This window comes from Chiloscyllium plagiosum, unplaced genomic scaffold (assembly GCF_037043375.1).
Source record: "Chiloscyllium plagiosum isolate Xiang-an unplaced genomic scaffold, Cpla_swu_hap1 HiC_scaffold_6, whole genome shotgun sequence".
In the NCBI taxonomy this organism is placed as follows: Eukaryota; Metazoa; Chordata; class Chondrichthyes; order Orectolobiformes; family Hemiscylliidae; genus Chiloscyllium; species Chiloscyllium plagiosum.
The window spans coordinates 122,473,185-122,541,316 of NW_028270144.1; the positions used below are offsets into that span (position 1 = coordinate 122,473,185).

Here is a 68,132-nt window from a genome sequence, read left to right on the forward strand (position 1 = left end):
ATAGAGTGCTGTTTATGCCTCAGCGTGGACTTGTGGTCTCAAGATGATTCCTTGAAGTGTTGCCCCATTTCTTCCCGTGAATGAATGCAAAAAGGTGGTGGAAGCAGCCTCTTAAAGCAGAGGTTGGCAGATTCTTATTAAGAGAGGGGGTGAAAAGTTATCATGGGGTAGCTGCGAATGTGGAGTAATCAGATCAGCCATGAGTTTGAGTTTAGGGTGGCACAGCGGCTCAGTGGTTAGCACTGCTGCCTCACAGCGCCAGGGACCTGGGTTCAATTCCTGTCTCGGGCAACTGTCTGTGTAGAGTTTGGACATTCTGCGTGGGTTTCCTCCGGGTGCTCCAGTTTTCTCCCACAGTCCAAAAATGTACAGGTTAGGTGAATTGGCCGGGCTAAATTGCCCGTAGTGTTACGTGCATTAGTCAGGGGTAAATGTAGGGGAATGGGTCTGGGTGGGTTGCTCTTCGGAGGTTGGGTGTGCACTTGCTGTGTTGAAGGGCCTGTTTCCACAATGTAGGGAATCGAATCTAACTGAGGGGCAGGCCTGAGGGGCAGAGTGAAGATTAGAGTGATGTTGGAAATGCACAGCAGGTCAGGCAGCATTCCTGATGATGGGCTCCTGCCTGAAACGTTGATTTTTCCTGCTCCTCGGAAGCTGCCTGACCTGCTGTGCATTTCCAGCACCACTCTAATCTTGACTCTAATCTCCAGCATTTGCAGTCCTCATTTTCACCTGAGGGGCAGAGTGGCTGACTCTTGCTACTGGTTTGTATGTTCCTCCTTCCTTCCTTTCCATCTGTTGGTTCAGATCCTATGCTACAGGATTAGTCCATTACAGTGCTCCCCTGCCTGTCTCCAAACTTCAATTCTCCAAAGCTGTCAGTACCTTCAAATTTCTAGTGGCCCTCTCCTTACTCAGCCGTTAACTTTGCAGACCCAGATTGGTTCCTTGCATTGAGAATTCTCACCCTTGTGTAAAAATAGTTTCGCTCTCTCCATCCTTGTATCTTTGTGTCACTGTCAATGGCCTCTTGTGTAACCCTGCTACCTTTCTCTTTGATGCTCAGATCCACATATAACCGGCAACTAGTGAGATAAAATATCTGCTTCATTTCATCGCGCCATGAAGTATTTCCATCCTAATGCATTGGTACCCATTTTTTTTTTTAGCTTCAATGAAACGTTTGGGGCATTTTTCTGCTTAGAGTCATGCAGCAAGGAAACAGACCCTTCGGTCCAACTTGTTCATATTGACCAGGCATCCCAGTCTGACCTGGTCCCATTTACCAGTATTTGGCTCATATCACTCTAAACCCTTCCCATTATAAATACCCATTCAGCTGCCTTTGAAATGTTGTAATTGTACCAGCCTCCACCACTTCCTCTGGCAGCTCATTCCATACATGCACCACCCTCTGTGTGAGAAAGTTTGCCCCTCAGGTCCTTTTTAAATCTATCCCCTCTCACCTTAAACCACTGCCCTCCAGTTCTGGGCTCCCTCACCCTGGGAAAAATACCTTGCCTATTTAACCTATGCATGCCCCTCATGAGTTTATAAACCTCTAAAAGGTTACTCTTCAGCCTCTGACGCTCAAAGGAGGGCCAGTAGCAATGGGTAATAAATGCGGACCCAGCCAGCGACATCCACGTCCCATCAATGAAAATAAAAGAGATTGTTATTATAGTCCTTAACCTTCACTGTCAAGTGAAAAGCTGTATGTGGAGGATTACTAGGCTTTAGCTGAGGTTGTGGATGAGGTCCTGGAGTTTGAATGGTGCCAACTGTTTGACTGGGAACCCTGATGACATATCCCCTTTTACAGGTTAGGACCAACTGATTCACTCAAACCCTGTCATATAGTGAGAGTTTCCATCTCAAATTCAGATCTCAATGGCACTGTCCCACTTTGTAGATGCCAGTGATGTTCAGGAAGTAGAGTTCTCACCTCTACTGAATTCCTGAAGAAGGGTTCATGCCAGAAACGTCGATTCTCCTGCTCCTTGGATGCTGCCTGACCTGCTGCGCTGTTCCAGCAACACATTTTCAGCTCTGATCTCCAGCATCTGCTGTCCTCACTTTCTCCCCGGTTAAAATTCAACACCAGCATGAAACACCTGATGCATTACACAGGGAATGCTGCCCTGTTGGGGGTGCTGTGTCTCTGAAGGACAGACTCTATGAGATCCTGCAACCAATCATTTGAACAAGGTGGAAATAAATGGCCTGGTCTTTGAGGACATTTCTGTTTTTGGGAGCTTTCCAGTTTCAGTTGTCTTCTTTTAGACAAAGACATGTACAAAAGCAAAAAAAAAAGCTGTGCTTATAAAATTACCTTTCACAACATCTCAAAATACTATAGGAAACAAGACAGCCAATTTAGTACATTTGAACTTAAGTATATAAGAATAAAGGTGGCAGATTTAAAACAGAGATATGGAGAAATTACGTCTCTCAAAGGGTTGTGAATCTGTGGAATTCGCTTCTCCAGGTTGTGGTGGGTACTGGGACATTGAGTAAGTTTAAGGAGGAGATGGATATTTAATTAGTTTGGAGGATTATGGAGAATGGGCAGGAAAGTGGGGTTGAGGCCAACATGAAATCAGCCATGATCGTATTAAATAGTGGAGCAGACTTGAAAGGCTGAATGGTCTATTCCCGCTCCTAGTTCTTACATTCTATATGCAAATTGTCTCCTTGTCTCCTATAGTACAACAGTGACTGCAAACTGCTTTGAGATGTTGTTAAAGGCACTTCATCAAACACAACTGTTTTTGTGTCTTTGCAAGTATCATTGCCAAAAAAAAGACCCTTGAAACAGGAAAACAGACTGCGATCAACTGACATGTCTTCAAAAGTGTGAAAAACCGCACAGACTTACAAAGAGGCACAGGCATATTAAAGCAGGCTTCATAAGTCACTTCACTCTCGAACAAAGCATGATTTAAACCTTCATGTGACTTGCACTGGGGTGAGACAGACCTGGTTATGTTTCAGTCTTTGACCTTACAAACCTGTAGGTTTTGATGGAATGGTAATCAGGATGGTGGAGCTGGGTTAGGTAGAGATACGGGGTCGTTCTGCATAGAGTAGAAAAGCACAAGGGGGCATTTCATAGAAATGTTATGAATTTTGAGGGGTCAGTGTTTAATAAGCATTGATGGAGGCGTGCAGGGAATCTATTTTTAATGGCAGGAGGGTTGTTAACCTGAGGAAACACATTTAAAATAACTACAAGCCAGGGGTATATTCTTTTCCGCACTGGGTTGTCATGGTTGGAAAGGGTGGTGAGATTAGCAATGGTAACTTTCAAAAGAGATATTTACTTCGAAAAGAAAAGTTGGAATGCTAAAGTAAAAGAGCAATGATTTGTTCGGATCTGGACTGCAAATGGAGACATCTGGACCAGATGGGCCGATGGGCTGAGAAGTGGCAGATGGAGTTTAATTCAGATAAATGTGAGGTGCTGCATTTTGGAAAAGCAAATCTTAGCAGGACTTATACACTTAATGGTAAGGTACTAGGGACTGTTGCTGAACAAAGAGACCTTGGAGTGCAGGTTCATAGCTCCTTGAAAGTGGAGTCGCAGGTTGATAGGATAGTGAAGAAGGCATTTGGTATGCTTTCCTTTATTGGTCAGAGTATTGAGTACAGGAGTTGGGAGGTCATGTTGCAGCTGTACAGGATATTGGTTAGGCCACTGTTGGAATATTGCATGCAATTCTGGTCTCCTTCCTATCGGAAAGATGTTGTGAAACTTGAAAGGGTTCAGAAAAGATTTACAAGGATGTTGACAAGTTTGGAGGATCTGAGCTACAGGGAGAGGCTGAACAGGCTGGGGCTGTTTTCCCTGAAGCGTCGGAGGCTGAGGGGTGACCTTATAGAGGTTTACAAAATTATGAGGGGCATGGATAGGATAAATAGACAAAGTCTTTTCCCTGAGGTCAGGGAGTCCAGAACTAGAGGGCATAGGTTTAGGGTGAGAGGGGAAAGATATAAAAGAGACCTAAGGGGCAACGTTTTCACACAGAAGGTGGTGCGTGTATGGAATGAGCTACCAGAGGATATGGTGGAGGCTGGTACAATTGCAACATTTAAGAGGCATTTGGATGGGTATATGAATAGGAAGTGTTTGGAGGGATATGGGCTTGGTGCTGGCAGGTAGGGCTAGATTAGATTGGGATATCTGGACGGCATGGATGGGTTGGACCGAAGGGTCTGTTTCCGTGCTGTACATCTCTATGACTCTATGACTCTATGTTCAACTGAGGCAATCAAGAGGGCACTGGATGGTTATTTGCATAGTAATGGTGTGCAGGGAACAGACAGGAGATTTCCACTAGGTAATACAACCAGACAATTGAGCTGGTAGTGGGTCAAATGGCCTCCTTCTACACTACAATAATTCTGTGATTCTGGGCGTGTCAGTCAGATGGAACTAATTGGTGACTGTTTCAGAGAGCTGGGACAGGCTTAATAAACCAAATAGCCTCCTTCAGTCTGAGAGTCATAGAGTCATACAGAACGGAATCAGATCCTTCGGTCCAACCAGTCCCTATCGAACATAATCCCAGACTAAGCTAATCCTGCACTCACATCCACCACTTCTTTAGGAAGTTTATTCCACACGCGAACCACTTTTTGTGTAAAAGGTTTGCTCCCGTGTCTTTTTAAAACCTCTTTCCTCTCAGTCATTCTTTGATTTTTACAATCACCAATGGCTTTTGTAATCAGTGCTTTTCAAGCTATTTTTAATTCAAGCTGATACCGTGTCAATCATATCGATGTTATACAATTAACAAGGGAAACAGCTGGGCAAATGATTTCAGGGCAGCTAAAGATCAGACCACTACTGGCAGGCTTTTGGACACAGGGATGTATACGGTGCCAAAGTGCTGACTTTAGATCTCATACACAGGTCTCGAGAGCAGAGCTTAAAACCACATGTTCTGACTCAGAACTAAAGTGCTAACAACTGAACCAAACCTGACAGGTTTCTCTAGGTGAAATGACAATTCATTTCCTGCTAGCTTTTGCTGCTTTTCCACAAATGACAACCTCAAGAGAAAGGGACATACGTCAACTCAACTATTTACCAGAATTTTTCCCCAGCTGGTCTCATCTCTTTACTTCCTTACTTTTCTAAGTTTCTTTTCCCTAAGAATTTGCACTTAAGAATCTGTACCTAGGCACCTTTGTTAGTGGTGACTTGTAATCTTTTCACGGCACTCAGTCGAATATATATGACAATGAAATCTAACTCTAATTCATCTTTTAATAACTGGGGTGACAGGGTGGCTCAGTGGTTAGTACTGCTGCCTCACAGCACTAGCATCCCAGGTTCAATTCCAGCCTCAGAGGATTATCTGTGTGGAGTTTGCACATTCTCCCCGTGTCTGTGTGGGTTTCCTCTGGGTGCTCTGGTTTCCTCCCACAGTCCAAAGATGTGCAGATCAGGTGAATTGGCCATGCTAAATTGTCCCTAGTGTTAGGAGCATTAGTCAGAGGGGAAATGGGTCTGGGTGGGTTACCCTTTGAAGGATCGGTGTGACTGGTTGGGCCAAAGGGCCTGCTTCCACACTGAAGGGAATCTAATCTAATATCCACAGCTTAAGTTCTTTGAAATTCTCACATTTTCTTGGGGTTAGCTACAGGTCACAAATGGTCCTGTTCTCACTAAGATTGTGACCGGCGAAACTTGACCACAAAATTAATTGCATACATCAGTCAACGCAAACTATTTCCAGGAGTATTTTCACTCATTTCCACAATCTTTTCTGAACCAGGGGAATGACTGTTTCTAGCTTGCAGTTTCCATTAGAGTCACCGTGGCTGCAAATGACTTTTGCTGAAAATGCCATTCTTATTATGATGGCTTTTTCTACCAACCTATCACAGGACAAAGGCAAAATACTGCAGATGCTAGAAATCTGAAGCAAATGCAGAGACATGCTGGAGAAACTCAGCAGCATCTGTGAAGAGAGAAACAGAGTTGATGTTTCGAGTCCAGGGCGACTCCTGTTCAGACCCTGTGATACAGAGAGCTTTTGCAGAAGTCATATCTGGTTCACAACATTATCACTGCTTCTCTCTCCACAGATAATACTGGGTTACTCCAGCATTCTTTGGGTTTGGTTTATAGAGTCATAGTGCTGTTATAGCGCAGAAAGAGGTTCTTTGGCCCATCATTTCCGTGCAAGTCATCAAACATTCATCTATTCTCATCCCATTTTCTGGCACTTGGCCCTTAGTCTTACATGCTATAGCAATTGATGTGTCTGATTAATTAGCTCTTGAATATTTTAAGGATTCCCACCTCTACCACATTTTCAGGCAGTGAGCAAGAGATGCCCACAACACTTGTGTGAAATCTTTCTTCCTTAAATCCCCTTTAAATCACTGGTGCCTGACCTTAAATCTATGACCGGATAACATAGTTTAGCCGAGCATCTGGACATTGCAAGCTTGCTGGATAATCCGATATTCGGATAATCAAATGCCAGACAATCAAGGTTCCTCTGTATACTCAATGACCTAGCCTCCACAGCCTTTTGTGACAATGAATTCCATAGATTCACCACTCTCTGGTTGAAGAAGTTTCTCTTTATCTCCATTCTAAAAGGTCTTCCCTTTACTCTCAGGCTGTGCCCTCAGGTCCTAGTCTCTCCTACCAATGGAAACATCTTCCCAACATCTACTCTGTCCAGGCCATTCAATATTCTATATATTTCAATTTGATTCCTCCTCATCCTTCTAAACTTGATTGAGTATAAACCCTGAGTCATCAAACATTCCTTATATGTTAAGCTTTTCATTCCAGGGACCATTCTCGTGAACCTTATCTGAACATGCTCCAGAGCCTGTACATCTGTCCTAAGGTATGAGGCCCAAGACTGCGTACAATACTCCAAATGTGGCCTGACTAGAGCCTTATAGAGCCTCAGAAATACATCCCTGCTTTATATTCAAGTCTTCACAAAATAAATGTCATCATTGCATTTGCCTTCCTATCTACTGACTCAACCTGCAAGTTGGTGGGCAGCACGTTGGCACAGTGGTTATCACTGCTGCCTCACATCGCCGGAGACCCGGGTTCAATTCCCACCTCAGGCGACTGACTGTGTGGAGTTTGCACGTTCTCCCCGTGTCTGCGTGGGTTTCCTCCAGGTGCTCCGGTTTCCTCCCACAGTCCAAAGATGTGCAGGTCAGGTGAATTGGCCATGCTAAATTGCCTGTAGTGTTAGGTAAGGGGTAAATGTAGGGGTATGGGTGGGTTGCGCTTCGGCGGGTCGGTGTGGACTTGTTGGGCCGAAGGGCCTGTTTCCACACTGTAATGTAATGTAATCTAATCTAATTTACCTTGAGAGAATCCTGGACTAGAATCTCAAGTTTCTTTGCACTTCAGATTTCTGAATTTTCTCCCCATTTAGAAAATCCTCCATGCCTCTACTCTTCTTCCCATATTGTACTACATCTGCCACTTCTTTGCCCACTCTCCTAACCTGTCCTTTTGCAGCTTCCCCGCCTCCTCAATGCCACCTGTCCGTCTACCCACCTTTGTATCATCTGCAAACTTAGCCAGAATGCCCTTAATTCCTTTATCTAGATCGTTAATGTATAACATGAGAAGCTGTGGTCTCAGCACTGAGCCTTGAGGAACACCACGTAGCATCAACTGCCATCCTGAGAAGGACCCTCTTTGTGCTTTGCTTTCTACCAGGCAGCCAAGCTTCTATCCTTTTTATTATATTCAAAAAAGATTGTTAAACTAACATCAAACATTGGTTACACCACTATCAGAGGATTGTGAATAACTCAGGTCTCCATAGTTTAAAAGTGACTTACAGACACTGGAAAAGATCCAATAAAGGTTCATTGGGATATACCAGAATGGTGAGGCGATAACTATTAAGAAATTTAGGGTGAGAGGGGAAAGGCATAAAAGAGACCTAAGGGGCAACTTTTTCACGCAGAGGGTGGTACGTGTACGGAATGAGCTGCCAGAGGATGTGATGGAGGCTGGTACAATTGCAACATTTAAGAGGCATTTAGATGGGTATATGAATAGGAAGGGTTGGAGGGATATGGGCCAGGTGGGACTAGATTGGGTTGGGATATCTGGTCGGCATGGAAGGGTTGGACCGAAGGGTCTGTTTCCGTGCTGTACATCTATATGACTCTATGACTCTAAATACTGAACATGTTTGGACTCTTTTATTCTAGAAAATGAAGGCTGAGTGGTGACCTGATTGAAGTTATTGAAATTACAGGTCAGTTTGATTGATCACAGTTAGAGAAGAAACTTCCAATTTTTGAGGAGACCCAAAATAGATGCCATCAATATGAGATGAACGCCCCAATAATATCTAACAAGGGACACAGGAGAAATGCCTTTACCCAGAGAGTTGCCACAGGGTTCAGTTGAGATGAATGCTTCACTGCCTGGCCCTGTGCTGTATGAGTCCAGCAAAGCACACCTTTACATACGCTTCCATAGCTAGCTTTCTCCAGGAGAAGTTCACTCATCTCTCACTGGAAACCATTGATTGAGGGGCACACTCCACATCAAACGTGAACAACCAGGAGACACTCCCACTTTTGCCACATGCTGTAGCTGTATTGCAAGGATTAGCAGGTCAATGGTCACAGATTGGCTACATTGTGATCGCACCTCCTTAACCATCAAGACCAGGACTGGGATTCGAATCCAATGTTCCCTTTCAGAGGCAGGAATGGTACCAACTGTTTCACAGTGCTTCCCACTGAGGTGAACAACAGAGACAGATTCAAGTGAAAGGTTCAAGGGAGAAGCAGAAGAACATGTTCAATAGCGTTATGTGGAATTGGGTGCAAGGAGGCATTGTTTTGTACTAACACCAGTATAGATCTGTTGTAATGGATCTTTTGGTCCAACTGGTCTGTGTTGGTGCTTATGCCAAGGTGATGGCCAAGTGGTATTGTCAATGGACTGTTAATCCAGAGACCCAGGCTGGGGACCCGGGTTTGAATCCCACCACAGCAGATGGTGGAATTTCAATTCAAAAAAAATCTGGAACTAAGAATCTAATGGTGTCTCTGAATTGTTGTGAAAAGCCCATCTGATTCACTACTGTCCTTTAGGGAAGGAAACTGCCTTCCTTACCTGGTCTGGCCTACATGTGACTCCAGACCCACAGCAATGTAATTTACTCTTAACTGCCCTCTGGGCAATTAGGGGTGAGCAATAAATGCTGGCCTAGCATCTGTGAATGAAGGAATGAATTAGAAAAAAAATACCATACAACCCCTCACCCACTATGCTTTATCCAATACTGCCAGTATGGACCTTTGTACAATCTAGTCCCACCTGCCAGCACCCAGCCCATGTCCCTCCAAACCCTTCCTATTCATATACCCATCCAGATACCTCTTAAATGTTGCAATTGGACCAGCCTCCACCACATCCTCTGGCAGCTCACACATACCACCCTCTGCCCCTTAGGTCTCTTTTATATCTTTCCCCTCTTACCCAGAACCCTTTAGTTCTGGACTCCCCGGCCCCCGGGAAAAGACTTTGCCTATTTATCCTATCCATGCCCCTCATGATTTTATAAAGCTCTGTAAGGTCACATCTCAGCCTCCGAGGCTCCAGGGAAAACACCCCCAGCCTGTTCAGCCTCTCCCTGTAGCTGTGGGGGCAAAGACTCACAACCCTCTGAGAGAAGAAATTCCTCCTCAGCTCAGTCTTAAATTGATGCCCCCTGTATTCTGAGACTGTGCCCTCTGGTCCTACACTCTTCCCATGATGGGAAACATTCTCTCTCAGCATTTAACCTGCCAAACCCCTTAGGGATTCTATATGCTCCAATTGAGGTCACCTCTCAGTCTTCTAACTCTAGTGAGTCCCAATCTGTTTAGCCTTCACTCATGAGACAGTCCCTCACTGGAAATTATCCTGCTCAACCTTCTTTGAAGTGCCTCCAATGAAATAATATATTTCTTTAAATAAGGGGACCTGAACTGCTCACAGATGTGTTTCTGTATTGGATTTATTAATGGTTATCTCATGTTCATGATGTCTAGCACAGATCTCCTCCACAAATGGAAATATCTTCTCTCCTTCTACCCTATCGAGCCTGTTCATTATTTGAAAGACCTCTATGAGGTCACCCCTCAACCTTCATCAGTGGAGACTTTTGACCCAGTAATTCTTAAATTATTGTTGCGAGCTTATAAATGCAAGCGGGAAATGCAAATCTTTTGATTGTTTGAGGCACTCCGCATGGTTTATGGGGAGTTGTGGTTCTTGCAAAATTAACCACTGGGAGACTGTGAGAAATCTTGAATCCAAAAGCAGATCTCATACTCTGCAGTGACAGAATGAATTATCTTTACATAAACCACATTTAGTTATGTGTTTATTTGATTTTACCACATTGCCACTGTGGTACTGATCAAGCTGTGTTTAAAAGTTTCTCAGCTCAGTTAGAAGCTGTTAAGTGAATGGACACACAGTGAGGGAAATTCTAAAAATTAACAGAAAGTTGGCAGGTATTGAGGAGACTGTGAGTCCTGAATAAATTTAGGAGAAGTCACGTTTCCTGACCCCGAAACATAATGCCAGTCCCTTCACTCTCACTGGGTCACATTCCTGGATTTACCTCTCTGACCCACTTGAGAGTATCTCTACATACCCTGGCTGTGTCAGCTCAAGTTGAAGAGAACTCATTGCCTTCTCTGGGGCAATAAGAGATGGGCAATAAATCGGAGCTTTGGCAATAGTGCTAACACCTCAGGAATAAATTTATTTTTGAAGAAATCACCTTGGAAATCGTTGGTTCAGCCTGGCACTCAGCAACACCACGCAGCAGCCTACATCGGTGAGTCCCTCATCTCAAAATATTGAGGGCACAGGTTCAGCTCACTGCATTGATCCCATGCCTTCAGTCATTCTTGCCATTCTGTGCTTTCACAATTAATCAGGTTGTTCCATTATCATGTCAAATTGTGACCTTTCAGTGACCTCCCCAGATTAGTTGAAATGTCAATGGGAGCACAGCCCCTCCAGTGTGAGATGAGTAGAATCATGATCACACTGCTGCACTCATTAATCTCAAAGCCTGTAATCACCTCTCCAAACAATTCTTCATTCACAGAATGTTGATGTCACCGGCTGGACCAGCTGGGTGCTCCGGTTTCCTCCCACAGTCCAAAGATATGCAGGTTAGGGTGAATTGGCCATGCTAAATTGCCCATAGTGTAAGGTACATTAGTCAGAAGGAAATGGATCTGGGTGGATTACTCCTCAGAGGGTCAGTGTGGACTTGGGTCGAGGGGCTTGTTTCCACACTGTACGGAATCTAATCTAAATTGCCCATAGTGTTCAGGGATGTGGGGGTTAGGGGTACATATAGAGTAATGGGGAATGGGTTTGGGTGGGATACTCTTCAGAGGGTTGGTGTGGACTTGTTGGGCCAAAGAGCTTGTTTCCCATACCGTAGGGATTCTATGATTTATTGCCCATCCCTAATTGCCCAGAGGGCATTTATGAGTCAACTACATTGCTGTGGGTCTGGAGTCACATGTAGGCCAAACCAGGTTAAGATAGATTGATTGATTGTTTTGTGTATTTGTTACAAGTACAGTGAAAAATGTTGTATCAAGTCACTGCTCTACAGTGCCATCATATACACACAGATTAACCAGACGTGGAGTGCAAAGTTAGAAATAAAGTTAAAAGGTTCAATGTTACAATCCTTCTGAAGTGCCGAGGCATGGGTCTGGATCCAAGCTCCTCCACCAAAATGAAGCAGTCAAACATCCTCGAGTCCCTTCGCTGCACAACCACCGCAGAACTGCGTCACCATCCATTGGCACCATCTTACCTCTATCGACAACGTCAACATCATGTGTCTGCACTGGGCCAATCCTGGCAATGCAGCCACTGCATTGGCATCAGGCACTGGATCCGAATTCGCCTCCCTCTGCAGGCAACTGGAACAAACCTTCCCTCTGAGGTACTGGACACTTCAATGTCATCCCAGCTCTCCACAGGAAGGTAAGTAAGTCAAGTTAAAGTTTATTAAAAAAGCAAAGAAGGAAAAGGAAAGGAAAATCAGATGGAGAGGATGGGCTTTGCTGCTACCCGGCCAGCATCTTGACCAAAAGATAGGACTTCCTTTCCTAAATGATGTCAGGAAAGCAGTAAGGCTTGTTTTCATCACAATCAGCTACAGTTCCATGGTCTTATTAGATTCTTAATGTCAAATATTTCACTGAATTCAAGTTCCCCAGCAGGGTCCCCAAAACATTACCTGGGTTTCTGGTTTATAAGTTGAGAGGTTGGAGTGGGGGAGGGGGGTCTCACCCTCACAACGCGCAGCCCTCCAATCCCTCTGCTCCAATCCTGACCTCACCATCAAGCCAGCGGACAAAGGGGGCGCAGTGGTAGTCTGGCGCACTGACCTCTACATCGCTGAAGCCAAACGCCAACTCGAGGACACCTCTTCCTACCACCCCCTTGACCATGACCCCACCCCCCATCACCAAACCATCATCTCCCAGACCATACAGAACCTCATCACCTCAGGAGATCTCCCACCCACAGCTTCCAACCTCATAGTCCGGGAACCCCGCACTGCCCGGTTCTACCTCCTTCCCAAGATTCACAAGCCTGACCACCCTGGCCGACCCATTGTCTCAGCATGGTCCTGCCCCACTGAACTCATCTCTACCTACCTCGACACTGTCCTATCCCCCCTAGTCCAGGAACTCCCCACATACGTTCGAGACACCACCCACGCCCTCCACCTCCTCCAAGACTTCCGTTTCCCCGGCCCCCAACACCTCATCTTCACCATGGATATCCAATCCCTCTACACCTCCATCCGCCATGACCAGGGCCTCCAAGCCCTCCGTTTTTTCCTCTCCAGACGTTCCCAACAGTACCCCTCCACCGACACTCTCATTCGTTTGGCCGAACTGGTCCTCACCCTTAACAATTTCTCCTTTGAATCCTCCCACTTCTTCCAGACCAAAGGGGTAGCCATGGGCACACGTATGGGCCCCAGCTATGCCTGTCTCTTCGTCGGCTACGTGGAGCAGTTGATCTTCCGTAATTACACCGGCACCACCCCCCACCTCTTCCTCCGCTACATTGATGACTGCATTGGCGCCACCTCGTGCTCCCGCGAGGAGGTTGAGCAATTCATCAACTTCACCAACACATTCCACCCTGACCTTAAATTTACCTGGACCATCTCTGACACCTCCCTCCCCTTCCTGGACCTCTCCATCTCCATCAGTGACGACCGACTTGACACTGACATCTTCTACAAACCCACCGACTCCCACAGCTACCTGGATTACACCTCTTCCCACCCTACCTCTTGCAAAAATGCAATCCCGTATTCCCAATTCCTCCGCCTCCGCCTCCGCCGTATCTGCTCCCAGGAGGAGCGGTTCCACCATAGAACACACCAGATGGCCTCCTTCTTTAGAGACCGCAATTTCCCTTCCCATGTGGTTAAAGATGCCCTCCAACGCATCTCATCCACATCCCGCACCTCCGCCCTCAGACCCAACCCCTCCAACCGCAACAAGGACAGAACGCCCCTGGTGCTCACCTTCCACCCTACCAACCTTCGCATAAACCAAATCATCCGCCGACATTTCCGCCACCTCCAAACAGACCCCACCACCAGGGATATATTTCCCTCCCCACCCCTCTCCGCCTTCCGCAAAGACCGTTCCCTCCGTGACTACCTGGTCAGGTCCACGCCCCCCTACGACCCACCCTCCCATCCTGGCACTTTCCCCTGCCACCGCAGGAACTGTAAAACCTGCGCCCACACCTCCTCCCTCACCTCTATCCAAGGCCCCAAAGGAGCTTTCCACATCCATCAAAGTTTTACCTGCACATCCACTAATATCATCTATTGTATCCGTTGCTCCCGATGCGGTCTCCTCTACATTGGGGAGACTGGGCGCCTCCTAGCAGAGCGCTTTAGGGAACATCTCCAAGACACTCGCACCAATCAACCAAATCGCCCAGTGGCTCAACATTTCAACTCCCCCTCCCACTCTGCCGAGGATATGGAGGTGCTGGGCCTCCTCCACCGCCGCTCCCTCACCACCAGACGCCTGGAGGAAGAACGCCTCATCTTCCGCCTCGGAACACTTCAACCCCAGGGCATCAATGTGGATTTCAACAGTTTCCTCATTTCCCCTTCCCCCACCTCATCCTAGCTTCTAACCTCCAGAAACTCGATCCCCTGACCTGTCCGGACTTGTCCGACCTGCCCAGCTCCTTTTCCACCTATCCACTCCACCCTCTCCTCCCTGACCTATCACCTTCATCTCCTCCCCCACTGACCTATTGTACTCTATGCTACTGTCTCCCCACCCCCACCCTCCTCTAGCTTATCTCTCCACGCTTCAGGCTCTCTGCCTTTATTCCTGATGAAGGGCTTTTGCCCGAAACGTCGATTTTGCCTGTCCTCGGATGCTGCCTGAATTGCTGTGCTCTTCCAGCACCACTGATCCAGAACATTTTTGTCTGGTTCTATTGAGAAGGTGGTGATGAGCCACATTATTGAATCACTGGTATCCATGTGTTTGGAGGGAATTCCTGAATTTTGCCACATCATTGAATGAATGACGATATATTGCCTAGTCAGGATGGTGAGTGGCTTGGAGGGGAACTTGCAAATGGTGGCTTTCCCATAAATCTGCTGTCTTTATCCTTCTAGATGTGGTTTGACAGGTGCTAATGGAGGGGCCTTGGTGATTTACCACCATGTACCTTATAGATGGCATGTACTGCTGCTATTGTGCACTGGTGGAAGAAACAGGGAGGTTTGAAGATGGATGCGGTCCAATTCAAATGGCTGCTTTGTCCCGGATGATGTTGTGTAGCCTGAAAGTTTTTGAAGTGTCATTCATTCAGTTTTCTCTTACACTTGTACTCAATATGCCTTGCAGATGGTAGGTAGACACTGAGAAGTCATAGAACCCTTAAAGTGCAGGAAACAGGCCATTTGGCCCACCCTGACCCTTCGCAGAGGAGCATCCCATTCAGACCCGACCCCCTACCATATCCATGTAACCCTACATTTCTCATGGCTAATCATTGGACTATGGGAGGAAACCAAGCACCCAGAGGAAACCCACGCAGACACGGGGAGAACATACAAACGCCACACAAACAGTCACCTGAGGTGGGAATTGAACTTGGCTCCTTGGTGCTATGAGGCAACAGTGCTAACCACTGAGCCACTGAGCCACCGTGCTACCAGAAGGTGAGCTACTCACCATGGAGTTCCCAGCCTGCAAAGTATCTTGTAGCTCCAGTATTTATGTGGCTAGTCCTGCTCAATTTCTAGTCAATAAGTCTGCATTCTCAGGGCAATTTGAAACTCAGCAATAAATGCCATCTCTGTCTGCAAGCTCCACATTCCAGAATGTACAGAGGTGCAGTCAGGCAGTATATTTCAGCCCTGATTTTCCCTATTCCCATCTGTTCCTGAATTGTGGGCTTACATTCCTTCAAACACAGTGCCTCACAGCACCAGGAACCCAGGTTTGATTCCAGTCTCTGGTGGCTGTCAGTGTGGGGTTTGCACATTCTCTCCATGGGTGGGTTTCCTCCGGATGCTCTGGTTTCCTCCCACCGTCCAAAGATGTGCAGGTTAGAATGTATTGGTCATGATAAATTGCACATAGTGTCCAGGATGTGCCGGCTAAGTGGGTAAGCCATGGGAAATGCAGAGTTATAAGGTGTCTTCCTGCTCCCAATAAACTTTGAGTCTTGTGCCAATGAGAAACCTGTCTAACCCAGCCTTGAATACTTTCAACAACCTTCTCACTTGAGAAGAGAATTTATTGAAGACAGGTGCAAAATATTTGTTCCAAGCCTCTACCATTTCAATGTTTCCCATTACAATTGTATTAAAGGTCATCATGACTTGGAGGTGCCGGTGTTGGACTGGAGTGGACAAAGTTAAAAATCACACAACACCAGGTTATAGTCCAACAGGTTTATTTGGAAACACTAGCTTTTGGAGCGTAATTTGGTATTAAATGGTGGAACAGAGTTAAGGAGCTGAATGGCCTTTTCCTGCTCCCAGTTCTTGCATTGAATGATTTTTCATCCAATCCCAATTCTCCAGTTTCACCCACTAAGCAACCAATGCTCAGTTCAGTTACTCTTTCCTTTTTCAGACACCTGTTCAAGGTCTTACAGTCAGCTTTGATGTCTCTTGCTAGTTTTTCAATTTCTCCCCTTTATCTTCAGTCATCTGTTGCTGGCCTCTGAACACAAATAATTCATGCCAGTGGAGGACAGATTTCTCTCTCGCCTTTTCTTGTCGTCTCACTGCTCTCCCAGTCACAGCTCTTTGACTAGCCTCTGAAACATCACTCATTGCTTCATACCACCAGTCGAGTTTCATTGTCTACCCACCATAGTTCAAGGGGAGGACAAGCCTGATAAAATCAGTTTCAGAACTCAGCAAATGCCTTTATGCCTTAATAAATAACCTTATCAGATTTTCCCTAACGCACTATTCATTCTAAGATTCCAACTACATTTAAGAACTGAGTAGCAGTGTTAACTTGCAGAGACAATTGACAGCCCGGGAGTGAGGGTTCATTTAATTTTTTTAAAGGTTGACACCAGCAAAGCCACATTGATCGATAATCCTGAGTGACCCCTTAGGTGGTAGGCTGCTGAGTCGTCTGTCCTTGAACAACTGTCTTTATGGTGATGGTGCACCTCATGATGATGGGGATTTTTATCAGCTTTGAGATGCAGTGATCCAAGGTAGGTATTTCTTTTTCTCTCTCTTTTACAGTTGAAAGAAAGGAGGACACTGCAAATATATTAAGCTGGTCAGCATTTGTAAAGGCAGCAAAGGTGGGTTTGTGTTTTAGATTGAGCTGTGAAGGATAAAAGGTTACTTTGGCTGAACTGGAAACTGAGAGTGGGAGGACAGCCCACTAGTTGGTGGACTGGGTGCGTAGACATTGGAAGGAGGTGGGTGGGGTAATGAAAATATGGAATTCACTATCCCTTGAAGATGGACTTGCTGAGGCTGCAGGATTGTCCTAGACCCTTCGAGATTTTTAAAGTGGTGAATTATTTGCTGTCAAAGCCAGCAACAGATGACTTAAAAAGATATAAAGAGAGGAGAAATTGGAAAACCAGCAAGAAATATTAAAACTGACTGTAAGAGCTTGAATAGGTACATAAAAAGGAAAGGAATAGCTGAACTCAGTATTGGTTGCTTAGCAGGTGGGACTGGAGAATTGGGACTGGATGAAAAATCATTGAACGCAATAACTAGGAAAAGCAACAGGCCATTCAGCCCCTCGGGTTTGCTCCGCCATTTAATATGATCATGGGTGATCTCATCTTGGCTTCAACTCCACTTTCCTGCCTGCTTTCCATAACCTTTCAACCAATTGCTAATTAACAATCTGTCTATCTCATTAAATTCACAAAATGTCCCAGCATCCCCTGCACTCTGGGTTATTAATCAATTGTAGTAATTAATTCATAACTATTAATTAATAATTGCTTTCCACCATTTTCATTGACTATCTTTAATTACTCGGTATAAAACCAGGGGAGGCAGCTTTAGTGGGTGGGTGGATGGTGAGGGGTTGGGCTGTTGTGAGGGGGTTAGCGAAGGAAGGACAGTGGTTCATAGGCATGCAATGGGTGCACTGGGGAGGGGCAGGATGGTGGAAAGGGGGAAAAACAGCAAAGCAAAGAGAAACTGCCTCAGGAGATTTGCCCCAAAGCTCTCCCACCACTGGGGATGTTGGCTAGTCCAGGGCGTGAGCAGATTGGCTGCCTGAGGGCAGGAGTAGGCCATTCGGCCCCTCCAGCCTGATCCACCATCCAATTAGGTCGTGTCTGATCTGACTGTCCCCCCCCCCCCCCAGGCAATCAGCAGCCATTTGGTAGAATGAAAGGCACCTATAAAGGAGCTGCTAATGGACCTGCTGCAGGGGTGAGCATACAACTTTATAACGAAGGGCTCCTTCCTGAAACATCAATTCTCCTGCTCCTCGGATGCTGACTAACCTGCTGTACGTTTCCAGCACCATACACTCTCGACTCTGATCTCCAGCATCTGCAGTCCTCACTTTCTCCTATACAACTTTATGGTGCCAGCCTCCCTGCAGATGGGGGCACCGCCAGAGCCAGAGAGAGACCCAGAGGGGGCAGGGAGGCATGGCCACGCTCCCCCCTACACACAACACTCCCCCATTCCGTTCCCTGACCCCCTCCCCAAATCTCTTATTTTGATCATTCATTTATCCAGAGACAATCAGTGTCTCTTGCCCGTCTCTCCTGATGTCACTGCTGAGGTCTCAGAGCTGCTAGTCACCCTGTTGGTTGGGCATCATTAATGGCCTTGCCCTTGGAGATATGGGGTCTTTTACATCACACTCAAAACAGGAAGTTAGGGCCTTGGTGTCAGAAGGTTATTGCCACCTCATTTCCTGTTCTTCACTTAACTTCCTTCCTCTTTCCTAAAACAATGGCAGGTGAGCCATTTCTCATCCGTCTGAGATAGCAGAAAGAAACCCTCTGTTTTTTACCCCTCTCACACTGAGCTTGGAGCATTCGATCAGTACTCCACCCTGCAGACAGTCGGCTGTTATCCATTGTACCTAACACTTGCACAAAGAAGCATTGCCTATATCTTATTTGAGACTAGGGTGTCAGCTCTGTATCCAGGGGCATGTAAATCACTGCTGGTTTGCAAAGTCCCACTGATGTAGTAGCCAGTACTCCCCAGGACCTGCACCAAAACTATCAAACCAGGTCAATCAGTCATAGAACTCCAGTGTGATTCAAACCATCAAGACTGCACTGACCATCTGAACAGCATCCTACCCTACCCATGTAACCCTACATTTCCCATGGCTAACCCCCCTAGCCTGGATACTGCAGGGCAATTTCCGATGGATAATCCACCTAACCTGAACATCTTTGGACTGTGGGAGGAAACTGGAGCATTCAGATGGAAACCCATGCAGATATGGGTAGAATGTGCAAATTCCGCACAGTCAGTCACCTGAAGGTGGGATCGAACCTGGGTCCCTGGTGCTGTGAGGCATCAGTACCAACCGCTGAGCCACCGTGCCGCCCCAACTCATTGATAATGAAAACAAAAAATGTTGGAGAAACTCATCAGGTCTGGCAGCATCTGTGGAGAGAGAGACTGGAGTTGGCTCAAATGACCATTCTCACATTGTGGCATCGTGTCATGTAGGACTTGAAATGTTGACTCTGTATCTTTCTTCACAGATGTTGCCAAACCTACTGAGTTTCTCCAGCAGTTTCTATTTTGACATCACATCTCAAGCATTCATAATACTTTGCTTCTATCATGTTAGTCGCTTTATTAATTTGATCTCTGCCAGGACAATGTTGAGGTTGTAAGAGGAGGTAGGAAGGGGAGGGGCTGTTGAAGAGGGGTGTGGGAGAGAGTTGACAACAACACAGTCGACTGTGTTTCTAAATATGGAAACCTAAGAACTAAGAGCAGGAGTAGGCCATTCACCCCTTCGAGCCTACTCCACAACCCAATATGATCATGGATGAACAGCCTACTCAGTCCCCCGTTCCTGCTTTCTCTCCATACCCTGTGATCCCTTCAGCCCTAAGAATTATTTCTAAATTCTTCTTTCAGACAAAAGGTGGTTCATCGGGTGTGTGATACTTTGGGAGCTACTGAGGACCAGGAAGCAGCAAAAACCTTCCAATATCTTGCATCTCCCCCACTGGAGAAATGAAGGGGAGCAATTAGGAGACTGAAACAAAATGAATAAAAAGATTTCTCAATTGACAGTTATCAAGTTTTCTTTTTAACCAGTTTACTTATCTTGTTGCCAACACCAGTGTAATCACAGGAAGTGTGCCTCCTAATCTGATTGAATTCTTTGTACACTGTTTTCTTGTGGTTAACAACAGATTAGACTCACTGCCCATCTCTGAATGCCAGCCACATGCTGAAAGAAACAGTTAATTACTTAACTGTTGACTCACAGTCTGGGTTGATTTTTGGTTCCAGTGTCATAATCTCAGCACTGAAGTTGGTTTTGGATCAGGAAGCAGGACGTGTTCTTGAATTTTCTGCCCCTCGACTCTCCGTCCCACCTCTCCCTCTCCCAAACACACCGCCATCCTCTCTCCCTTAAACATTCTCCCCATATACACTGTCCTCTCTCTCCCACATCCAGACCACCCCCCCCTCCATCACCAATTCCTCCTCTCTCTGTCTACTCTCTCTTCACTCCTTTCCCTTTATCCCTCCCACCCTTGTTTCCCCCTCTCCTGCACTCTCACTCTCTCTCCTACACCCCTCTATTGCCTCTCGTTCAACAGCCTTTCCCCTCCCTCCTCTTACAACCTCCCCCATTTGCCCCACCCCTCACTCTCTCCCCCTCCACCACTTTCTCTACTCATCTGTTCCTCCTCTTCATCGACATGTCTCTTCCCTATCTCCTCTTACCACATGCTCCTCTTCCCCTTTTCCTCCCATCTCCCGTTCCACCACACAACCCATTCCCCCACCCCACAGCCAACGCATGGGTGTGTGTCATCTACAAAGGATACTGCAAAAACTCACCAAAGCTCTTTCAACTCTCACTTTCAAACCTTCAACCCTTGAAAGGTAAGGGCAGCAGATACATGGGAACAACACACCCTGCAAATTCCCCTCCAAGCACTCACCATCCTGACTTGGAAATATATCGTCGTTCCTTTAGTGTCACTGGGTTACAATCCTGGAATTCCCTCTGTTAGGGAATTGTGGATGTACGTGGACTGCAGCTGACCATCACCTTCTTATGGGACAACTAGGGACAGGCAATAAATGCTGACCCAGCCATGACAGCAGTGAATCAATAAAAGAAAAAGATCTTTATTAATTTCTGGGACATGACCCACAACGCCCCAGGGATGGAATTCCAGGATTTTGACCAAGTGACAGTCAATATATTTCCAAGTTAAAAATCACACAACACCAGGTTATAGTCCAACAGGTTTAATTGGAAGCTTTCGGAGCGACGCTCCTTCATCAGGTGGTAGTGGAGTACTGTACACCCCAGTCCAACACCGACATCTCCAAATCATGAATATATTTCCAAGTCAGGATGATGAGTGACTTAGAAGGGAACTTGAAGGTGATGGAGTTCCCGTCTATCTGCTGCCCTTGCCCTTCTAGACGGAAGTGGTCATGGGTTTGGAAGGTGCTGTCTGAGGATCGTTGGTGGAATTTGCAGTGCATTTCGTAGATAGTACACACTGCTGCTACTGAGCATCGGTGGTAGAGGAAGTAGATATTTGTGGATGTAGTGCCAATTAAGTGGGCTGCTTTGTCCTGGAAGGTGTCAAGTTTCTCGAGTGTTGTTGGAGCTGCCCCCATCCAGGCAAGTGGAGACTATTCCATTACACTCCTGACTTGTGCCTTGTAGATGGTGCACAGATTTTGGGAAATCAGGAGGTGCGTTACTCATCGCAGTATTCCTAGTCTCTGACCTGCTCTTGTTGCCACTGATTTTACTTGATGAGTTTGTTTGAGTATCTGGTCAATGGTAACCCCCAGGATGTTGATAGTGGGGGAATCAGTGATGGTAACACCATTGGATGTCAAGGGGCAGTGGTTAGATTGTCTTTTATTGGTGATGGTCATAGCCTGACATTTCTGTGGTGTGAATGTTACATATTTTGCTGATTATTCTTCGCTGCTTGTAGCCATTCCTACCAGGAAGCTTGCTGTCATGTTACACCATTTCCATCTATCTAGTGCCATCCTCACTCATTCACTGCAGCTCATCTGTAACCGTTCTGTGGCATCTATCGTCCAACTATGTTGCTGCCCTTCACTTTACCCTCTTGAAGAGAGCTCTTTGGCTTTTCAGCTCTGACAAGTGGTCAAAGTACTAACATTTATTTGCCTGGATATTCCGATATGTTCTTGCTGTTTTAACTGGCTCCTTGTTAATCTTACGGTCTGCAAATCCAGCTCTGAGTATTTTACAAAACCACCATTATTCCAATAGCGAGTCTTGCCTTTGATGGAGAGTGCTTAGAAATATTGCAACAAAATACATCAAAGCTAGTGAACACTTGGATATTTTATTGGGCTTGGTAAATGTGGGTCAATTCTTCTGCCAGTCATTTCATTTCACTGCAGGTCGATTACTTTGACTTTTTTTGTTTTGCAATCTTTATCGCACGCTCATTACAACAACCTTTGATGTGACATTGATAGAACATGAGATAACAGTATCTGGGGCGTATATGTTAAAGCCCTTTCAGAGCTTACTCACTCGGAGATTGTCAAAAGAACGCGCTTAGAAAATAACAATCTGCATCTCTATCCTTGAACCAGATTCACTGCGTTCTAATCACATTCATTATGTGGCAGGGTGGGTTAATAACCAATGTCCCAATGCTTTCTCCCAGTCTGCTGTGTGTGTGTGTGGATGAGACACTGTCAGTCATCCTTGATGCAGAGTGGTGTCCTTTAAGCCCTAACCCCTGAGTTCAGGTAATCTGTTCCAGGGAATTAGTGATAACCATGAGAAATAGGGGTAGACCATTCGGCCCCTCGAGCCTTCTCCACCATTCAATAGGACCGCAGCTGATCCAATCAATGGGAGATGTTGGCCTAACCAAACAAAAACAAGCTATGATAAATAATTGCAACCAACTGCTTTCTGGCTGCGATGTATGGCTTTGTTTGCAATGGTATTTGAAATCTACAATCTTCGCACCTCATCCAATTGGCTCTCAAATATTGAATGCCCAATATATTTCTTGGAAGTCAACTGCAACTCCTTATCTTATTGTAAAATCCCCCTCAGCTAGTCTCTTTGGCACAAATAATTTCCTGTTTCTTTTATGTTCTCTTCTTATGGAGCCACTTTTGTGTAGTATCAGCTTTCCTTACAGCCTTAGCTGATGTAATTCTGAACATCTCAGGTCCCAGAGTGAAATCTGTCTTGTTAGATCTTTACTAAAAACTGAAAGAACTGCAGGTGCTGTAAATCAGAAACAAAAACAGAAATTGCTGGAAAATCTCAGCAGGTCTGGCGGCATCTGTGGAGAGAAATCAGAGTTAATGTTTCCAGTCCATTGACTCTTTCTCAGAACAGCTCTCGATCCTAACTTGATTTTCTATTGTAACCATGGAGGTTGGTAACTGAATGTATTGACAAGAGGCTGCCTGGTTAAGACCATAAGACATAGGAGCATAATCACCCATTGGACTTATCCTGTCTGCTCCACCATTGAATGAGATCATAGCTAATCTAATAATCCACTTTCTATTTTTCCCATAACCCTCGATTCCCTTCCAGATTAAGACTCTGCCTATCAGTGAATGAAAATAAGTTAACATTCATATCCAGTAGATAATAGAGAAGGCAATGGACTGTTGGCTTTTATTTCAGCCTTATCAACCCTCTGCAGATTCATGATTCTTTGAGAAATAGAATTCCTCCTAATCTCTGTTTTAAACAGATAATCCCTTATTCTGAAATGATGCCCTCTGGTTCCAGACTTTCCCACAAGGGAATTGACCTTCCCGTATCTAACCTGTCAATTTCCCTATGAATCTGATGTATTTTAACAAGGTCTCCTATCATTGTTGTAAATTCCAATGTATACAGGCCCAACCATCTCTCTTCAAAAGACAGTCCCACCATACCTGGGATCAACCATAGTGGGCGGCACGGTGGCACAGTGGTTAGCACTGCTGCCTCACAGCGCCGGAGACCCGGGTTCAATTCCCGACTTAGGCGACTGACTGTGTGGAGTTTGCACATTCTCCCCGTGTCTGCGTGGGTTTCCTCCGGGTGCTCCGGTTTCCTCCCACAGTCCAAAAAATGTGCAGGTCAGGTGAATTGGCCATGCTAAATTGCCCGTAGTGTTAGGTAAAAGGGGTAAATGTAGGGTAATGGGTGGGTTGGGCTTCGGCGGGTCAGTGTGGACTTGTTGGGCCGAAGGGCCTGTTTCCACACTGTAAGTAATCTAATCTAATCAACCTAGTGACCTTCCCTGCCTCCAATGCCAGTATATCTTTCCTCAGATAAGATTAAAACTGTTCACAGTATGACCTGATTCATCCCATGTACTGTTTTAGTATTAACTCATTATTTTTGAGGGAATTGGTTTAGCTCAGAGCAGTGTGATGCCAACAGTGTGGGCTCAATTCCCTTCAATGATTTGGAGTTACCATGAAGGACTCTCTTTCTAAAACTCTTCCCTCACCTGAGGACTGGTGATCCTCAGGTTAAATCACTACCAGTTGCTTCTCTCTAATGAGAGAGCAGCCCCAATGGTCTGGTAAGACTATAGTGACCCAACCAACCTTATTTTTGAACTCCAGTTCCAGTGAAATAAAAGCCAACAGTCCATTGCCTTCTCTATTACCTACTGGATATGAATGTTAACTTACTTTCATTCACTGACGAGGACACCCAAATCCCTCTGCTCTGTAGCTTTCTGCAGGTTTTCTCCATTAAATAATATTCAACTCATCTATTCTTCCTGCCAAATTGCACAACCTCACATCTCCCCACATTGTAGTCTATATAACCAAGCTTTAACTTGACACAAAGAATAAAACATTTCTTATATAAGAACAAGTATGAGCTAGGCAAAAGAAAGGTTAGAAAGATTTCATTGCAGATATCTGCAAAGTTTTCAAACTCAGTATCCTTTATCCATGGCAAGGTCATTACAAACACCCAAATCCTCAGTGAAGATTACCACTGTCCCTTTTGTAAGGTCCTTTGCTCAAATTCATTGGTTTCCTTATGATGATTTTCTATGTAGTTACTTGACGTTATCTCTTCATCTGGTATTTCTCCTCAAGACACCTGAAACAAGCTGCAAATTAACCTCACTATTACTTTGAACTTTGGAATATAGATTTCTAAATTCCCTAAACTCAACTTTTACTTCCCTGTCTGCCACATTGACACTAACTGAACTTCTGAACTGTTCTGTTTCTCTATGGTCCTGGACTCTTGTTGTTTGGTGACAGTACAATTTTTCTTAATGCGCTGAGCTGAAGAATCTGCCGAGCTCTTCAAATTAACGTTGCAAAGCCTCAATAAAATGCAAACAAAATAGATCTACAGACTTCCCAGTAACATTTGCAGAACCAATCTAAAATTAAACTGTACCATGTCTCCCTATGCTTAAAATATAAAGTACACTTATCACTATACATTACTCTTATCACATTCCACTATCTGCTATGACAAGAGGTAAACCCCAGATCTCCAGATCATTACCTGAGTCACTCGATTAATAGTCTAGCAGCACCATTTGGCCATTGCCTCCCTTAATTACTTCATTCATACATTGATTATGACATCACTGATTTGGTCAGCATTTCTTACCCATCCCTAATTGCCCATGAATTGAGTGGGTTGTTAGTGCACCAGAGTATCGGTTTCCTTAATTAAGGAAGGAGGTAAATGTTTTGGAGGGAGATTGGCAAATATTTATGAGACTAATGCCTGGAACAGGTGTGTTCTCTTCTGAGCAATGGTTTGACAGACTGGAGTTTAGAGAGTAAGAGGGGGCCTATATGTATGTTTCTGAGGGATTTGGAAGGGTAGATATGGAAAGAATGGTTCCTCTTATGGGACAGTCTAGAATTAGGAAAAGTCAAAGGTCAGCTATTTAAAATAGAGATGAGACATGGTGGCTCAGTGGTCAGCACTGCTGCCTCACAGCGCCAGGGACCCAGATTCCATCCCGCCCTCGGGTGACTGCCTGTGTGGAGTTTGCACAATCTCCCCATGTCTGTGTGGGTTTCCTCCGGGTGCTCTGGTTTCCTCCCACAGTCCAAAGATGTGCAGGTTCGGTGGACTGGCCATGCTTGTGCAGGTTAGATGGATTGGAAATGTGGGGTTACAGGGGAGTGGGTCTGGAGGGATGCTGTTCAGAGGGCTGGTGTGGGATCAATGGGCTGAAGGGCCTTTCCCCACACTGCAGGGATCCTACGAAATGCTCTCCTTAAAGAGTTACAAGTGGTGTTGAACATTGTGCAATCATCAGCAAACATCTCCACTTCTGACCTTGCGGTGAAGCAATTAAAGATGGCTGGAACGAGGACACTCCCCGAGCAGTTCAATAGGGCTCTTGTGGTGCTGCGATAGTGCCCTTACGTTTCAGCCAGGAGGCCTGGGTTGAGATGCCACCTACTTCAGAACTGCGTAATAGTATTGCCGAAATATTGATTAGGAAAATATCTGCTCTGAGGAACATGTGTGGTGGGTGTCCAAGGGATGAGATGAATGGCCTCCAACAATTGTAACCATCTTCCTTTGTGCCAGATGTAAGTCTGACCAGTAAAGAGGCTTCCCTCTCACTGACACTCATCCATTATTTTGTTAGGATTCCTTAATGCCACACTCGGTTGAATGCAGCCTTGATGTGAAGGGCTGTCACTCTCCCCTTCCCTCTGGAATTCAGCTCCTTTGTCCGTGTTTGAACCAAGGCTATAATGAGGTCAGGAGCTGAGTGGCCCTGGCAGAACCCAAACTGAGCAGGTTATTGCTGAGCAAGTGCTGCTTGATAACACAGCCTGTGATTCACTGCACCCAGCCGTTTTGTTCGGTTTTAGCAAGTCCTTTGTGGGGAAAAGGTGAAAACATTTATTTGTCACCGGGTGACAGGTCAACAAGATTGCAAACAAGTCAACAATTTTTTTAATATATCGTAAGAGAGGCCTACAAAACAATTTGCAGATAAATTAATACCTTTACTGCTTTAAATGCAGAGTATTTCGAATACTCCACCACCAAAGATTTCTATGCTCTGAAAACCTCTCACTTTGGAAAGAGCTCTAAAATGTTGTGCACGTGTTAAAAATTGGCTGAGAATCATAAATATAAATTTTGTCAAGAGCCTAATGGTACTGGCTTCTAGCCACGGAACATGAAAGACTAATTGAGAAGTGTTTTCTCCTGAGTTGAAAAGGCAGGTTTACGTCCGATAAGTTTGATACTTTTTAAGGAATAAACGTAATATTTATGAAATCTGCTTGCTATACTTTTAGCCGGGAACATCAAAGTTCTACATTACGTAAAAGCTCTGAAGGATATAGTCCCCATTATTTCTCGCTTTTGCAAGTGTCTCCAAATAAATTCCTCACAATTTTCAGACCAATTGGGAACGGGAGCAAATGCCTTAACATTGAGATACATTATTCTTGCATTTAATGAAAATAATCATGGCAGAACTTTGCGTTTGTTCAACTGTATTTTGTTCTTTGTTTTCATTTCTACCAAGTGTGAGGTTAGAAGGAAGAAAAAGTTGAGGTTTCTCAGAATTTCACACTGCATTATTGGATTCCTTAACCAGAAAAAAAAATTAAAAACCTGCGGTATACATTTTTATCATGTTGTTCATCTGAAAAATAAAGACTAAAGTTTTCTTTTAATGCATTGGTCCGACTGCTTTTTGCAAACCTTTGCATTCAAATTGAGTGACTCTTCACAATCAGTGCAATAAACAATTTTAGAAACAACAGACAATATAAAGTTGTGGTGCAGTGGTAGTGCTTCCCTATTCCTAGAACCAGACAGGCCTGGGTTCAAGTCCCACCTACTCCAGAGATACGTAATAATGTCTTGGAACAAGTTGCTGAGAAAAATAAGTTAGATTAAAATCAATTTTTCTGACAATTAAGCAATTCCATCATCTCTGCCATCCCTCCCATGCTATTCTATCCTTCCCATGACATTCCTCGCATTCCCTATCATCTAATTCCTTCGCCACCCCATTCCCCATCTCCATCCCTCCATTACTACCCCATTCTCCATCTCCATCCCTCCTTCACCACCCCATTCCCCAACTCCATCCCTCCTCTGCCACCCCATTTCCCCATCTCCATCCCTGCTTCGCCACCCCATTCCCCATCCCCATCCCTCCGTCACCCAACCCCATTCCCCAACTCCATCTCTCCTTCACCACCCCATTCCCCATCTCATCCCTCTGTCACCACCCCATTCCCCATCTCCATCTCTCCTTCACCAACCCATTCCCCATCTCCATCCCTCCTTCGTCACCCAAAACGCTTCCATTCATCCCCCATGGAATCACTCAACTGACATTTACTAAACATTAGATAGACGTTTATTTCAGGGAGTTCCGTGGATGGTTTCCCTCCATTGGCTTGAGTGAGTTATCCCACCCGATCGTCCAGCCCTCGCCACATTGTGCACTTCTACAGTGTCCCACACCTGCCATCGTGTGCCCACTGACAGCAGAAATACTAGCCACTACCAGTTCCTCCCAGGATTGCCAGCACCGATGCCATTTTCCAAGTCCAGCATGTGCCAGGTCAAACTCTGCCAACTAGGGGCTGCCCTCCACTGCATTCATAGTGGAAGAGGAATGAAAAATAAAAGCCTTTGAAGACACATTGGTGGCTGAGCTGACATTGCACTGCAAATACAAGCTCACATTCATAAACACATTCCTACTTTATATCACCAGCTGTCTGATTGACTGATATTCTGCTTTATTCATTTACAGGATGTAGACATCTTTGGTTAGGCCACCATCTGTTGCCTGTCGCTAATCAGGCAGTTGCCCCATGCACGGTGGCTCAGTGTTTAGCACTGCTGCCTCACAGCGCCAGGGACCCGGGTTTGGTTCCAGCCTCCTGTCTGTGTGGAGAGTGCACATTCTCCCTGTGTCTGTGTGGGTTTCCTTCAGGGTTTCCAGTTTCTTCCCACAATCCAAAGAGGTACAGCTTAGGTAAACTGGCCAAGCTAAAATGCCCCATGGTGTTCAGGGATTTGTAGGCTAGGTGCATTAGTCACGGGTAAATATAGGATAATAGGGGAGGGTGAATGGGTTTGGGTGGGTTACTCTCCAGAGAGTCAGTGTGAACTTGTTAGGCCGAAGGGTTTGTTTCCACACTGTAGGGATTCTATGAAGCACAGTTAAGACCAGTCACGTTGCTGTAGGTCTGGAGACACATGTAGGCCATGCCAGGTAGGGATGATAGCCTGTTTCCTGAGGGCCATTAGTGAACCAGATAGGATGCTCCCCAGGACTCAATAAGAAATTCATGGCCATTGTGAGACTATCAATTCCGGAATTTTTATTGAATAAACTTTCTGCTATCTGCCATGACAGGATTTAAAACCAGGTCTCAAGATTATTGCCCAAACCACTTGGTTTATTGGAGTCATAGAGATGTACAACATGGAAACAGACCCTTCGGTCCAACCCGTCCATGCCGACCAGATATCCCAACCATATCTAGTCCCACCTGCCAGCACCCGGGTCATTTCCCTCCAAACCCTTCCTATTCATACACCCATCCAGATGCCTTTTAAATGTTGCAATTGTACCAGCCTCCACCAATTCCTCTGGCAGCTCATTCCACACACCTACCACCCTCTGTGTGAAAAAGTTGCCCCTTAGGTCCCTTTTATATCTTTCCCCTCTCACCCTAAACCTATGCCCTCTAGTTCTGGACTCCCTGACCCCAGGGAAAAGACTTTGTCGATTTATCCTATCCATGCCCCTCATAATTTTGTAAACCTCTATAAGGTCACCCCTCAGCCTCCGACGTTCCAGGGAAAACAGCCCCAGCCTGTTCAGCCTCTCCCTGTAGCTCAGATCCTCCAACACTGGCAACATTCTTGTAAATCTTTTCTGAACCCTTTCAAGTTTCACAACCTCTTTCCGATAGGAAGGAGACCAGAATTACATACAATATTCCAACAGTGGCCTAACCAATCTCCTGTACAGCTGCAACATGACCTCCCAACTCCTGTACTCAATACTCTGACCAATAAAGGAAAGCATACCAAACGCCTACTTCACTATCCTATCTACCTGTGACTCCACTTTCAAGGAGCTATGAACCTGCACACCAAGGTCTCTTTGATCAGCAACCCTCCCTAGGACCTTACCATTAAGTGTATAAGTCCTGCTAAGATTTGCTTTCCCAAAAAGCAGCATCTCCCATTTATCTGAATTAAACTCTATCTGCCACTTCTCAGCCCATTGGCCCATCTGGTCAAGGTCTAGTTGTAATCTGAGGTAACCCCCTTCGCTGTCCACTACAGCTCCAATTTTGCCAACTTACCAACTGTACCTCTTATGCTTGTATCCAAATCATTTATATAAATGACAAAAAGTAGAGGACCCAGCACTGATCTTTGTGGCACTCCACTGGTCACAGGCCTCCAGTCTGATAAACAACCCTCCACCACCACCCTCTGTCTTCTACCTTTGAGCCAGTTCTGTATCCAAATGGCTAGTTCTCCCTGTATTCCGTGAGATCTAACCTTGCTAATCAGTCTCCTATGGGGAACATTGTCGAATGCCTTACTGAAGTCCATATAGATTACATCTACCGCTCTGCCTTCATCAATCCTCTTTGTTACTTCCTCAAAAAACTCAATCAAGTTTGTGAGACACGATTTCCCACGCACAAAGCCACGTTGACTATCTCTAATCAGTCCTTGTCTTTCCAAATACATGTACATCCTGTCCCTCTTAACTGCCCTCTGGGACATTTAGGGATGGGCAATAAATTAGCGTTCATTAGCAGAGAGATTGAATTTAGCGTTCATTAGCAGAGGGTTTGAAATTAGCATTCATTGGCAGAGGGATTGAATTCAAGAGTCGTGAGGTGATGTTGCAGCTGTACAGAACCTTGGTAAGGCCACATTTGGAGTACTGTGTGCAGTTCTGGTCGCCTCACTTTAGGAAAGATGTGGAAGCTTTGGAGAGGGTGCAGAGGAGATTTACCAGGATGTTGCCTGGAATGGAGAATAGGTCGTACGAGGATAGGTTGAGAGTGCTAGGCCTTTTCTCATTGGAACGGCGAAGGATGAGGGGTGACTTGATAGAGGTTTATAAGATGATCAGTGGAATAGATAGAGTAGACAATCAGAGACTTTTTCCACGGGTACAACAGAGTGTTACAAGGGGACATAAATTTAAGGTGAAGGGTGGAAGGTATGGGGGTAGGTTCTTTACCAGAGAATGGTGGGGGCATGGAATGCGCTGCCTGTGGGAGTGGCAGAGTCAGAATCATTGGTGACCTTTAAGCGGCAATTGGATAGGTACATGGATAGGTGGTTAAGCTAGGACAAATGTTCGGTACAACATCGTGGGCCGAAGGGCCTGTTCTGTGCTGTATTGTTCCATGTTCTATGGTCTATAAATGCTGGCACCGCCAGTGATAACTTTATCCTAAGGATGAATAAAAACAACTATTTATTCATGCATGGTTAGGCCAGCATTCATTTCCCATTGAAGTGAGTGGGCTGTTCAATGAGGCTCATTACTCCCTGACAATGGCCATTATTAAACTCTGAATCCAGACTTTTATTGAACTCAAATTCAGCCACAGTGGGAATTGAACCCAGGATCTCCAGAACACTTACTCAGCTTAGTGCTAACACCACTAGGCCACCACCTTCCTTAATGATACTGCCCCTACCGGAATCAAATAACAAAGACCACCCATCCTTAACACCACACCATGTTCAGACTGTGTCTAAACAAGTGCTACTCTTCTCCCAAAACCCAGCGCAGGCAGGCATCTTCTCCTAGTTCGATATGGAAGCATCACATGCTGGAAAGCCTAACAAACAGTTGGTTAATCACATTCTGGAACCTTTACTGACTGAAAACATTCATTTTCATTTGACAACACCAAAAGTGAGAAAGACCAAACACACAAAAAGTGGCATTTGCTTCTGGGAACGGAAACAACCGCTTTGCCTTTTGATCAAATTTACTGTCAGTGAGTAATTACTGCACCCAGCTCACATCAGTTGGAATTGGGTGCTCTGACGTTCCGAGAAGCTCAGACACTGGAGTCTAAACGTTAACCCTGCTTCTCCCTCCACACCTGCTGAGTGTCTCCAGCAATTTCTGTTTTTGTTTGCTACACTGAGCCTTTTAGTTATGAATAAGAACATTGCATAAGAACTAGGAATAGGAGTAGGCCATCCGGCCCATCGAGCCTGCTCTGTCACTCAATAAGATCATGGTTGATCTTCACTTACCTGTGTTTTCACCATATCCTTCAATTCCTTTATTTTTCAAATAAAGTATCTACCTTACCTTTAAAAGCGAGGTAGAATGAGGCAGCAAAGAAGGTAAGACAGGTCAAGGTAGAAATGCTGTGAGAATCCGAGTAGGTGCAGCACTACAAGAACAAGTGAGGAGCCCTGAGATGCAGCCTGGTCCAATTGATGAGGTGGGCTTCTCCCTGGCAGCAGCAGGACAATTCTAGGCATAGGTACACAAAGTGCAGCATTGAAAGTGGGAATGGTATTCTCCATCCATTGAGTTGCAGCTACGCCATGTTGATGGGGTAAGGCTGGTGCATGTCTGATGCCAATCTCTATGGATGGGCTGGTGCAGCCAGCTACCCACTCTGACCTCCCTGTCAGGAAATGCCCTTCTTCCCGGCTTCACACAAATGAGGTGAGATTAGGGAAGGATGGCACGTTAATAGGTCTGTCACCTCTCCCCAGCGAGCTCCTCATCTCACTGTTCAAAGCCTCCTTTCAAAATCGAACTTCTGATCCACCATATTTTCTCAATCACCCTGCCACTGGCCGCATTGTGCAGGGATTAGGAATATTCAGTCCCAGGTTGGCCTTCTGTTGACGTTCCTGACCTACTCCTGCTCCTGATCTCAACCAACAACCCCACCCTCCACCCCATCACCACTTGCTTCCACCCTCAATCCCCTCCACCTACGGACCAGCATGGGCACTTCACTCCTCCAATGCATCCCCTGAATGGAACTCTGTGTGCCTGCAAAAGAAAACCACTAATAGATGCACACATTAGACTGATCCACCAAGATAATCCAGACAGAAATAAGCAAAGTATTTTTATACATTCTAACTATCCTTGAATGTGATCAAACAAATATTAATCCTAATAAATTAACCTTCTACAATAAAAGCAGGTCAGAATTGTCCCCCTGTAATAAAACCATAAGACACAGTAACAGAAGTTGACCATTCAGCCCATCAGAGTCGAGAGTGTGGTGCTGGAAAAGCACAGCAGGTCAGGCAGCATCTGAGGAGCAGGAGAATCGATGTTTCGGGCATAAGCCCTTCATCAGATGTTGCCTGACCTGCTGTGCTTTTCCAGCACCACACTCTCGACACTGATCTCCAGCATCTGCAGTCCTCACTTTCTCCATTCAGCCCATTAACAGTGCTCTGTCATTCAATGTGATCATGGCTGGTCCACTTTCTTGCCTTTACTTCCATAATTCTCAATTCTCTTCCTGATTAAAAATCTATCTCAGCCTCAACTACGTTTTATGAACCAGCCTTAACAACCCTCTGGGGTAAGGAATTCCACAGGTTTACTATGTTCTGAGAGACAAAATTCCTCCTCATCTTTGTCTTCAATGGACGAAGTTAAAAATCACACAACACCAGGTTATAGTCCAACAGTTTTACTTGGAAGCACTAGCTTTCGGAGTGCTGCTCCTTCATCAGGTGGTTGTGGAGTATAAGATTGTAAGACACAGAATTTATAGAAAAAGTTTACAGTGTGATGTAACTGAAATTATATATTGAAAAATACCTTGTTAAGTCTCTCATCTGTTAGAATGACCATGTTAGTTACACTTCTTTCATATGTAAATTGCAAAACTTTTTTTTAAAAGTTACATTCTCAAGTGAACTTTAACAATTGGTGTCAGCCCAGCTAATGTATTGGGTATTAGCACCGCTCTGTGCTGCTGTCTGTGCCATAATGTTCAGACTGATTCTAATCTAAAAAATGGATGAACCCTTATTCTGATGCCCTCTGGTCCTAGATTCTCTCAAAAGGGGAAACAACCTCTCTATATCTACTTTAAGGTCCAAGAAAGAATAATCATCGTGCAGATCAGTAATTATATGCTTGTGTACATTGACAATGCACCTTTCTCTGTTTAGGTCAGGGTGGTGTTGGAAAAGCACAGCAGGTCAGGCAGCATCCGAGGTGCAGGAAAATCAAGAATGAAGGGCTTTTGCCCAAAATGTCGATTTTCCTGCTCCTCGGATGCTGCTGTGCTTTTCCAGCAGCACTCTGATCTAAACTCTGGTTTCCAGCATCTGCAGCCCTCACTTTTGTCTAATGCACCTTTTTCCTACATCCCTGTTCAAAATAATTCAGATAATTGCTCTCAACGGATTTTAACATAGAGTACAATATCCATTTTTTGTTTAGTTTTCAACTGATTTTTTTTTTCTCCTGGAAAGGAAATGACTGACCACAAAGAGATCTTTTGCGAATACTGAAACTGATCACTCTCAGTGTCTCGGTGTCTGAAGACAAGCACCTTCGAACTTGACAGATTGCTCTGGAAGAGAAGGAAACCTTCTATTAACCATGCATCCCTTCAAGTGGTCACTTCCGCTGATGGTTGCGTTTACATGCTGGGCAGGTAAAAGGATATTCCCGCTTTCTTGCATCGCGATGCACCTGCGATAGACCTGTTGAGTTTTCTAGTTGAATTGAGAGGGCACCTAACCCTAGCAATGCGCAGCAGGATTCCAACTTAGCACCTCTTCCAAAACAGGCGAGGTTCTTAGTGGAGAGCAGGAGCTTTCAAACAGTGGGAATGTCAGTCAGGATCTAACTGATAGCTGAATGGGTAAAAACAATGACTCCTCTATTCCTATGCCACAGAGCAGACCTCAATGTTAAATGAATAAGAGTTGCCTTATTGAAATTCATTTGCATGACACTCATAAATTCCTTTCCATAAAATGAATGAGCTTGGGAGTTTAAATGTCTTCCTCTCAAAGTGTCTTCCTTTGCAGTGTAATGAGGAATTTCTCATTATTCTCTTAGTTCTACTTAGCAAGTTTTGAGAAGTTTTCTACTGTTTGATGTTTCAGCTCTGTCTGAATAAATAACTCTCATACATTTCGCCCACATAATAAGCCACCAAACTCCAAGAGTAAATTGATTGAGTGAAGGAAATCATAGAATAAATTGAGGTATAATAATTCAATGTTAACAAGAACAAATTAACAAAACTAGGAATCTTGTTTTTATTAAAAAGCTAAGCAAATATGAAGAATTTTAAGATTTCATTAAATAATTACAATAGCATAAATGTCAAACTGTATTTTCTGTTACTTTGTTAACCTTGTTTTATTTGAATAAATTCATAAACCTTTGAAGTGATATAACATTTTGAAAATTCTTGATGTAAATAACTTTTATTGTTTCCCTTTTAACATTATTTGAAGAGTTGCGATCAAAACCAACTTTTCAGATCAAAAAATACGAGGACCAATTCTCTTTATTCTTTCATGAGATGGGGTGTCGCTGGCAAGATCAGTATTTGTTGCCTTTCTCCCGTTACCCCTGAACTGAGTGACTTGCTCAGACCAGTTCAGAGGCAAGTTAATTATCAATCACATTCATGTCACATGTAGGTCAGACCATGTAAGGACAGAAGATTTCCTTCACTAAAGGACTTTAAATTAGCCAGATGGATTTTTATAACCATCATTGATTCATAACCACTATCACCAGGACAAGCTCTGAATTCCAGTTTTATTAACCAGATTCAAATTCCCAATTCAAATCCTCTGGCTTTGTCTGAGAAACAGTTTGCAGTTACTGAGCGCATTTGGTGTTAAAATTGTCCCAAACACCTTACAAGAGCTTCCCACACCGGCTCAGGTTTTCATAAAGATCTCATCTTCTCAATCTCACCCCTCGTCTGCAGCATAGTGACCCTCAGGTTAAACCAACTCTCAGCTGTTTCTCTCTCTCTCTCCCGCATGAGAAAGCAGCCTCACAGTCTCTGGGACTATGGTGAATTTTAACAGCGCTATGAGAACAATAGATGGACAGGCGCAGAAAAATACTTTCTAGAAGGAAGGGTGATCAAATTCTTGATTGAGGAGCATTTGCTAGGAGGGTCTTGTAATGGAGAGGGAGCTGGAGGGGCAGAGGACTTTAGGGCAGCACTTCCAAAGTTTGGGATATTGCTTGTTGAAGGTGCAGTCATGAACTAGCTGCATAAAAGGAGAAATGGGAACATGTAGGAGATTGAAGTTGGAGTAATGAGGATTTTTGCAGCTTTGTAGGAGTGGAGGATGTTCCAAAGATAAATAGGACAAGGCATTTCAACCATGAGGATGATAAAGAAATGTTAAAAATGCTTGAAACGTGGAAGACTTGGAGAAATTACAAGTTACAAGTCACAGTGGTTGAGTTAAATAGGTTTATTGAGAAATAGCCCAAACAGTAAAAAGCAGAATAAGACTCAGTGATCTAGTTCAACATCTCTCAGTAGTCTAAACCTGACTTTGAAAACATTCAGAGAGGAAAGACATCTGAGTGCTTCCACAAAATACTACACATCTCAAAATATAAATTCAAGGAATATTTTATGCTTCACAAACCCCTTCAAAAAATAACTTTACCGAAATAGATTTGTGTTAAGCATGACAAATATACAGTTTAATCTCCTTGAGAAGGCAGGAGAATGAGGTTGAGAAACACATCAGCCGTAATCAAATGGAGGAGCAGACTCGATGGGCCGAATGGCAGAATTCTGCTCCGATCTCTTCTGGTCTTAATTTCTAACAATTTAAATTCACAGAAAATTGCATTTCAAGTCAATTTAAATTTGTGTTACGTACAATAAATTTCAAATCACTCAAATTCAGAGAAAATTGAAATACAAGTCAGTTGAAATTCATGTGACACACAATAAATTTCAAATCACACAATTTAAATTCACACTGAATTTAAAATTGAGTTGCATTTGAACAATGCAAATTTCAATCCAGGTTAGATTAAATTCCTAATTTAAATTTACAGATAACGCAAATTATTAATTGGCAGATGTGATTTCTGAATTTGAATTAATATAATATGGATGTTATAAGGAATGTCATACATTTAAAATGAAAATAATAAGACCAGCGAGATAACGCAGTAAAGTCTTCTTTCTAAATGCAAAGAAATGTTTCAGAAGATTTGGGCCAATTGAGATTACAGTTTATAAAATACTGGGGTAGATTTGTCTTTGATACAATTGTGTACAAAATGGGTGGCAATCAACCTCTAGCCCCTTATCATATCCCCTCTTACATTTAACTCAATCGAAGTGAACAAAAATCAAAACGGCAAGAAATGTTAAGCAAAGCTGTTACCACACCAAGTCTAGATTTACCCCACTGCCCTTTATTTACTACGGCTAGAGAATAGGAAATAAATTAAAATTTACTAGACTTTCAGTGCGTAGGTAGGGTGGCATTTTAACACAGTCAATTTACTTAGAGGATGACAAATATCCAGAGTTGAGTAATCTCTAGAGTGCTTGGGTAGAAAGAAACTCTGAGTGTCTGGAGGGAGAGGACTGTATGAGGCAAGGGTGAAACGCTGGCGGTTGAAGGTGCCAGTCTGGGCACAATAAATCAGGGCAGTGTTAGAGGAATGCCGAACACACACAGATTGTAAATAATGGCAGCGATTCACAAAATAATCTCCAGAAGTCTCTAGAAGAGCAACTCCAGCTAGTCTCAGTCCCTCGCTTTTTCCCTGTAGTACTCTGAGTTAATGATCAAATTCTTAATTGAATTGACCTCTGTTTCACTCCCAGGCAGTCCGTTCCAGATCCTAACCATCTGGGGCATCAATGGGTTTTTTTCCACAAGTTATTGTCAGAGTCATAGAGCACAGAAACAGGCCTTTCGGCCCACCGGATCTGTGCCAACCAACAAATTGCACTGATCCCATTTACCTGCTAATGTTGTTGAACCAACGTTCTCAATTCTTCTGCAACTGGGACCAATTTCTCCCCTTTTCCTCTCATTAGACTCCCCATCTTGTGGTCACAGAATCATGGAAGTGTTACAGCACAAGATGGAGACCATTCAGCCCATCGTGCCTGCACTGGCTATCCAAATGAGCGTGATTGTCTAGCGCCTTCACCCAACACCCTTCCACGCCATTTCTATTTAAATAACCATCCAATTAAATTTGCTTTTCTCAAACAGCATCAGCTTTACCAGTCAAATTGAAGTACCTGAAGGAATTCTCAAAAATCCTTTCCACATCCTCTTCCTTTATTATGCCAATTCGAGTGTTCCCAGCTCCCAACCAAAGATTGCATATTGGACAGGACATTGGTTCGGCCACTTTTGGAACACTGCCTTCAGTTCTGGTCTCCCTGCTGTAGGAAAGATGCTTTTCAACTTGAAAGGGCTCAGAAAAAGTTTACAAGGATTTGCCAGGGGTTGGAAGATTTGAGCTTAAGGGAAAGGCTGAATAGGCTGACATCTGAAGAAGGAGCAGCGCTCCGAATGCTTGTGATTTAAAACAAACCTGTTGGACTATAACCTGGTGCAATGTGATTTCTGACCTTGTCCACCCGTGTCCCACACTGGCTCCTGCACATCACGGGAGAGGTGCCAGAGGACTACAGGTTAGCCAAAGTGGTATCGTTATTTTAGAAGGGAGGTAGACATATACCAGGAAATTACAGGCTGGTCAGTGTAACCTCAGTGATGGAGACACTTGTGAAAGAAATTCTGAGAGACAGGATTAATCTGCTCTTCCAAGGCAGGGGTTAATCAAGGTCAGCATGGATTTGCTAAAGAGAGATAATGTGAGATCAACTTGAAGGAATGTTTTGAAGAAGTGATTAGATGCAGAGATTTGGTCTACTTGGACTTCAGTAAGGTTATTGATAAGATTCCACATGGCAGACTGGTCGTGAAAGTAAAAGCCTGTGGCCAGTGAGATCCACAGGGCTGAGGCTTGGGGCCCTTGCTGTTTGTGGCTTATATACGGCGCAGTGGCTCAGTGGTTAGCACTGCTGCTTCGCAGCACCAAGGACCCAGGTTTAATTCTAGCCTCGGGCGACTGTCTGTGTGGGGTTTGCACATTTCTTCGGTGCTCTGGTTTCTTCCCACAAACCAAAGATGTGCAGGTTAGGTGGATTGGCTGTGTTAAATTGACCATAGTGTTGAGGGATGTGTAGGTTAGGTGCATTAGTCAGGGGTAAATGTAGAGTGATTAGGGGAATCAGTCTGGGTGGGCTGCTCTTTGGAGGGTTGGTGTGGACATGCTGTGCTGAAGGGCCTGTTTCCACACTATAGGGATTCAATGTAGATTTGACTGTAGCAAGGTTCATCAGTAAGTTCACAGATGATACAAAAATTGGTAGGGTCTAAATAGCGAGCAGGATAGCCTTAGACTACAGGAGCATAGTAGACAGGCTGGTTAGATGGGCTCATCTATTCAATTTCATCTGGGTGAGTGTGAAATGGTGCACTTGAATAATACAAACAAAGTAAAGGAATGCATGATGAACTTTGGGACCCTGGGAAATACTTTGGATCAGTGGTCCCTTAAGGCAGCAGGATAGGTTGATAAAGTGGTTAAGAAGGCACATGGAATTCCTGCCTTTATTAGCCAAGGCACAGAGTTTAAGAGCAGGAAGGTTGTGCTGGAACTGTATAAAATGTTGGTTAGGCCCCAGGTGGAGAATCCCCATTCTAGAGACCTCATTATCGAGAGGGAGATTTGTCAGGACTGGAGAGTTTCAGTTACAAGGGGATATTGGACAGATTGGGTTTGATTGTCTTGGAGCAGAGGGGAGACACGATTGAGATGTTTAAGATGATGAGGGGGTTAGATAGGGCAGACAGGAGGAAGCTTTCCCCTTGCTGGAGGCCTCAATGACTAAGGGACATAGATTTAAGGTAAGGGGCAGGAGGTTTACAGGGGAATGTAAGGGTAATGAGAATCTGGAACCCACTGCCTTTAAGGGCTGGTAGAGATAGAAATCCTCATAGCACTGCACTCGCAATGCCAAGGCAAACACAGCTATGGGCCAAAATAGGATGAGAATAATTTTAGATGGTTGTTTTTGACTGGAGCAGACTCGATGGACTGGCAGGCCTGTTTATGGGCTATGACTCGAAATTTCAGTAATGAAGATCAATTGAACAAGTTGGGATTGTTCTCCCTAGAGAGGATGAAGTGAAAAGGAGGTCTGATAGAGATTTTCAAAACCATGAGTGGGATGGACTGAGTAGACAGCATGAATTGTTTCCACTTGTAAAGGATACAAAAACAAAAGAGCACAGATTTAAAGTGATATGTAAATGGAGCAAGGGTGATGAGAGAAAAAGCGTTCTCACACAGTGAGTAGTGAGGGTCTGGAAGGCACTGCCTGATGCCAGGTTCAATTGGGGCATTGAAGAGGGCACTAGACAGTTTTTTGTTTGGATAGTAATGGGGTGCAGGGATTTGGGGAAAAGGTTGGCATTAATAATGGAGCTGGTCCAGTCATGATGGGCTGAATGGCTTCCATCTGAATCATAGTCATTCTGTGATCAAATAAAGATTCAGAGAGGATTCATTTTCACTGGCAATGTCAGTAAAGGAATACCATCCGAGCTCTTATAGCGAAACAAAACATCTCAAAGTGGTTCACAGCAATGCTACCAAACAATATTGGATACCAAGCCACTGAAGGTGGAGTCAGCAGGTGAATGAGAACTTGGTCAAGGGGGTGGATGTTAACAAGAAAGAGAAGACTTGCATTTCTATCCAGCCGTACAAAAACACAGGATGTTCAAAAGCATTCCACAGCCGGTGAAACAATTCTGTTCTCCCGTAGCAAATGCAACAGCCAATTTGTACACAGTAAGCTCTCCCAAGCAGCAATGTGATAAGTAATGCCCTTTACTGATGAGGGGTCAGTATTGGCTCAGGCAATTGGAAGATCTTACAATTTGAGCCCGGGAGGACAGTTGGAACCTCAGTTCAAACTTGCAACCAAAAGTTGGCCCCCTCTGACAGCTCAGCATCCTGTCAGCCGTGCGTTAGAGTGCCAGTCCTTGGATTGGGAATTAAAACTGCAACTGTCTGACTGCAAGAGAAGAAAATGAACAACAGAGCCGCTGCAATACCCTAAAAAGGAGATCAAAAATGAAGTGACACCAGATTATAGTCCAATGGGTTTATATAAAATCGCATGGCCTGAGGAAGGAACAGAACTTCTAAAAGCTTGCAATTTCAAATAAACCCATTGGACTATAACTTGGTGTGGTTTGAGTTTTGACCCTTTCCACCCTGGTCCAACACCAAGCATCCCCACGTCATGGCTAAAAAAGGAGAGAGAGAGACAAGGCGAGGATTAGGGAAATGATTTATTGTCCATCAATTGGCTCAGTTTGCAAATGTTGAGAATAAATTAACATCTAGGGGCTGAATTTTGTTACCTTGAAACATTGGCATTTGGAATTTGGTTCCTCAAGCAGGACCTCCTTATAAATCAGAGGAACACCTTTAAAAACAGACATAGAAGTATCCAAAATAGGAAGAGGAGTAGCTTATTCTGCATTTAAAGCCTGCTCTGCCATTCCATAAGATAACGGCAGATCATCCAACTCAGTCCCCTGTTCCTACTTTCTCTTTGATCCTTTAATCCCTTAAGAACTATCTCTAACCTTTTCTTGACTCCTTCAACTGCTTTCAGGGGTTGTGAATTCCACAGCTCCCCACTCTCTGGGTGAAAAAATTCCTCCTCATTGCAATCTTAAATGGCCTACTCCCCTGTACCCTGTGACGCCTGGTTCGAGACACCCAAGTCATCAGGAAAATCCTTCCTGCATTTATTCTGTCTAGTCTTGTGAGAATTTTGTAGGTTTTCTCGAGATAACCCTCATTCCTCTAAAGTCCAGTGGATACAGTCTGAACCGATCCACTTCCACTTCATACATCAGTGCTGCCATCCCAGGGATCAGTCTGGAAAACCTTCATTGCACTCTCTCCATCGTCAGAACATCCTCAGATAAGGCGACCACAATCTGCACAGAGCTTGCATTGGAATTTGAAGGGTTTATGCCCGAAGCGTCGACTCTCCTGCTCCTCGGATGCTGTCTGACCAGCTGTGCTTTTCCAGCGCCACATTTTTTGACTATGATCTCCAGCATCTGCAGTTCTCATGTTCTCCCGTATTAACTTCCTTGTCTGTTGAACTATATTAATTCAATGGGGTTTATTTTGACTTGGCGATGGTATGAAAACTGAGGTCTCGTGGTGCACTGGGTAGCAATACTAGCTGGCATTGCCAACAATGTTCATAAAATGAATGAATTGAACAGTGTGTGGCTTCTGCATTTGACAGGTTACAGCTGTGACTGCACCTGAAAAGCACTGAATTGGTAGTGAGGTCTCTTCTGGAGCGTTGTGTCCAGTTCTGTTATAAGAAGGATATTATTAAGCTGGAGAGGATTCAGAAAAGATTTACCAGGTTGTTGACAGGAATGGAGGGTTTGAGTTATAAAAATAGACTGGAAAGGCTGGACTTTTTACTGGAGCACAGGAGGTTGAGGGGTGACCTGACAGAGATTTATAAAATCATGAGGGTGTAACGAGGATATGCTGTCCTTGGGGGTTTTTTTTCAAAGAGGTCATAAAAGCAGTGATTCTGGAAAGTCTGGGTAACTAGCTAAGTATGCTTTCAAGTAAAAGAAAATACGCCTGTACAATGAAAGGGGAGTGGCTAGTTCTCCCAGCTCAGTTTTTCTCTGTTTTGGTTTGGTATTAGCAAGCAGTCAGCTTTTTGAGGTTGCTGGTCAAGGAAACAGCTCCATGGAAGGAGGTGTTCCATACTGAATCTCTCTGCCATCTCTCTCTCACGTAAGAGCCTGTGTTTGATTTTACCTTTTGTGCCAAGGGGGTGTTCATGAGGTTTGTTGCAGGCATTTGGAACCGTGTCATTAAGTTGGGATAGTCTTGGGTTTTCGGAGAGGTTAAGTTGTTTTATATTCTCTTCTCTTTGGTTTGTGTCTCTTTCGGTGATCTTGCAAATAAATTCTACTTTGTTTAAAACTAAGTGGTTGGGCAAGCTGCATCCCTCATGAAACATTCACTGTACACCTGCTTAAAACAACTAGCAAAGTTCGGGTCTGGGATACTGTCTTGAAAAGTTTTGAGGAGGTCTGGCCTAGTCTATAACAAATGGTACACATAAGGTGAGTCACAGGTGCCTTTTCCCTGGGTGGAGGATTTCAAGACTAGGGGCATATTTTTAAGGTGAGGGGACGGAGATTTTAAAAAGACATGGGGGCAAATGTTTTACACAGAGACTGGCTCACAATTAGAATGAACTTCCAGATGTGGGTAGAGTTACAACATTTCAAAGATACTTAGATAAATACATAAATAGGAAAAGTTTGGAGGGATATGGGCCAAGTGCAGGCAGGTGGGACCAGCTTATGGTCGGCATGGACTGGTTGGACTCCATGCTATGTCTCTATGAGTCTATGACACTTTGGGACATCTTAAGCACATGACTGATGCAATACGAATGGTAATGACAATAAGAGATGTATCAGAAGCACTGAATCTAATATCGCCTTCTTTACACCATCACTTGAAGCCAAAGTTGACTCTAATGTCTTGGCAATGGGCAGCATAAATGGACCCCATTCAAATCCCCACAAACCATAGAGATCTAAAACCATAAGGTGCAGGCCATTCACCCAATCAAGTCAGCTCCACCATTAATGAGATCATGGTTTTTTTTTTCTTCATTCTTAATTTTTAAAAAATTCATTCATAGGATGAAGGCATCATTAGTTAGGTCAGCATTTATTGCCCATCCATAATTGCCCAGAGGGCAGTTAAGAGTCGAGAGTGTGGTGCTGGAAAAGCACGGCAGGTCAGACAGCATCCGAGGAGCAGGAGAGTTGGCGTTTCAAGGCCTTATGCCCAAAATGTGGATTCTCCTGCTCCTCAGATGCTGCCTGACCTGCTGTGTTTTTCCAGCAACACACTCTTGACTCTGATCTGCAGTCCTCACTTTCTCCTAGACAGCAGTTTAGAGTCAACCACATTGCTGTAGGTCTGGAGTCACATATAGGCCACACCAGGTAAGGATAGCAGCTTCCTTCCCTGAAGGACATGAGTGAACCAGATGGGTTTTGCCCCCAACAATCAACAATGGATTCATGGTCATCAGTAAGCTCTTCAAACCAGATTTTTGTTTGAATTCAAATTCCACCATCTGCCATGGCAGGATTTGAACCCAGGTCCCCAGAACATTATCTGGGTCTTTGGATCAATGTGGACTTCACCAGTTTCCTCATTTCTCCTCCCTCCACCTTATCTGAGTTCCAACCTGCCAGCTCAGCACCATCCCCATGACCTGTCCTACCTGCCAATCCCCCTTCCCACCTATCCGCTCCACCCTCCTCTCCGACCTATCACCTTCACCCTCACCTCCATCCACCTATTGCACTCTCAGCTACCCCACCCCTCTCCCATTTATTTCTCCACCCTGGAGGTTCCCTGCCTCATTCCTGATGAAGGGCTTTTGCCCGAAACGTCGATTTTCCTGCTCCTCGGATGCTGCCTGACCTGCTGTGCTTTTCTAGCACCACTCTAATCTTGACTTTGGATTAACAGTCCAACAATAATACCACTAGGCCATTGCCTCCCGTGACCTCATGATCCTCAACTCCACTTTACCACATTTTCCTGTAACCCTTGACTCTCTTCCTGATTAAAAATCTGTCTATCTCAGTCTCAATGTCCCAGCCTCAATAGCTCTTTGTGGTAATTAATTCCACAGATTCCCTCCCCCCGAGACAAGAAATTCATCCTCATCTCTGTTTTAAATGTGCAAAACATACAGCAGAAGAGGAGGCCATTCATTCATTAGGTCTGTGCCAGCCCTTTGGAAGAGCTATCTAATTCAGTACCAATCCTCCTCCCTCCCACACACAATTTCCTGTGTGTGCCCACTGCCCACAGTTGTTTCCTGTTCCATTATAAAATGAGTCAAAGTTTCACCATTGAGGTAATGACTCATTCATAATGTTAAGGAGACTCTCGTTTGAGGCTTGAAGTATCAGCCACGTGCCTGTAGTGATGGAATTAGATCATACCAGCTCAATCAGGATTTTATGTCCGCCCATTCTCTCTCACCCACTCTACTGTGACTCCCTACAAAGTGAGAGACAATGGGAATACCTAAAACAAATAGTGTGACTAATTGGATACGGCTGCAATAAAGCTGGCAAGGATCATAGAGTCATCGGGTCATAAAGCCATAGTGCGCAGGAACAGACCCTTTGGTCCAACCGGTCCATGCCAACCATAATTTCAAATTAAACTGGTCCCAACTGACTGCACTTGGCCCGTGTCGCTCTAAACATTTCTTATCGATGTCAAATTGGCCTAATAGCCTCCTTCTGTGGTTGACTTGTATGATGCTTTGCTAATCTCCCTGCCCTGTGGGGAGGAATTGACCTTCATTTTGAGGTGAAGATGGTCCATTTGAAGGAATATGGGGGCCTGTTCCCTTGGTGATGTGTGTAATCCTTGACCAGATGTTGCCACCTCAGTTACGAAAGGTGCCATATTCATTTACTCCACCACGGAGGAAGAAGCCCAGTGTGATTGCCATGGCAACTTCTGTGGCCTTGTACTTTTGAAACCAAAACCATTCTTTTTACTTGTGGTTTAGTTCTTGAGTTTGTTTGGAAGATGTCAGACGTACCTGTGTTAAGTTAGGATCACTTTTCGTATTAGGATTTACAGCACAGAAACTGGCCATTTGGCTCAAATGATTAATTCTGCATATGGATCTCTTCCCACTCTACTTTGCCCCACACACTCTCTCCCAACCACTTTCTCCCTTACGTAGTTCTCCAGCATCCTCCTTAAAAGCATCCAAGGTATTTGTCTCCATTATTCCTTATCACAGAGGGTTCTACATTCCAAACACTTTAACTTTTCACTTTAATTACATACTGGATTTCCAGGTGAAATTTCTTTTGTTGCTCTTTGCCTGAAATAGGCTGTGATGTCGAAAGTAATTATTGGGAAAGGATTAATATTTAGATTACACTGAGCTCTGCTTGGTCAGACATTGTCACACTGCCTTTAGGTGGAGAGTCAATCAACAGAGCTCTGACGTGTCGCCTCACAAAGACACAGCATGTCTTCTTTACGTCATCTCAAAAGTTGTTAAAATGCTTCAGAGTTGATGTAATCTGTGTATAATTACTTTTATGTGAAAACTGCATCTTGTTAACAAAGACTAGAGGCCCTTCAGCTCAGACTTACTCATGGTGAATCCTTCACCACACACAATTTGAAAACTTCTAGAGTCATAGAGATTTACAGCACAAAGAAAAGCCTCTTGGCCCATCATGGCTGCACCACAGAATCAGAGAGACATAGAGATAATAGAGATATAGTGAATTTTCAGAAGATTTGTAACTCAGATTGAGGTTCTGGATGTAAGTTTGCTCACTGAGCTAGAGTTTGTTTTCAGACATTCGTCACCACACTAGGTAACATGATCAGTGAGCCTCCGCTGAAGCACTGGTGATATGGCCCACTTTTTACTTATGCGTTTAGGTTCCTTGGGTTGGTGACATCATTTCCTGTGGTGATGTCATTTCTGGTTCTTTTTCTCAGGGGTGGTAAATGGGATCCAAGTCGGTGTGTTTGTTGATAGAGTTCCGGTTGGAATGCCATGCTTCTAGGAATTCTTGTACATGTCTCTGTTTGGCTTGTCCTATGATGGATGTGGTGTCCCAGTCGAAATGATGTCCTTCCTCGTCTATATGTAAGGATACCAGTGAGAGTGGGTCATGTCTTTTTGCGGCTAGTTGATGTTCATGTATCCTGGTGACTAGTTTTCTGCCTGTTTGTCCAATGTAGTGTCTGTTACAGTTCTTGCATGGTATTTTGTAAATGACATTAGTTTTGTTTGTTGTCTGTATCAGGTCTTTCAAGTTCATTAGCTGCTGTTTTAGTGTGTCGGTGGGTTTGTGGGCTACCATGACGCCAAGGGGTCTAAGTAGTCTGGCAGTCATTTCCAAGATGTCTTTGATGTAGGGGAGAGTGGGTAGGATTTCTGAATGTGTTTTGTCTGCTTGTTTGGGTTTGTTGCTGAGAAATTGGTGCACTGTGTTCATTAGGTACCTGTTCTTTTTGAATACATCATATTGGTGATTTCCTCTGCTCTAAAATCCCTCTGCTCCAAAATCACTGATACAGTGTATTCAAAAAGAATGGGATCTGAATTAGAGGAGGCTTGGGGTTGTAATATTCCTTAACTAAATCTGTCAGTTTTTGAAAGGTTTTAGTATCTGGTGCCTCAGGGAAAGTTAAGCTCCTAATAACTAAACAGGCTGCAGGTACACAAACTGTCAGGAGAGTTACTCATTACATTTCATCTGCCCCAATGATACTTGCCTGGAAAGATTAATACATTCTTTCTACATTCTGGGCCCAGTTTTGATAGCAGGATTAAATGAGTCAAGCTTCCCAAATAACAGCATGATGCCATAACTCAAAGACAACTGTTGTGAGTGAATTTCTTCAGGAGCATGCTTTGCTCTCGTTGCCACTTCACAAAAGCCAGTAATCTGTCACCAAGTCACCCTTTATTTACATGTGGAGAATCCTTCACATTGATCCAGCTCCCTCAGATCCAGCTCTCAGAGTGAGCAGTGTCTGACACTCTTATTTATATCTGTCAGCCAGGACTTCCTGACTGGACTAGAATAACAGCCCCAATCAGGGAACTCATAATCTAAAGTGTACATCTAAATACAGCTTAAATGTTGAGAGTTTCTGCCTCTCCCACCTTTAAAGGCAATGAGTTCCAGATTCCCACCACCCTCTGGGTGAAAAAAGGTTTCCCTCACATCCCCTCTAAACCTTCTGCCCCTTCCCTTAAACAGATGAGTCTCAAAGAAGGATGTGTGACAACATTTTAAGATATGTGGGGACCAGAATATAACAGTAGCGGTGCTGGGCATTACAACATAGTACAACAGATAGATGTTTGTTAGATAAGGGAGTCAAAGGGGTGCTGACAAGAAAGTGGAGTTGACATCAGCCATGATCTCATTGAATGGAGACAGGCAGGAGGCTGGAAGAACACAGCCAAACCAGGCAGCCTCAATAGGAAAACATGAGGACTGCAGATGCTGGAGGTCAGAATCAAGAGTGTGGTGCTGGAAAAGCACAGCAGGCGAGGCAGTATCCAAGCAGCAGGAGATTGACGATTCAGGCATAAGCCCTTCATTGGGAATGCCCGAAATGCCATTCTTCTGCTCCGTAGATGCTGCATGACCTGCTGTGCTTTTCCAGCACCACACTCTCATGCAGCATTAGGAGGTGGAGAAGTCAATGTTTTGGCCGTAAATCTTCTTCAGGACCTGAAGAAGGATTTCACCCAAGACGCTAACTTCTCCACCTCCTGATGCTGCCTGGCTTGCTGTGTTCTTCCAGCCTCCTGCCTGTCTACTTTGGATTCCAGCATGTGGTTTTTTTGTCACTAGTCATGATCCTATTGAATGGCAGAGAAGTCTTAAGGGCTACATCAGCTCCTGAAGACCTGTATTCCTACTGATGTGAGAGGTTTAGGTAGCAGTGTAATTTAAAAAGAAATACAATTCCTTTCTAATGTAGTGAGTTGTTATCTAGAATGCACTGCTGAAAATATGATGAGTGTAGATTCAAGAACAGCTTTTAAAAGGGAATTGAACTAATATTTGAAATGGAGACAGAGCTCCTCAGCAAGAATTGGGGCTAATTGGTTGGCTCATTCAAAAGCTAGAATATTGAGCCAGGTTCATTTGTAATGTCAGAGATCACACAACAAGTTATAGTCCAAAAGGTTTATCTGAAATCAAAGACCTGATGAAAATATCTCAGGGTGAGAAAATAAAATGCTGTAATTCATTCAGATGTATCTATTTAAGAGTGAACCTTTAATTATCTTTCACTTTAGAACTGAAACCCTGTGCTTCAGTTCTCATTGTTGGGAGCTTGTACCCTTTTACTCAAGTGTATCATCCAGTCTGACTCTCCCATTTTTTTATTCATTTATGGGATGTGGGCAACACCAACTAGACCAGCATTTATTGCCCAATAGCAGATAAGGGTCAACCACATTGCTGTTGATCTGGAGTCCTGTGTAAGACAGAATACTTAGAACATAGAATAAAATTCCCACAGTGCAGAAAGAGGCCATTTAGCCATCAAGTCTGCACCAACCCTCTGAACATTATCCCAAACCCGACTCAGCCCCCTCCCCTCACCATATCCCAATACCCTTGCATTTCCCATGGCTAATCCATTCAACCTTCACATCACTGGACACTACGGACAATTTAGCATGGTCAAGTTACCTAACCTGCATATCTATGAATTGTGGGAGGAAGCCTGAGCACCCAGAGGAAAAGCGTAGCCGGTCAGGCAGCATCCAAGGAACAAGAGAATCGACGTTTCAAGCATAAGCTGTCCATCAGAAATGAAGGGGCAGCCCAAGGGGGCTGAGAGATAAATGGGAGGGCGGTGGAGCTGGGGGAGGGGAAGGTATCTAGGATGAAGGTGGGGGAGAAGTTGATAGGTCGGAAAGGAAGGTGGAGCAGATAGGTGGGAAGGAAGATGGACAGGTAGGACATTTCAAGAGGGCAGTGCTGAGTTGGAAGATTGGCTCTGGGATAAGTTGGGGGGAGGGGAAATGAAGAAACTGGTGAAATCGACATTGATCCCCTATGATTGGAGGGTGCCAAGGTGGAAGATGAGGTATTCTTCCTCTATCTACCAATCGCATTCCCAGCTACCTTCCCCCAAGCCCCACCCCATCCCATTTATCGCTCAGCCCCCTTGGGCCATCCCTTCATGCCTGATAAAGAGTTTATGCTTGAAATGTCATCTCTCCTGCTCCTCTGATGCTGCCTAACTAGCTGTGTTTTTCCAGCACCACACTCTTTGACTCTGATCTCCAGTATCTGCAGTCCTCACTTTCTCCTACATTAATGAGTTAGATGGGTTCACATGACAATAAATGGTGGTTGCTTTTTGGCTAGCTTTTTAATTCTAAATTTTTATTGAATTCACATTTCACCATCTGCCAATGGCGTGATTTGAACCTATGTCCCAGAACATGAATGTAGAATCCTGGATTATGAATTCAGTGACACCGAATTTGCCATTGACTGGGGGTCATAAAAGGCCAGATAGAAACGCAGGAGCAGGAGTAGGCCATTCGACCCTTCGACCCTGCTAAGCCATTCAACATAATCGTGACTGAAAATCCAACCCAGTCCCTTGTTCCCATTTCCACCCATAACTTTTGATCCCTTTAACTATATGAACCATATCTATCTCCTTGGAAACATGGCATTACTTTGAAGGAGGCTGTTCCCTGGTGTCCTGGACATCATCCACTTAATATTACTTTCACATTACCATTTGTGGGAGCTTGCTGTGTGTGAATTGGCAGCTGTATTACAACAGTGACTGACAGCACAACAGAAAGTACTTCATTGGCCCACAGCATGTTGGGTGGTCCTGAGGTGATGAAAGGTGCTACATGAAGGCAGGTCCTTCCTTTCCTCTTTCAGGCTGCAACTGTAAATCAAGACAGGCTCTAGTTAGAAACTGAAGTTGCTGGAGAAACTCAGCAGGTCTGGCAGTATCTGTGGAGAAAGAAACACAGTTAACTTTTCAAGTCCAGTGACCTTTCATCAGAATTTAACAGGCACTGGGTATCTGCCCATTAGATGCCACAGTTGATTGGAAACATTGATATAAACCCTTAATTAACTCTGCACGTTAATGAAACAATTGGAAACATGGACGATTTGTTGTGGTAAATTAATAAATGAAAATTATCCCAGAAAAATAGCATGGGAAATCCAGGATTATGGGGAAGATTCAACAAAGTGGATGTGAGGAACATCAAAACAGGGTCAAGGAGTTGAATGGCCTACTCCTGTTCCTATTCCTATTCCAGTCTCATGGGCAATTTGATGGTGGGAAGAGGCATTCTGGTGTGTCTGTGTGAGAGTGTGTGCGCATGTGTTTGTGTGTGAGAGACTGTGTGTGTGTACGTGAGAGAGAGAGGGAGAAAGTGTGAGAGAGATAAAAAGGTAGAGCCTACTCAGAGTTCCTTTCCTGTCTCCACTGCCCACCTTCTCAGGTGACCAAGGCAAGGTTTCGGTGTCACAGCATCCCGGAGAAATCAACGTGTCAGTTGGAATGACGGCTGTGATTGCCTGTGAGGCGAACTATCACAGAGGGACCCCTGAACACACAGACATGTACTGGTATAAAGGTAACAGACGGGATCAGCCAATCCTGGCCTTTTCAAAGGACTCCAAATCTCTGTCCAGTCAAGATGACCACTTGTATGTGCGTGGCAATCTCTCCAAAGTTTACAGCATCCTCGTCATCAACAACCTGACAGTGAATGACTCTGGAGTTTATGTTTGTGAGGTATTAGTCTCTCTACCTCCGCCTCATGTGAGTGGATATGGACATGGAACCAGATTAACAGTCCATGGTGAGTAAAGCAGAGAGCGGAATGACTGCTCTATGTGTTTATTCAGAGCACGTTTCACTTTTGATAAATCTTCAGTGCCATCTTTATCAAGAGTAAAGGGTGAAGAACCAGTGCACCATATTGTAAAGAGTCCACCAACAATAGAGACTGGATTTATATAGCGGCCCAGCTGTAGAAACCTTACCCAAGGCTCAATTGGGCCGTAACAACAATACCATATATTTAGGCAGCACTTACAACAGAATAAAATAATCAACACAGTGCTTCAAAAGGGTCATGAAACAAAATATGACCCTGAGCCAAGGAAGGAGACATTAGATCAGATGACTAATAGCTTGGTTAAAGAGGTAGGATTTTGGACACCATCTCAAAGGAAGAATGTGAGGTAGCGAGGCTGAAAGGTATACATAGGGTATTCCAAAGCATTGGATCAAGGCAACAGTATTTATGGTGGGCCGACTAAATTTGGAAACACTCAAGATGCCAGACTTAGAGAAGAGCAGAAATCTCAGAGGGCAATGGGACTGGAGGCTATAATTGAGGGAAAAGGTATAAAAACTGAGAGGTCACAGTTTTAGGCTAAGGAGTCATGGGCTTAAAGCAGAGATAAGGAGGAATTACTTACAGTCATAGAGATGTACAGCATGGAAACAGACCCTTCAGCCCATCCCATCCATGCTGACCAGATATCCCAACCCAATCTAGTCCCACCTATCAGCACCCGGCCCATATTCCTCCAAACCCTTCCTATTCATATACCCATCCAGATGCCTTTTACATACTGCAATTGTACCAGCCTCCACCACTTCCTCTGGCAGCTCATTCCATACACGTACCACTCTCTGCATGAAAAGGTTGCCTCTTAGGTCTCTTTCATATCTTTCCCTTCTCACCTTAAACCTATGCCCCTTAGTTCTGGACTCCCCCACCCCAGGGAAGAGACTTTGTCTATTTACCCTATCAATGCCCCTGGTAATTTTATAAACCTCTATAAGGTCAGCCTCCGATGCTCGAGGGAAAACAGCCCCAGCCTATTCAGCCTCTCCGTATAGCTCAAATCCTCCAATCCTGGCAACATCCTTGTAAATGTTTTCTGAACCCTTTCAAGTTTCACAACATCCTTCCAATAGGAAGGAGCTCAGAATTGCACGCAATATTTCAAAAGTGGCCTAACCACTAGCCACAACATGACCTCCCAATTTCTCACAAAGAGTAATGAATCTGTGAAACTCACTATCCCAGAATGCAATGGACGCCGAGACACAATAAGTTTAAGGAGGAGATAGCCAGGTTTTTAATTAGTAATGATTTGAAGGTTTATGGAGAGCAGACAGGAGAGTGGAGTTGAGACCGAGATGAGATCAGCCATGATCGTATTAAATGGCAGAACAGGCTCAAGGGGCTGAATGGCCTCCTCCTGCTCCTTGCTCTTTTGCTCTAAACAAAAGCGAGAACATCGAGGGATGTAAAAATAGGGATTAAAATTTTAACCAAGTCTGGGAAGCAATTTAGATCAATAAAAATGGGGAAGATAAGTGATTGGGATCTGATGCAAAGTGAAGACACTGGCAGCAGGATTTTGGGTACCCACAAATTAACGACGGTAGCATAAAAGGCAAGGACTGCAGGAATAGTTAGATACAGTGGTAATGAAGGCATAAATGAGGAAAGAAAGCGGAGGTATCAAGAGTGGTGACAAAATGTTTCATCTATCAGTAACTGAGGGGATCTGAAAGGAAAGTGGTGGGAGAATTAAAGAAGCGATGGAGTTCAAACAAGGAATTTTGAAATGGGGCCTAGGTCAATGAAAACACCAATAGTGACAGAGAGAAACTGAACAATGCACAAGAAGGCAGAGACAGAGAAATGCAGAGTATATGGGAGTTTGTCAGGCTATCAGAACCTACAGAGACAGGTAGGGGGTCGCGTGAGTCCATAAAAGGTAAGAGTTCATAAAACCTAACAATTCAACCAGTGAAAAATCAGTAAAACAGCAGAACGATTCTCTCAGGAAGGTTGTTAAAGTGAATAAGTCAAGATCAAGTGCAAACTCCCACAGATATCAGAAATCTACAAAAAAACATAGAAAATGCTAGAAATTCTCTGTAGGTCGAGCAGCGCCTGTGGAGGGAGAAAGAGAGTTAACATTTCAACAGTTCAAAAGAAAATTAACCACTCTTCTAAGCTGAGAACAATTGAGGGGAATAGTAACTGATAGATGAAACATTTAGTCACAAATCTTGTTATCTCCATTTTCTTCCCTCATTTTTGACTTCATTACCTCTGTATCTAACTATTCCTGCAGTCCTTGCCTTTCATATTCTATCCCCATTAGTTTGAGGGCACCCGTATCTTCTGCCTGTATCTTCACTTTACACCAGATCCCGTTCACCTATCTTCCCCACGTTTGGTGATCCAAACTGCTTCCCAGACTTGAGGTTAAAATTTCAAGGGATGCAGGTGTCACTGGCTTGGCCTGACTCTGTTGGACATCTTTAAATTTCTCTGGAAAACCGTGGTGGTGAGCTGCCCTCTTGAACCGCTACAGTCCATGTGCTGTAGGTAGACCCTCAATGCCCTATGGAGGGAATTCCAGGATTTTGACCCAGCAATGCTGAAAGAATAGCAATATATTTCCAAATGAAGATGGAGTCATGGAGTCGCATAGCATTGAAACAGAATCTTTGGTCCAACTCATCCAATGTGACCAGGTTTTCCAAACTAAACTCGTCAAACCTGTCTGTGTTTAGTCCATATCCCTTTAAACTTTTCCTATCCACGTACCTATCCAAATGTCTTTAAATGTTGCAACTGTACCTGCATCGACCACTTCCTCTGGTAGTTTATTCTATGTATGAACCATCCACTCTGTGAAAATGTTCCCTCTCAGGTCCCTCTTAAATCTTTCCCCTCTCACCTTAAAAATATGCCCCCTAATTTTGAACTCCCCCACCCAAAGGAAAAGACCTTTGCTATTCACCTCATCTATACCCCCAAGATTTTATAACCCTTTGTAAGATCACCTCTCAACCTCCTACACTCCAGTGAAACAAGTCCCAGGCTATCCAGCCACTCCTTATAACTCAAACTCTCCATTCCTAGCAACATCCTGGTAGATCTTTTCTGAGCCCTCTCCAGTTTAATAATATTCTTCCTATAGCTGGGTGACTAGAACTGAACACAGCTGGGAGAGGAATTTAAACGTAGTAGAACTCCCATTGTACTTACTGTCCTGTCTTCTACAGTCATCATTGACAATTGCTAACGAATTTGATTGTCCACGTAGGTCTACTAGATTAGAGGTCACATGCTTGGAAAGGTTGTCTCCAATTTCAAATAACTTCCCTTCCCATACCCCAACTCCCTTTCCAGCCCCTCCTCCTCCCTTCCATTACACTTACCAACCCTTCCTTCCAGCCAATTGGATTCCTTCCTCCCATTGATCAACCAGGTTGCACCTTCTAAGTGTATTCACCAATCACTGCCTCACCACTCCACCCCCTCCCCATCCTAAACCCTTCCCCATGCTTCCCCAACCCTTTATCTGCAGCTCCCCTCACCCCCACCCCCAGTCCTGAAGAAGTGTTACACCTGAAATGTTGACTTCTCCATCTCCTGATGTTGCCTGGCTTGTTGAGTTCTTCCAGCCTCCTGCTTATTCCAGCATCTGCAGTTTTTTTTGTCTCTAAGTTTGTCTTATAAGGTGGCAAGTTTATGGGGCATAATGCCTGCTTCTGATGCTAAAGTCTCTTACAATTTATTTCCAGAGTCAAATTCATGTCAGACATCGAAGGCCCCGCAAGAGGTGTGGAAACATACTGTTTTTCTAGCCATTTTAGCTTATAGCCTAGCTGTCACTGTTACAACGGTCTCACTTGGTGTAAGTAATTTAAAACAAATTATCACAATTGTTCATAGTGTTATCAAACATCCATGTGTTGTTAGCAGGGGATATAGTCAACGTGGATCATTGCCCATAATAGAATTATGTACAGCACAGTGACAATCCTTTATGTCTAATTACCTGTGATGCTGTTGGTAGCAGTCTTGCCTCTGAATCATAAGTTTCTAGGTTCATAATCCTCCAAACTGTGGCTTGAATGCCAATAAAAACATGGACTCAGTGAAGGAGTGCTGCAGTGCTGAAGGTGCCATATTTTTGACGAGCCATTGAACTGAGCTCCTGAGTGGCTGCTCAGGGAATTGCCAAAGGTCATTCCACGGCACAATTTCAAATTCTTCCCAATGTCTTGATGAACATTTATCCCTCAATCCATATCCCAAAACAAGTTACCTGATCATTATCACACTGCAGTTTGCGGGAGCTTTTTGTGCAAATTCACTGCTGTGTTTCCGACTCCAATCGCTTCAGAAAAAGCACTTTATTGTTTGCAAAGTGCTTCTTGGGATATCTGGTTGATGTAAATTCAAGCTTTTCATGACATATTTTGTTTCGGCTGGGGTTTCTACTCCACATGGGCTCCTATCTGCCTTATTGAAAACTGGCTGAGGCTAAATCATTGATAGCTTCCAAGAAGGGGTTATATATAGTTCTTGGGATGAAAGGGATCAAAGGGGCCAGGGAGAAAGCAGGAACATTGGACTGAGTTGGATGACCAGCCATGATCACATAGAAAATGGAGCCGGCTTGAAGGGCCAAATGGCCTACTCCTGCGCCTATTTTCCATGTTATGTCATCTCACACAAACGACATCATCCTCTATTCCCTTCTCCCTCATGTATTTGGCCATTTTCTAAAATAAAAGGGAAGTAAAGCTGTTCTCTCCCTAGCCCCAGGTGATTTAACCTGAGGGTCACCACACCTCAGATGCAGGGAGAGGTTGAGGAGGACAGTCATTCAAGATAACCTCAGCCAGTGCGGGAATTGAACCCACGCTGTTAGCAATGCTCTGCATTGCAAACCAGCCATCCACCCAACTGAGCTGCCTGATCCCCAGTTTCTTCAGTACATCTGTGCTAATTGTTTTTATTCATTCACAGGATGAGGGTATCGCTGGCTAAGCCAGCATGTATTGCCCATCCCTAATTGTCCAGAGGGCAGTGAAGAGTTAACCACTTTTCTGTGGGCCTGGAGTCACATGTAGGAAGGCAGTTTCCTTCCCCAAAGGGCATTAGTGAAACAGATGAGTTTTTCCAACAATTGACAATGAATTCATGGTCCTCGTTAGACTCTTAGTTCCATAATGTTTTAAAAATTAAATTCAAATTCCACCATCTATCATGCTAGGATTCAAACCCGGTCCCCAGTGCCTTACCGGGGTCTCCGGATCACACACGCAGTTCATCGAGTCTTTCCACCATTCAATATGATCATAGCCAATTTTGGCCATCCACTCCCCTTATCCTTTAATTCCTCATGAGATCAGGCTGCTGCCTATCTTAGCCTTAAACATATTAAATGACAGTGTAGTCACAACCTCTAGAGAATTCCAAAGATTTACAACTTGGAACTTGGTAAGGAGCTGGAGATTTAGAGAGGAGTTGAGGAAATATTTTTGAATATAAAACCCTCCTGTCTTAAAGCTGCGTCTCCTTATTCCCATCTCCCCTATAAAAGGAAACACCCTTTCAGCCATTTACTTGTCAAGTTGGCACGGTGGCTCAGTTGTTAGCACTGCTGTCTCACAGTGCCAGGGACCTTGGTTCAATCCCAGGCTGGGTGACTGTTGTGTGGAGTTTGCACATTCTCCCTGTGTCTGCGTGGGTTTCCTCTGGGTGCTCTGGTTTCTTCCCACAGTCCAAAGATGTGCAGGTCAGGTGGATTGGCCGTGCTAAATTTGGGGTTATGGGGATAGGGTGTGGGTCTGGGTGGGATGCTCTTCAGAGGGTTGGTGCAGACCTGATGGGCCAAATGGGCTCTTTCCTCACTATAGGATTCTATTAAGTCCCCTCAGTATCTCATATGTGATTGAACCTCAGTCTTGAAAACCCCAGTGGATACTCCTTGAGGCTGTGAAGAATAGAAGGTATGATAGTAATATTGTACTGACCCTGCAATTGACATTCATTCTAGGTTTTCATGTGTGTCCATAAACGTTCTAAGGGCAGACCGAATTCTAAAGAAGCACTCAGAAGCCAAGAGGAATCCAGCCTAACTTCTTCCAGAAAACGTGCATTAGCTCTGAATACAGACCGGGCCAGAGAAGCACAGAATCAGGAGTATGAAGACATGGCACTCATCAGAACCATCAGTCAGATACCGAGATAATGCAGGAATGCAAGTTAATGATGCAAATTCTATAGTACGTAGTACTAAGCTACCTGCAATAAGTGTTGGTTGGTACCTTTAGATATATTTGCAGAAGAAAATTCCCTCTGTAGAATTTCAGTTGTACTGCATAAATTTTTATTTGGTATGGGTTGCTGAACGTTAATGTGAGGTGTCTTAATTTGGAAACATATTGTGCTCAAATCATGGAATCACTACATGCAGGAAAAGGCTGGAATAGCAAAGAACTAAAATCAGACAGCACTGGAGGCTGCTTGAAAGAACTGCCTAATTAATCTAACTCTTCCTCAGAAAGGATTTACAAGATTGTTACCAGAGTTGGAGGGTTTGATCTATACGGAGAGGCTGGGACTGTTTTTTCTGGAATGTTGGAGGCTGAGGGGCGACCTTATAAAATCATGAGTACCATAGATAGTGTGAATAGCCAAGGGTAGGGGTGTGCAAAACTAGACAGCATCAATTTAAGGTGCGATGGGAAAGATTTAAAAGGGAACTGAGGGGCAACGTTTTCACACAGAGGGTGGTGCGTATGTGGGAATGAGCTGCCAGAGGAAGTGGTGGACGCTGGTACAATTACAACATTTAAAAGGTACCTGGATGGGTTTAGAGGGATATGAGTCAAATACTGGCAAATGCGATTAGATTAGTTTAAGATATCTGGTCGGCATAGACAAATTGGAACGAAGGGTCTGTTTCTGTGCGGTACATCTCTATGAGTCTTTGACTCTGCTTTTACTACAGAATCATCAAATATGTATAGAATGGAAAAGGACCCTGCAGCCCACCATGTCTGTGCAGGTCTATCTACTCTAGTCTCATTTTCCAGGACACAAACAGAAGTTGCTGGAGAAACTCAGCAGGTCAAGCAGCATCTGTGGAGACAAAAAGCCGAGTTAATGTTTCGGATCCAGTGATCCTTCTTCAGAGCTGTCCGAAGAAGGGTCAATGGATCTGAAACATTAACTCTGTTTCTCTCTCCATGGATGCTGCCAGACTTGCTGAGTTTCTCCAGCAATTTCTGTTTTTGTTTCAGATTTCCAACATCCACAGCTTTTTCTCCCCCCAGTTTCTCGCACTTGGCCTGTAGCCTTGTGTGCTACGGTACATCAGAAGTGATCACTTAAATATGGCATTTTGAAAGAGCAATTCATCGAGTGCCAACCAGATAATGAAACAACTCTCCTTTGAAAATCAGTTTCCACCAATACTCTTTAGGTATTATGAGACAGGTGGACACCATGGGGGCTGAGATGTATTATTTCCCCTTCCAACTCCATTTTGATTTAGCCTCTCTCTCGTTCCCTACCCTACCCTTTTCTTATTGTTTTTAAAAACCCTAATATGCTTAGAAAGGCAATTTGCCATCCTTACCTGGTCTGGCTGGCATGTAATTCCAGATTCACGGTAACGTGGCTCAATCTTAACTGCACTCTGGACCTACCAGTTCAAGGGCAATTAGGGATGGCCCACATAAACTGACGGGTGAGTGGGCTACCATCACCTCTCCTCCCCCTCGACAGGTGAGGCAAGGATGGATTGGGATTGGAGCAGACAGGGCACTACATTTTATGATCCCCACTCATAAACCACTTGGGACGGTTCATGAAATTAGAGTTAAGACAAAGAAGATTTTATTTTGAGACAAAGAGCAATAAATGGTTGGATTGTCCAGCTAGGAAGGGTTAGAGAGGGAAAAGCATTAGAAACATTCAGGGAGAGGAGCTCCTCCAGAGTGTCCTACACAATATAAATGTATTGCAAAGATATAGTTACCATATGAGAAATACAAGGTTTAATAAACTAAACATTTTGACCCTTGGGTGTGATAATCACAGCCCCACAAAGGGTCTAAAACCTGTTTCTGGTCACCTTTATTAAATGGTAGGCCGGATGGTGAAGGCAGCTTTTGGCACGTTTGCCTTCATTAGTCAGAGTATTGAGTATAGGAGTTGGGAAATCATTGTTGCAGCTGTAAAAGATATTGGTAAAGCCACATTTGGAGTACTGCATACAATTCTGGTCGCTGTGCTATAGCAAGGATATTATTCATTTGGAAAGGGTGCAACAAAGATTTATAAGAATGTTACCCGAGACTGGAAGGTTTGAGTCATAAGGAGAGAGTGGATAGGCTGGAACATTTTCTCACTGGAGCGTCAGAGGCTGAGGGGTGACCTTAAAGAGGTTTATAAAATCATGAGGGGCATGGATAGGGTAAATAGACAAGGTATTTTCCTCAGGGTAGGAGAGTTCAAAACCAGAAGGGTTTAAAGTGAGAGGGGGAAGATTTAAAAGGGACCTAAGGGGCAACGTTTTCACACCGAGGATGGTGCGTGTATGGAATGAGCTACCACAGGAAGTGGTAGAGGCAGGTACAATTACAACATATAAAAGATGTTTACGATTGCAATTCCACACCAGATGTAATTTAAAGATCCGACATATGAAAGTTTCCTATCTTTACGTTAGGCTACTGTATATTTTGCTAAATTGCATTCTGATTTGAATACAAATTGACTTGTGAACAGACTCCAGAATGGAACCCTTTTACAACCTGGAGACTGCCTGTAGTGAGAGATATCAATTACTGAGACAATCTTAACAAAATAAAATATCGGGTAAGAGAAATAAAGAGTTAAACAAAACAGAACTTTTCATTTTTAAGAAGTTAGCTTAATGTTATGCACATGCTTGGCCGCAATCATAAGAGCTTTTGCCCAAAACGTCAATTTTCCTGCTCCTCGGATGCTGCCTGACCTGCTGTGCTTTTCCAGCACCATTCTAATCTTGACCGCAATCATTCCTTGCTGCACTGGTGTCAGCGAATGCATCATTCAATAATATGCTGCTTTCCTACTCCTCCTGCCAAAATGGACAAGTTAACTTTTACCTACATTGTATTCCACCTGCTGAGTTTTCACCCACTCACCCAACCTCCCTAAACCCCTCTGCTGCAGACTTCCTAGCTCTGCTAGCACCCTCCTGCCTTGGTAAAATCAGCAACATAGGCCGGTTCAGCCCTACGTTCAGCCAGCCACGCCTGCTCTGTCACTCGATTTGATTTGGTGTCAGCCGTGCCTCGGGGTCAGCACTCCCACTTCAGAGCCACTGGGTTTATAATCCCACTCCCGGGGACTTGAGTAAATCCACTCAGTCGCTCCAGTGCAATACTGAGGGAGTCACTGTGGGAGCATCACCTGGAGAATGAGATCTTAAACCAGGGACCCCGCCTTCTGACATGGATATAAAGATTCCACGGCAACAATACAAAGACTGGGAAGTGTTCATGGACAATATTTATCACACAGAATCACAGAAGCTGGCTGTTCCGTCCATCATGCCTACACTGGTTCTGTTATCTGGTGTTAATCTCCTGCCTTTACTCCCATATCCCTGCACATCATTTCTACTCAAACAATCATCCGATGTCCATTTTGAATGTCCCAACTGAACCTGTCTCCCCCCCAGATTTCCAGGCAACTTATTCCATATCTTTAACCACGCGCTGCATTAAAGTGTTTTTTTTTCTCAAATCAGACTTGTTTCATTTGACTACCATAGTCATACAACATGGACCCTTCAGTCCAGACAATCCACACTGATAATGTTCCCAAACTAAACTACTCCCACCTGGCTGCACTTGGTCCATAACCCTCTAATCCTTTTCTATTTATGTACTTATCCATATGTCCTTTAAGTGTTGTAACTGTACGCACATCCACCACTTCCTCTGGCAGTTCATTCCACACACGAATCACTCTCTGTGTAATAGAAAACGTTGTTTCTCGTGCCCTTTTTAAATCTTTCTCGTCTCGCCTTAAAAATATGCCCCCTAGCTTTGAACTCTCCCACCCCGGGGAAAAGATCCTTGTGGTAGGCTTCAACCTCTTTATCTTTGCCCCTCATGAGTCCTTAACCTCTCCAAGTTCACCCCTCAACCTCCTACATTCCAGTGAAAAAAGTCCCAGCCCTTTCGGTCTATTTTTATATTTCAAACCTTCCATTCCTGGCAACATCCTGATAAATCTTTTCTGAACCCTCTCCAGTTTATTAGCATCTTTCCTATAACAGGGTGACCAGAACTGCACACAGTACTGCAGAAACGGCCTCACCAATGTCCTCTACAACCTCAACATGACGTCCCAATCCTATACTCAAAGGCCTCAGCAATGAAGGTAAGCGTGCTAAACACCTTCTTAACCACCAGTCGACATATGACACAAACGTCACTCTAAATCTGTGCCCTTTCAATCTCATTTCATTTACAAGCTTATCCAGTGGTTTAGACAGTGGGTTTGGATCGGCTCAGGTTTGGAGGGCCAAAGGGCCTGTTCCTGGACTGTAAATTTTCTTTGTTCTACACCCAATATCTCTAAAATGGTTCACATATTCATCAATATGTTGCTGCTTGTGGGATCTTGCTGTGCGTAAATTCGCTGCTGTGACTCCTCCATTAGAAGAGCAATTGCACTTCAAACATACGTCACTGACTGTAAAATACTTTGGAATGTCATGTAGTCTTCGAAGGAGTGAGGTAAGTCATCCTTTCTGTTAGATTCCGGTGGACCTGTATCTCGATTCCATCTCCCTCAGTCATGAAGTTGTCCCTCAATTGTGTCAACTGCCTTTTGTGCAAAAGAGCTCCAAATTTCTACCACATCCTGTTTGTGAAAAAAGCTGATCCTCAAACCCCTGAAAGGCCTGCCTCTAGAGTTCGGATTATTTCCCCTTGTTGCCTCCCACTGGGGGGAAGTAGGCTGCCCGTCTTACTGCAGACTTTAATTTTGTATTATCACAAAAGTAGCCGGCTAAATCATACAGGCTGTCACATTACTGGAGGCTTCTACCACAGAAATGCCTTAGCAGAGGTAATCTTTTATTCAAAGGTTACCCTTGAGTGCACTTGGTAGCTGCTGCAATTTGTCACTGTCAGAAGTAGCTCAGCAGCAACAGAAACTCTCACCATTCGGGTTGATGGACCAGCAGAGAATAGATTTCTCCAGCATCTTAAGGTGTATGAGGATCTTCAGAACCTATTCCTTTCTCCCTAAGTAAGTCGGTCAAGAGCTACCTTCTCAGTAAATCTCTATCCCACCTCTGTCAGAGAAAACAGAACATTACAACGTGCGCTGGTGTAGCCTTCAAATGCCCAACTGCACTTCACAGCAACATTGACAAACACAGTCAAGCGCTATTCCATCAGGTGACCTAAGTGCTTATTTAAAGAGCTGGGTCCTGAGGGATGAAAGAGCTGAAAATGTGTTGCTGGAAAAGCGCAGCAGGTCAGGCAGCATCTCCTGTTCCTTGGATGCTGGCTGACCTGCTGCGCTTTTTCAGCAACACATTTTCAGCTCTGATCTCCAGCATCTGCAGTCCTCACTTTCTCCTCTCCTGAGGGAGGAAAGACCAGGAAGAGAGATTTAGGGCCATTAACTGTACAGAGTGGGTGAGTGGAACAATTGGAACAACATAGTGGCATTATCACTGGACTGTTAATCTGAAGACCCAGATAACATTCTGAAGACAATGGTCGAATCCTGCCACGGCAGATGGTGGAATTTGAATTCAATTAAAGAAAAAATCTGGGATTAAGAATCTGACGATGACCATGAATCCATTGCTGATTGTTGGAAAAACCTATCTTGTTCATCAATGCCCTTCAGGGAAAGAAACTACCATCCTTACCTGGTCTGGCCTACACATTGACTCCAGACCCACAGCAATAAATGCTGGCCTAGCCAGTGATACTGTCATCCTGTCACAGGCGAGAATTGGAGGGGCAGAGAGAGTAATGTGGTGGGGTGAAGTTTCAAGGATAGGGGGGGAATATGTACCACTGTGTAACGACCAGGAATGGCTGCTGCCTCTTTACCAGAAACACCACCCTGACTAAAATTACACATCTCACCACAAACACTGGCTTTGATTTGTGATTTCATACCGAGGGATTATCATTGCTCCTGCAGCTTTAAACATAAAGATATGAACTGATTAATTCTTTCTCCCCCATGATCATATTCTCACATTAACTTCACAAAACACCTCCTCAAGGGGTGAGAGAGAAGCCATACTGTGCTGATAATGACAGTCAGGGATTGCCATCTCAGTACTCAATGGGCCAAAGGGCCTTTTTCCGCGCCTTAAACCTACATGACTTCCTGACTCTTTGGAGGTGCCTTGCTGCATCACCTCCCTCAGGTGGGACCCAAAACACCTCCAACAGCCCAGGGCATGGAGGGTTGTACCTGTGTGGGAAATCCTCAGCAGGACAGAGGACTGCAAATCCTGGACCGCCAAAGGATACCTGCAGCAAGATCAGCACATTTCCCCAATCGCAGCATCACAGGCCTAGTGCTGCCTCCCAATCTCCAAAGCAGCCAGCAGGAGACGGTAAACATTGGTAATGGTTTTCCTCAGCATGAGGACACGCGGCCTTACACTCACACTGCCTCTGTCAGTACACTGCTCACTGACGCTGAAGACACTGTTTCTCATGGAACCCTACAGTGTGGAGGCAGGCCATTCTGTCCATCATGTCCACACCGACCCTCTGAAGAGCATGACAGCCCAGACCAACCCCTGTACCCCTACTCCTGCATTTCCTATAGCTAGCCCACATAGTCTGCACATCCACTATGGGCTTTTAAACATGGCTATTCCACCTGATCTGCACATCTTTGGACTGTCAGAGGAAACCGGAGGAAACCCACGCAGACACAGGAAAGAATGTGCAAATTCCACACAGACAGACCCCCGAGGGTGGAATTGAACCCGGGTTTTTGGCGTTGTGAGGCAGCAGTGCTAACCACTGAACTAATGTGTCAGCTCACTTTTCCTCCCCTGTCGCTGGCAATGGCTTCTCTTTTTCTCTGATGTTCCCCTTTGTCTTTCTGCCATCTTCCCCCTGACGTTTGGCCCTCTCTCAACGTTCCTGCTCTTTCCCTGATCTTTCCCTGGTCCTATTCCCATCCAGATGCCGACACCTGGTCTTACCCCAGCTACACTGCCCATTTTCACTTCACCCTCTTGTCCAGTTATGTTTGCCCCGTAATGTTCCCTGCCTTAAATGCACAGCTCCCACCCTTCCTTCTCCCCCTTGCCCCAGGCATTGTGAGTCCCCTCTGCATCCCAGTTTTCTCCTTTCGTTATCCCAGGAGCCTCCGACAAACACGCCATTTCAGTTCCATCCCCCACCATTCCTTTATTGCCCTGCCCAACCCCGTTTTGCTGACACCCAGTTTCACACCAAAGCCCATGTTCAGTTCAGCCCCACTCGCTTGCCCCTGCTTAGGTTTATCAGGTGGCTGCCCCCCACTTTCGGCAGGTCAATGCATAGGGCTTGTTTCCACCTGTTGCACTGTAAGCATTTAACTATGACCGTTTCTATCCAAGTTATCATACAATAAATACCTCAGTTGAACTTGCTTCCGCCACATTTCCAGGCAGCAACCTCCATACCCTAACTATTCACTGTGTGAAAAGGTTTATATAGAAATGATGCGTGGGATATAGGGGTAAAACTGCTTTTTTGCTTTTAGAAGTGACTCACTGGTTAGCACTGCTGTTGCCTCACAGTGTCAGGGAACCAGGTTTGATTCCAATCTCTGGTGACTGCGTGTGGTGTTTGCACATTCTCCCTGTGTTTACGTGGGTTTCCTCCGGGTGATGTGGTTTCCTTCCACAGTCCAAAGACGTAAAGGTTAGGTGGATTGGCCATGGTAAATTGCCCATTGTTTCCAGCGATGTGTGGGTGAGGTGAATTAGCCATGGGAAATGCAGGGCTATGGGGATCAAGTGGGACTAGGTGGGATGCTCTTCAGAGGGACAGTGCAGATTCGATGGGCCAAATGGCCTGCCCTGTAGGAATTCTCGGAAAAAGTAATGGATTGGCACTGGAGAGTGCAGGTACAATGGGCTGGTGTTTCTGTTTTCTTTGCAAATCATTTTAAATCCTTCATTTTGTTTCTCCCTTTAATGAGCGGGAAAAGCTTCTCCCTGTCGACTCTATTCAGCCCGCTCATGGTTTTGAAAACCTCTTCCAGATTGTCTCTCAGCCTTCTTTTCTCCAAGGGGAACAAACCCCAGCTTCTCTGACCAAACTCAGAGCAAAAACTCAGTGATTCCTCACACCCTTCCCGAAATGCGATGATCAGTGCAGGTTTGCAGGAGTCAGCCAAACTAACAGTGGAGACAGATTTTTAACCTCAATTATTCTACTTTAGGGGAACCAGCAAACTTTCTCGGGCTGGATGTTCATTGATACCACGACTCCCACTCCCTCTTCTTCCCCCTGCCCGTTAGTCAGGAGCTGACAACAAAACCAGCTCCTCTTATACAGACAATAGGAAGAAGATATGAATACAGAGCTTAGTTTTCATTCATTCATTAACGAGATGTGGGGGCCACTGGCTGGGTCAGCATTAATTGCTCGTCCCTAGTTCCCCTTAAGAAGGTGATGGCGAACAGCCCCTTCTCATTCATTCACAAGATGAGGGCATACTGGCTAGGAGAAAGTGAGGACTACAGCTGCTGGAGATCAGAGTCAAGAGTGTGGTGCTGGAAAAGCACAGCAGGTCAGGCAGCATCTGAGGAGCAGGAAAATTGACGTTTCGGGCATAAGTCCTTCATTAGGGCTCGTTCCCGAAACATCAATTCCCCTGCTCCTCAGATGCTGCCTGATCTGCTGTGCTTTTCCAGCACCACACTCTCATGTATTGGCTGGGCCAGCATTTATTGCCCATCTCTAATTGCCCAGAGGGCAGTTAAACATCAACCACATTGCTGTGGGTCTGGAGTCACATGTCAGCCAGACCAGGTAAGGATGGCAGTTTCCTTCCCTAAAGGACATTAGTGAACCAGGTGGGTTTTTCGACAATCGACAACAAGCCATCATTAGACTCTTAACTCCAGATTTTGTTTCTTTATTGAATTGAAATCATCATATTAGACTCAAAAGCAATACAAACCTGATCCATACAAACTGCCAACATTTAATGTCTGGATACACAAACAAACAATGACAGTTTTGTATCAGCAGGTGATTGACAGCTACAGAATAATTCAAAAAGAGGAGGAAAAGAATGGAAACACTTTGTGCTATCAATGGCAGACTGAATGACTCCTCTCAAGTCTGATGTTCAATGGTTTCATCAGCATTAAACTTGGATGAAACACCACAGAAGCAACTAGTAATATACCAAAGGGAAGGTTACAGTTTAAGTATAATTACCTCCAGCAATTTAACTTTTAACAGGATTGTAGATAGCAAGGTTTGGTCAAATACAAAAGAATGCTGTTAAAATGCATTAAGGCAGCAGACAGCAATTTTACAAGGCAGTGACACTCCTGATAGGAATGACCTTCGAAGGCAAGGAAAATGTGTAATAAACTAACACATTATAATGTATCTTTTAAGAGGAGAATAGTTTATTAGAGGCAGAACCCTAAAAGGACAAGCATTCGATTGGAGGTCATAATGAATGTGTCATATGAGCAGTGAAACTAGGCTGGCATTTCAGTGAGTAATGTGGGAGTACATTTGGTTGAGATATTAAATCAAAGCCCTGATACTACTCGGAGGTACAATCGTGAAGACAGCCATAAGTTATCCCCAGTTCCCAAATCAATATTTATCCCCCAAACAACATCACAAACGCAGGTGATCTGGACATTAAAATAAATCCATTTCAGACAATGTTAAGAGTATGCGTTAGTACATGGAACTATGATAGAACGTAGAACGTTACAGCGCAGTGAGGGCAACTTAACATTCCAGGATTGTAGATGCTTCAGGCGAGATAGAAAGGGATAACCAGAAGGAGATAGAGGGATAGATATGTAATCAAATCAAGGAAAGGTGTAAAAAGACCAGGGTTGTTGTAGTGGATGATTTTAACTTCCCCAATCTTGACTGGGTCTCCCTTAGTTCCAGGGGCAGAATTTGTTAGATGCATCCAGGAGGATTTCTTGAAACAATATCCAGATAATCCACTTGGAAAGCGGTCGTACTAGAACTTGTATTGGGGAATAAGCTAGGCCAGGTGATCAAAGTTGCAGTGAGGCACATTTTGCGAACAATGATCATAATTCGTTAGGTTTTAAGATAGTTACGGATCAGACTGGCCCTCGGGTGCAAACGCCAGATTGGAGAAGGCAAACTACAACAGTATTAGGTGGAACTGGAGAAATAACACTGTTTGAGGGTAACATGTGGGAGTCTTTTAAAGCCTAGTTGCTCAAAGTTCTGGATCTTGATCGGTAAGCCAATGGGCCGAGGAATCACAGAAGAAGTTTTAATTTAGATAAATGTGAGGTGCTGCATTTTGGAAAGGCAATTCAGGGTAGAACTTGTATTCTTTATGATGTGGTCCTGGGGAGTGTTGCTGAACAAAGAGACCATGGAGTGCAGTTCACAGTTCCTTGAAAGTGGAGTCACAGATAGATAGGATAGTGAAGAAGGTGTTCAGTGTGCTTGCCTTTATAGGTCAGAGTTTTGA

At 44.4% G+C, this 68,132-nt stretch overlaps 1 protein-coding gene across 3 annotated transcripts; it reads left to right on the plus strand.

Annotated features, from left to right (window-relative positions):
* The first annotated feature begins 16,644 nt into the window (after positions 1-16,644).
* On the plus strand, positions 16,645-60,281 carry LOC122550930 (T-cell-specific surface glycoprotein CD28-like). 3 transcript variants are annotated; one of them, XM_043692412.2, is made up of 5 exons: positions 16,645-16,798; positions 34,279-34,463; positions 51,027-51,389; positions 55,157-55,269; positions 57,424-60,281. In XM_043692412.2, exons 2-5 carry the CDS (start codon positions 34,409-34,411, stop codon positions 57,616-57,618), a joined length of 726 nt encoding a protein of 241 aa, XP_043548347.2. In that variant the 5' UTR covers positions 16,645-16,798; positions 34,279-34,408; the 3' UTR covers positions 57,619-60,281. The 3 variants fall into 3 exon arrangements, with proteins under 3 accessions (XP_043548347.2, XP_043548346.2, XP_043548348.1); XM_043692411.2 differs by lacking the exon at positions 16,645-16,798 and having other exon boundaries at positions 33,479-34,463; XM_043692413.2 differs by lacking the exon at positions 16,645-16,798 and having other exon boundaries at positions 33,479-34,463; positions 55,157-55,194.
* The last annotated feature ends 7,851 nt before the right edge of the window (positions 60,282-68,132 follow it).

Bases quoted from the DNA above. Each gene is read 5' to 3' on its own strand.
- LOC122550930 (XM_043692412.2), top strand. From the start codon at position 34,409: ATGCATCCCTTCAAGTGGTCACTTCCGCTGATGGTTGCGTTTACATGC. The intron at 34,464-51,026 runs GTAAAAGGATAT...CCACCTTCTCAG, and splicing joins TGCGTTTACATGCTGGGCAG to GTGACCAAGGCAAGGTTTCG. The intron at 55,270-57,423 runs GTAAGTAATTTA...CATTCATTCTAG, and splicing joins TTACAACGGTCTCACTTGGT to GTTTTCATGTGTGTCCATAA.